This window comes from Phalangium opilio, unplaced genomic scaffold, assembly GCF_054372755.1.
Source record: "Phalangium opilio isolate 3A_F unplaced genomic scaffold, DU_Popi_V2 ptg000052l_1, whole genome shotgun sequence".
Lineage (NCBI taxonomy): Eukaryota > Metazoa > Arthropoda > Arachnida > Opiliones > Phalangiidae > Phalangium > Phalangium opilio.
In genome coordinates this window covers 150,321-222,230 of record NW_028324171.1, presented here as the reverse complement: position 1 = coordinate 222,230, position 71,910 = coordinate 150,321, and the positions used below count along the sequence as shown (strand labels likewise).

The following is a 71,910-nucleotide window of genomic DNA, read 5'->3' as shown; positions in this document are numbered from 1 at the left end:
CTTATCAGCAAGCGGTTTCCTGCTAAACCAACAGCCAACGCTCGCAGGTCAGCTTCTAATGTTAACGGTCGTACTAAAAAGAAGCGCTTTACAAAAAAAATAAAAAGAAGCTTTCGAAGCTCATTTTGGATCCCTACAATGAATGAGCGGCAACGCCGAGCGCGAGTGACACATTCGGTTCGCTATTTTCTTCGGCGTCTCCAGCTGACTCCGCCCCGTTCATGCCTAAAAACCTACCGCGCCGACCTACTACCCGATTATGCCAGCCGAAGTGGCCATGCACTATCGCGTCAATCGTCAACTACACCTGGTCCTGACCAGGTCACCATCAAACATCTTAGGTCCCTCCGCGTGATTGTTATCTGTTTCTATTTTAACGTGTTCATTTATTTAAAGGATCTCCCACACTGAAACTTTGTCGCACCGTTTTGATACCGAAATCTGGCGATCTATCCCGCGCTACAAATTGGAGACCCATTACTATCTTGTCCCTCGTTATTCGTCTCTGTCATGGCATACTAGCGAGTCGGCTACGTGCCGCTTTAAACTTGAATCCCCGCTGACGGAGCGATGTCTAACACCCTTCTCCTCGACTTCGCAATTCAAAACGCTAAGAAAAAACGACGACCACCATCAATCGTGTCCATTGATCTAGCTAAGGCTTTCGACTCAATCGGACATGACAGCCTCGCGCGCGCACTTAATCGCTTGGGTGAGGAACCTGAAACATCACAATATATTCTAAACACGTATGCGTTCGCTGCGGCGACTATCTTTTGCGGAGAGACGACATGTGGCCCGTTCGACATGTCACGCGGAGTAAAACAGGGTGATCCACTTTCCCCGATCCTCTTTAATGCGGTTTTGGATGAACTTGATGTGCTACCTCCTAACATCGGGGTCACAGTTAACACCAATCGAATGAACGTACTCGCGTTTGCGGATGACCTCTTCTTGGTTGCCGATTCCGAATTTGGCATGCGATCACTCCTTGAACACGCTACGCGCTTCTTCTAGGCTAGGGGGTCTCCATATTAATGCTTCTAAATGCCACTCTCTAGTTTTTCGGAAGCACGGCAAGTCCGGCAAGCTTGTCATCCCTTCCGCGCCAGTCTTTACCTTAAGCGGTCTCGAAATCCGGTCTTCAAGCACCTCTGATATGTTCAAATACCTCGAAGTTGGCTTTGGCCATAACCGGAAAACCTCACCCATTGTAGTTAACCTTCAACGTCACCTAGAACATTTGCGTACTAACTGTTTAAAACCGCAACAGAAAATCGTCATGTTACTGGTTTTTGTTCTGTCACGGTACTCGCACTTACTTACCCTGTCGCGTCTTACTAAGTGTATACTCAGAATGCATTTGATTAGGCGCTGCTCCTGCGCGCGGGGGCATCTACAGCGCCCCCCTCCTGCCATTCATCCCTGTGCCCAAAATGGTACCTGCGGAACCGCGGTCAAGGCACACGGGATCGGCCAGCGGGTCCGGCAACGCCCCTTAAGCAGGTGACTGAGGCGGGACACCGTCGGCGGCGAGCCCAGCCAGGAGGTGGTCGGTGACAGGGCTCGGACCAAGGCAGCAGAAGGCTCGAGGGGCCGGGGGATCGCCCTCCGAGCACAGCAGTGCCATACAGTCCAAAAATGTATCCGCGACCCCCAGAGGGTTGCCAAGAGCTGGGGATGAGCCAAAGCAACACCTGGGCGGGGGCGAAGCGGCCGAGCAAAACGTTCGCGGAACGGGGCAGGGAAAGGTCCGAACCAAGGGCGAACCCAAGGAACCATCCTAACCGGCACACCGAACTCGGGCCCCCTCCGCCACGACAAGGCCTTTTGCTCTACTCCCAAGGGGGGGCACCCAAGGGAGCGGGAGGGGGACTAAGTGTATACTGAACCGCCTTGACGCTAATGTCCGAGATTTTTGTAAAAAAATACTGCGCCTTCCCCACTACACTTCAACTGGTTTTTTTACACCGCCGCTAAAGACGGTGGTCTCGGCCTTCCCAAATTCGCGCTGAACATGCCCCTCAACGCGATAAACAGGATCCACCGCATTAAAAAATAACCCGTCGCCCATCGTCCGTGATCTGCTCGAGTCTGGCTTTGTCGCCCACCAGTTGGAACATTGCAATTCCTTAATAGGTTTCTCTTTTGCGACTAAGGCCGGTATCAAAGCAGATCATCTGAAGTCCTTCACGGCCTCGGTCTACGATTTGGGCCTCAACCAAGGTAACGCCAGAGTTTCTAATCACTGGCTCAGTAATACGGTTCGCATTGCTGATGCCCGTATGCACTCGAAAAAACTGAAATTACGTCTTCATTTACTGGCCTGTTGAGGCATGCCGGCTAACCGTGGTGACCGATCTTGTCGGGCGGGTTGTGGCAGGGTTGAATCCCTAAGCCACATTTCGCAACAGTGCTCTTCAGTCCTCGACAAGCGCATCGAGCGACATAATAACGTTCTCTCGTTTCTTGTTAATTCAATTTCGGATGAAAAGTTTACGAAACTTAAAGAACCAGTGTTTAACGCGACTTGATTCGTGACAGGCGTGCGACAAACTTTTAAGCCGGACCTGGTGTTAGTAACTAAAGGCTCCTTTACATGTGAGCGAGAATTAAGCTTAAAGTGGAGAGTTGAAGTTAAAAGTCGAATCTTTTTCTCGCGCCTAAAAAAATCGCGTCTGACAAAAGCGTTTGTTCCCGCTGCTCCACCCGCTCCTTCGTTTACATACTTTTAAGACCGGTGGAAGTGGCGGTAAATAATTTTAGTGTTAATTTAGGATTCAGCATGTAACACGTTTTTTTATGTTGTTCCGAGACCCTGATCCCCACGTCTCGTGGCAGAGGGGAGTTCGGCTCTACCGGTGTCTAGGCATTTTTTTAAATGGTGGTGGGTTTTTTTTATGTAAATATTTTTGTTTTATATAGTTCTGTTACTATTTATTATTTTATTATATATATTATTTGCTTTTTTGTTATTAAAAAATCTTTATTCGTATATTTGTATTTTCTTCTCAGACATATGATTTTTAATTATAGGCTTATTTTTTAGCTCCGCCTTAATTAAGCTATCCAATGAAATTATCTCTTTACTTACGCTCCGCCTAATAAGACAAGTAGGAACCAATTAGAAAAGGCACTTTCCTCGTTAGTATATTACATATATATCATGTATTAGCTATTTAGATATCATTTACTGTCGTAACCCGCCCAATATGCTGTGCCTCATTTTCTTTTTTGTTTATGGGTTAATAGTCAACGTTTTGTTAACTCTTTACGAAATTGAGCGGCGAAGTCGGAAGCAATTAGAAACTAAACCCAGACGTTCCTCCACTGATCACCCTTCCGAGTCAAATAACGATACGGGGTCAACGTGAACAATGAACTCTTTGAGACATGTTTGCTTATCCCTACTTCTCGTTGATTATTTTGTAATATATATTTTGTATTTATTTATTACGCATATCTGTACATCTTATAAAAAGTAAATATCTGATAAAATCGGGGTGCTTTTTTTTATTAACTTTAGGCCTACAGAAAGAAAAGCTGGTTCGGACTGGTTTGGGTTTATTAAAGGGTGACGCCCAGGACCCTAGAAGGCAAGGGATGACGTCATGGTTGAATATAGTTTTAGTTTTGGTTTGACTTAAGACGGTGACGTCATGGGGGGTTGAAAGGCGGGAACTCGTGGTAGTATAGCATGGTGGAAGGCTGGGTATGAAAAAAGATAAGATTTTTTAAATAGTATGGGACAATATTTTGGGCGGATGATGGAATGGCCGCCATCTTGGATCCGTGGCTATCTGTATAGCTATCACTACTATCGATATGCCTAACTTGCAAAAGGGCACGGAAACACCTTAATCGTAAGAGTTTGGACGATAGGACTTCGAAATAAGCCTCGTCGTTCATGATGGGTGTAAAGGCCTGTCCAGACTGACACATTTTGCGAGTTCGTATCTTCGCTTGGCTTGTTTGCAAGATCGCGCTACTGTCCACATTGGGTTGTCGCTACTTTGCGTCCTCACCTCGCGAAGATAAAAATTTCTTGCGTATTCTTGATTCGGAGGAGGAGGTGAAGGTGAAGTAACAATTATTGGAATATTGGGATTTTGTAATCCAGGAAAATCATTTTCCAGAATATGTAATGGAGATGGAGAGACCGGTGTGTCCACACCGTCTAAATAACCGATATTTTAAAATAAATTTAAAGAGAAGTATAAAAAAGTAATATTATTATTATTAGTATCGTACTAACCAGTGTGGTCCAGTGGAACAATTTCGCATCTTGGTTTCCCCAAAAAGATATTTTTCCCTACACAACCTCGTTCTTAAAACTTCTAGTCCGAAATGATGGTACCGAAATAGGTCTAATTCCGTTTAATATAAACTTTTCGTAACCATTGGAGAAAGCGCATGACAGAAGAATAACGGTGTCGAAAGGATTGAAATGTGTGTGAGATTAGTTATGATAGTACGAGTAGTGATGAGGATATTTCTAAAGCCGAATTTGAGAACAACCTTTTTGAGTTTTATGAACTAACCAAAAGGCCGGAAGAATTTATGAAATTTTTGTTTGACAATCACATTATTGCCGCTAAAAGATCGTGTCCATCATGTGGAAACCCGATAAAACTCACCTCGAAGTTGCCCATAAAAAATCGCGGGGCTTTACAAGCGTGGCGTTGTCGCAAGACTATTTCCGATGGCAACACTAGACGGGAGTGTTGGACGTCCATCTGCTTATAGAAAGGCAGCTGGTTTGAGCGCTCTCACCTATCTATGGAAGAAATTATGATTTTAACGTATATGATATGTGAAAACCTCTATTTTATTAAGAAATTTATCAAACGTCACCTCGGAGTGAATAAAAATACAGTCTCAGACTGGGTTAGCATGATATTTGGAAGTTGCAGATCATGATGCCATTACCACCAGTGAAGCTATTGGAGGGGAAGGCAAAATCGTCGAGATTGATGAAAGCAAGTTTCGAAAAAGGAAGTACCATCCTGGCCACAGGGTACAAGGCACCTGGGTGTTTGGCGGTGTGCAGCGCTATACGGGAGATTTTTTCATGGTCCCTGCAGAAGACCAAAGCCCCGCTACCTTAATTCCAATCATCAAAAGATGGTTAAGGCCTGGTACGACCGTCTTTAGTGATTGCTGGAAAGCATATGACTCGCTAAACGAAATGCCGGAGTTTGTACATATGAAGGTGAATCACTCGATAGCTGTTAAAGATTACGAAATGGGTGTGCATACAAACAAAAATGTGGGAAATGAAATGCCTCCCAAGATTTGGGTATAAGAAAGGGTCAGTTCAAGGCTATTTTGCCTTGAATATGTTAAAATTATAAAAGCTGAAAGGGAGAACAAAATATTTTTCGTTGAAATGCTTACGCATATTCTACAGTTATATAATCCAAGTAAAGTGGAATCGCTTTCCGATTCGTATTAACGTATTTTTCATAATAAACAGACTAAAATATATCATTAATGTGCATAAAAACGTTGTCATTATTGTCTTCTTGTTCAAATCATCTTTTAGTCTAGTCTTGATTTCAGTCTACAGACGGGACTATGAGTGGCCTCACAGCATGGGGACTACAGACACCTGGGCGTGATTATGGGCTAGACCATCTTGTTTGTTCTCGATTTAAAACATCGAAACCAACCGCCAGCATAATGGTTGTCATGGTAACGTGGCGACAATTCTTTATTACTCATCAGACGCGTCTGAGCGAGCTAAGGGGAAGGTTAAATAAAACTCATTTTAGTGGAAATATTTAGGTGGGAAGAGACACATTTTTGGTGGGAAACAATTTAGTTTTGTGGCAGGCATATTTTCAAAAATGGAAAATCCAACTTTTGAAAACCCTAATATTGAAGCTGTGGAACAGTTTTCCACAGTATTTCTCTAAAAAATTGGGGTGGTTTTTTTTCATGTATGAACGAAGAGTTAAGGGCCAAATCTGAAGGGACGCAAAAACTCTGGTAACTTCGGTGGACTTAGTTCCAAGTTTTGTTTCTTTCAATGAAAGAAAGATCGCGTGTACTTGCGGGAATAAATCTGACGATTGCATTATCGATAGATTACTTGTGGTGTTTAACGCCCAAAGTCGGTTTTTGAAACGTAATCCAATGTTCCACAGCGCAGTCTCGAGCCAACAAGCGAAACGCTTTAAGGGCAGCGAAGAAAAAAGTTGCCGATAATTCATTATCCGAGTGTGTCAAGGTTCAAGGCTTTCGTCCCCTCCAAAAACACCTCGTTCTATAATCAAAATTTGTCGCTTTTCGACTATCTTTTTCTCGTTTTCCTCTAGGATTTGTAACATGAGCAACACTGACGCTACAACACATAGTGAATGTTTCTAACGAACAGTTGTGGATTATTTTTCCATGTGTCGCGAGGTAACAGAGATTGTCATTTCCAATAGGGCCGACAAAGTCCAGATTTGAGGAGGTGGACGAAACATACCTTCACACTCGCAAATACAACCGAAGGGCGGAGTTAGCCGGGGGGATATCTTTGGCATTTATTGCCGGAATACAAAAGACAGTCTATTTTTGAAAATCAAAAATAAGTCCCGCGCTGTTCTGTGGATACAAATGGCAAAATATATAGCCCTTATGTACATGAATTATACATTAATGGGCTTTCGGGAGCACCTTACGGTACGAGTTTCTCATCTCGGAAGATTTTCGAGCCCATACTAACAACATGGAGAACCGAAACATCAAGTCCTACAGAACAGGCCGGTCTTTAAATAGCTATACGGCTTCTTAATGGTACGGATGCCTATATTTCAAGGGCCAAGATGGAAATTTGCTCGGTTCTTGGAAGACGTAAAGTCTTGCTACCCTGGACCAGGGAAAAAAGGCCTTGAGTTAATTGAAATCGGGTCTAAATGGAACAGCTGGCTACTCTCGATCCTGAGACAGTACCTGCATTTTACATTGCTGGTCAAAACGAAGAGAACACAGCCGAATTCACTGACGACTAAGGCAACGTTTTCTTATTTTTCGGCAGTAAACAAGGGGTTTTGCTTCAACAAAACTCCTCGCTTGGATTATAGCGGCAGTAGGCAAAGGGGCCTGCCTTATTAAAACTCCCGGTTGGATTATAGCGACAGTAGGCAAGGGTGCTTGCCTTATCAAAACTCCCCAGTTGGATTAAAGCGGCAGTAGGCAAGGGGACAATTAAAATCCGGCACTAAACCAAGAACATGGTAGTGGTTGCTGAACGCACTTACACTTTTCAAACAATGACACGAGAAGAATTAAGCGAATTTAGTTTTATCAGAAGTAATATAAGAAACCTCCCTACGGTAGGAAGGAGGTTTCTTATATTACTTATGGTTTTATACATATTGTCATGGAATATGCCTGCTGACTCGCGACAGTGACATTAACCCTTTAAGGAATACTTATCACAGCTAAAACATTTACAGAATTGGACCAGGGTCCCTTCATCATTATAATTTTAAATCCTAATTTTAAACCATTTCCTTACAGGATTGCCAATAAATATAATTTTTTAAATATTATAAATTATTTTAAACTATAAATTTTTTTCCTAAATTCAATTTTTTTAAATTACAAATTTTTTTATTACAAAAATGTTTTTTATAATACCAAACTTTCTCTTCAATATTTTTTTTAAATGAAAGAGTTCTTTAAAAATGAGTCGATGTTTTTTCTCGTATAATCCCTGCGTATTTTATATGGTAACGTTGAAAGAATGTATTCGCTCCGCTCTTTTACTTCACGTCCGCCCCTTTATCAATGTCTTTCAACATGGTATTCTCAGCAATAGATCGATGGAGACCAACCTTCTCTCTGCCCTTCATTGTTTGTTGGAGGCCTTTGACGTGATTTATCTGGACGTCGCGAAGGAAGGCATTTGATTCGGTTCCTCGTGAACGTCTTCTAAGCTTCGATTGTTTGGTGTCTCTAACAATATCTTCAGCTGGATACAGAGCTACTTACTTAATAGGTCCCAAGCTATGAGATCTGTCCTTGGGGACCTCTTTCCAGTCTTGAGTGGCATCCCCCTAGGCAGTGTCCTTGGTCCCCTCTTTTGTTCTTTACATTAATGACCTACCCTCAGTTGTTTCCTCCCTTATTCGCCTCTTCGCTGATGATATCCAGTTCTACCGAGAAATTAACTCTTTTGATGATGTTTCTGAGCTGCAGAGAGACCTAAACGCGATCGGAGCTTAGGCCCATACAAACAGCCTAGCCGTTAATACTGGGAAATCTGTGGTCTTGGCCATCCAACCCTTGAAGTCAGATACTAACTGTCTCTCCCCCTATTATTTGAACGGCCAAGCCATTAAGCGAGTAAATGAATGTCGAGATCTGGGGATCCATCTAACCTATATATATATATAAGATTATTATTATGTGATACAATGTAATGTATATTTTTTACTGTGATATTCTGAACTGTAAAGCTTATAGCCCTAGTTCGTATTAAACCAAGGAGCAAAAAAAACTGCGCTAATGTGAACAACCGCCATGTTCAAAACACAATGAACTTTCCGTTGTTGAATTTTGGATATGGTGAGAATTTTATCGTTGACTTTTCACATAAAACTTTCTTTCAGCTTTAACGTAAGATTTTGATGTCAATTTTTAACACGGTGAATACACTACCGTTGATTTTCAACGCCTTAATAATTTGGATAGATATATTGTACCATGTTTTTTTACTTATGGGGATATCAAGTTGTATTAAGTTAGCTTCATGAATGGAAACCCCAAAACTTTCTAAATCACATCCACAAGTATATACAATTGTAGGGTAAAATCAAGCAGACGATGATAAAACAGTCCTATAATTCCGAAAAAGTTCCAATAAATTACCTTTTTTCATAATCTTTAAAGAGAAAAGGCACTATCCAAAAACTATATAGACTAACTAAAATACAACTTGCGCCTTGGTACTATTGGTAGTAAAGAACGCAAAAGTATAAACTTACTTCTTATGATATTGAAACCTCTATTAACAGTAATTATTTACCTGCATTATTTTTTAAAGCAAAATCATGGAGATGGACATTATAGACGGAAGGGAAGGTGGATCATACGTGTATGAAGTTGATAACTTTGGTTACTTTTAAAATAGAGGTTTATCTTCACCAGAAGAAGTTAAGTTTAAAGCGTTGGAAGAAAAATGGGGTTCCAGGTGGGTTCGAGAATGTGGATCAACATTGCCGTGCGACAGCAACCACCGAACAAGGGGTTTTAGATTTGAGAAAAATCACAATCATAGATCAGATTTAGTGGAGATGGAAAACTTGAAGCTTCTGTCAGGACTAAAAAAGAATACTCTTTGAAGAGCCGGATAAATCTCAAAAAAGTTTATTTGATGACGAAAAAGACGGTGGAATGTGGTATATCTTTGTTAGGGTATAGGCTGGTTTTAATCTACTGGCGTTTCTCTTTGTGCTCCAACAACAACCAAGAATAAAAATAGGCCTAGATCAATAACTTTTCTCCTACCTTTTCATATTTACCAAGGTATCCCAATGCTTCTATTTTGTACCCTGCCATGAAAAAAACCCTGTAATCATTCATGAATCGACATCAACTGGTAGCGGCTGCTCTGATTCCGGTTGCTCCTGTTTCTCCTTAAAATGATCCTTTGCAACAAGAATTCCTAGAACTATTGTGCAGAATATGGTACATAGGTTTCAAATCCCCCATATTCCCAGTTTCCCTAAAACCCGGTATCAAATCCGCGATATTCCATGTCTCTCAAAAAGACCGGGTTTCACATCTTTCATATTCCATGTTTCCCAAAAAGACCGGATTTCACATCTTTAATTCCATTTCTCCCCAAAAGACCGGGTTTGAAATCTTTCATATTCCCCGTCTCCCAAAAGACCGGGTTTCAAATCTTTCATATTCCCAGTCTCCCAAAAAGACCGGGTTTCAAATCTTTCATATTCCCAGTCTCCCAAAAAGACCGGGTTTCAAATCTTTCATATTCCCCGTCTCCCAAAAAACCGGGTTTCAAATCTTTCATATTCCCAGTCTCCCAAAAGACCGCGTTTCAAATCTTTCATATTCCCAGTCTCCCAAAAAGACCGGGTTTCAAATCTTTCATATTCCCAGTCTCCCAAAAAGACCGGGTTTCAAATCTTTCATATTCCCAGTCTCCCAAAAAGACCGGCTTTCAAATCTTTCATATTCCCATTCTCTAAAAAGACCGGGTTTCAAATCTTTCATATTCCATGCCACTCAAAAAGACCGGTTTTCAAATCTTTCATATTCCATGTCTCCCAAAAAGACCCGGTTTCAATTCTTTCATATTCCACGTCTCCCTAAAATACCCGGTTTAAATCTTTCATATTCCCAGTCTCCCAAAAGACCGGGTTTTAAATCTTTCATATTCCCAGTCTCCCAAAAAGACCGGGTTTCAAATCTTTCATATTCCCAGTCTCCCAAAAAGACCGGGTTTCAAATCTTTCATATTCCCAGTCTCCCAAAAAGACCGGGTTTCAAATCTTTCATATTCCATGCCACTCAAAAAGACCGGTTTTCAAATCTTTCATATTCCATGTCTCCCAAAAAGACCCGGTTTCAATTCTTTCATATTCCACGTCTCCCTAAAATACCCGGTTTAAATCTTTCATATTCCCAGTCTCCCAAAAGACCGGGTTTCAAATCTTTCATATTCCCAGTCTCCCAAAAAGACCGGGTTTCAAATCTTTCATATTCCCAGTCTCCCAAAAAGACCGGGTTTCAAATCTTTCATATTCCCAGTCTCCCAAAAAGACCGGGTTTCAAATCTTTCATATTCCATGCCACTCAAAAAGACCGGTTTTCAAATCTTTCATATTCCATGTCTCCCAAAAAGACCCGGTTTCAATTCTTTCATATTCCACGTCTCCCTAAAATACCCGGTTTAAATCTTTCATATTCCCAGTCTCCCAAAAAGACCGGGTTTCAAATCTTTCATATTCCCAGTCTCCCAAAAAGACCGGCTTTCAAATCTTTCATATTCCCATTCTCTAAAAAGACCGGGTTTCAAATCTTTCATATTCCATGCCACTCAAAAAGACCCGGTTTCAATTCTTTCATATTCCACGTCTCCCTAAAATACCCGGTTTAAATCTTTCATATTCCCAGTCTCCCAAAAGACCGGGTTTCAAATCTTTCATATTCCCAGTCTCCCAAAAAGACCGGGTTTCAAATCTTTGATATTCCCAGTCTCCCGAAAATACCGAGTTTCAAATCTTTCAAATTCCATCTCTCCCCAAAAGACCGGGTCTAAATCTTTCATATTCCCAGTCTCCCAAAAAGACCGGGTTTCAAATCTTTCATATTCCCAGTCTCCCAAAAAGACCGGGTTTCAAATCTTTCATATTCCATGCCACTCAAAAAGACCGGGTTTCAAATCTTTCATTTTCCATGCCACTCAAAAAGACCGGTTTTCAAATCTTTTTATATTCCCAGTCTCCCAAAAAGACTGGGTTTCAAATCTTTCATATTCCCAGTCTCCCAAAAAGACCGGGTGTCAAATCTTTCATATTCCCAGTCTCCCAAAAAGACCGGGTTTCAAATCTTTCAAATTCCATCTCTCCCCAAAAGACCGGGTTTAAATCTTTCATATTCCCAGTCTCCCAAAAGACCGGGTATCAAATCTTTCATATTCCCAGTCTCCCAAAAAGACCGGGTTTCAAATCTTTAATATTCCATGCCACTCAAAAAACCGGTTTTCAAATCTTTCATATTCCATGTCTCCCAAAAAGACCCGGTTTCAATTCTTTCATATTCCACGTCTCCCTAAAATACCCGGTTTCAATTCTTTCATATTCCCCGTCTCCCAAAAAGACCGGGTTTCAAATCTTTCATATTCCCAGTCTCCCAAAAAGACCGGGTTTCAAATCTTTCATATTTCATGTCTCCCAAAAAGACCGGGTTTGAAATTTTTCAAATTCCATGTCTCCCCAAAAGACCGGGTTTGAAATTTTTCAAATTCCATGTCTCTCCAAAAGACCGGGTTTAAATCTTTCATATTCCCAATCTCCCAAAAGACCGGGTTTCAAATCTTTCATATTCCCAGTCTCGCAAAAAGACCGGGCTTCAAATCTTTCATATTCCCAGTCTCGCAAAAAGACCGGGTTTCAAATCTTTCAAATTCCATCTCTCCCCAAAAGACCGGGTTTAAATCTTTCATGTTCCCAGTCTCCCAATAGACCGGGTATCAAATCTTTCATATTCCCAGTCTCCCAAAAAGACCGGGTTTCAAATTTTTCATATTCCATGCCACTCAAAAAGACCGGTTTTCAAATCTTTCATATTTTATGTCTCCCAAAAAGACCCGGTTTCAATTCTTTCATATTCCACGTCTCCCTAAAATACCCGGTTTCAATTCTTTCATATTCCCCGTCTCCCAAAAAGACCGGGTTTCAAATCTTTCATATTCCCAGTCTCTCAAAAAGACCGGGTTTCAAATCTTTCATATTTCATGTCTCCGAAAAAGACCGGGTTTCAAATCTTCCATATTTCATGTCTCCCAAAAAGACCGGGTTTGAAATTTTCCAAATTCCATGTCTCCCGAAAAGACCGGGTTTAAATCTTTCATATTCCCAGTCTCCCAAAAGACCGGGTTTCAAATCTTTCATATTCCCAGTCTCCCAAAAAGACCGGCTTTCAAATCTTTCATATTCCCATTTTCTAAAAAGACCGGGTTTCAATTCTTTCATATTCCATGCCACTCAAAAAGACCGGTTTTCAAATCTTTCATATTCCAGGTCTCTCACAAAGACCCGGTTTCAATTCTTTCATATTCTTGTCTCCCAAAAAGACCGGGTTTGAAATCTTTCAAACTACTGATGAACTGTGTGGTCCTCGAAACTCAGGAAACCACAGAACTTGAAATCCCGCCGGTAATACAGGAACCGGAGGACGATGCTCACCCAGATGATGGGCAGGGACATGAGCTGGTTATAACGCAGGACGAAAGGTCATTTACCGAGGCAGATTCCCGGGACGGTCAGGAGAATGTCTGGGATGCGGTGCCTGTTAGAGTGTTTGACTTCCGGCCTCGTCAAAGCCAGGCAGAAGGGGTCGTTGATAGGCCGTCGACGTCGATAGATGTGGAACCGGATATACCTGGTCCGAATCATAGCATTCCGGTATAAAACGACTCAGTTCCCACCCCGATACCACAGCGGGAATATAATCTCCGACGCCGGGTTCGAGTTGAGGAACAGGAAGATCAAGGGCTAGACGTAGCGCGGACAGGGCCTTCCGGGGAGGGAAGGCGGAATCGTTGTTTTCAGAGCGACCCGGTGTTGGACATAGCTAAGGCGAGGACTTCCACGGGGATAAGTCAGAATACTCAGGACAATTTGTTAATGACTCCTTTTCGGTATGGGTGGAAAAGGAAACTAGTTTTGAGAGAGGATACCGGAGGTTGAATTGGGGAAGTGTACTATTACACCCTGGAACCAGTTAAGGAAAAGCTGCGATCCTACAAACCGATTTCAGCTTTTCTCCGAACGCATCGCGACCAAGCCCGCCGGCTGCGAATGCAGAATTTCAGTATGAAGCCCCAACCGATTGCGTATCCCCCGTTTGAGATCGTCCGCCATGCTCTATGGTGATGCACTTCCAGTCGTACTACGATTTGATTTTAGTTTTTTTATGCTTGTTTGTTACGAACGTTTAGCATGGACCTTTTGAACGTAAATGGATGTGGCTAGTATAGGCTATAGCTCCCATTTATCTTTCAGTTTCAGAACATGGCCGATGCATACCCAAAGTCTTATTGGGGGCAATTCCGAATAGTCGAGTTATCGACTAGTGAAGACGAGGACGTCGAACTTACACCCGAACGACCATTGGTGGTCCAAGTAGACCACCCAGTGACGGTGGACACAATTTGCTCTCCTCCGTCGCCCACACAGCCAGAAGACCCAATGGCAGTCGTTGTCATGGGTCAGACGGCCGCGGGTTTAGAAATATCGGCACCAACCGATGCCGCCGTACTGAGTGCCATCAGGACGTAACAACAGCAGTACATCCGCCAGCGTGTCAAGAGACACCTCCCCACCTCTGCGTTACGTCGACTTTTTTTGTTCAATACCGCGCTGTCTCACGCACTGGTACAGATATTGGGGGTTTCTCCCTTCATGTGAAGAACTTGCCGGAACGTTTTCCAGCGGGTTTTAAGGGGTGCATTTCCCACATTGGGGCCATACCCGATGAATTGGACTTAAACTTTATGCGGACCGCCTTTTCGAGTCCCGGTGTCCTAGACGCTGTGGGAATTCCTCTTCTCTACGCAAAAGCGGACCTTCAAGATCGAAGGGTGGAACAAAATCTTCTCCTGGCCTTAGCATTTTCCAAGGTCCGCGCGGTCGGCGCAATCGGCCTGGATTTCTCCCGGGAAATTGATCTGTGCCCACCCGAAATCCAGATACAAGCCTATCGGCGACAGTTACACCTGGCCAAGAACTATGGGTATCCGGTAATGATTCAATGCCGCGACGGACGGAAAACAAGGACGCTTACAAAACATGTTACCGGGTTTTGACTGAGGAGCTTCCTCAGGGAAAAGCCATCATCCTAGTAAATCTCTCGGGAGGCCACGAAGTGCCTGAGAAATTCCTGTCCCGGTTCCCCCGTTTGTTTCTAGCCCTATCCCCGGCAATGGAGCCCACTTTTATGATGCGTTTTCTACGAGATATCCCGATAGAGCGCCTTCTGGCGCAATCAGGGGCTCCTATGTTTGCGGCGACCAAAGACCCGACGACGGCTGTACCATCCCCCGGTCTGACCTTCGTCTTCATTCAGCGCATTGCGGCCGCGAAGGATTTACTGGTTGCTGCAGTGGCTTCGATCATCTGGTCCACATCTCAAAATTTATTTCGCTACCCGGAATAGGCTTAACGGATTTAACTTTGTGTGTTGTTTTGTTTTGATTCCATAAACAGATGGAACTACCATGCCCATAATAGGACATAAGTATTGAAAAAAAAAAACAATTTTCTCATGTACCACTATCCATAATTAATGTCATACGGTTATGGTATTTTCGTTTTATGTTTGTTTTGATAATATGCTCCCGTTAAAGTTACGGACTTTGCCTGATTACTCCAGCAATCCCAAAGAAAAAAAAACTATTTTCTCTTGTACCACTATCCCTAATTAATTTCATACGGTTACTTCCACATTGTATTTTCGTTTCATGGATAATATGCTCCCGTTAAGGTTACGGACTTTCCCTGATTACTCCAGCAATCCATTAAAAAAGAAGAAGAAAAAAAAACATTCTTTTTCGACCTCACTCCTTTTTGTAGTCTCCCATGTGTTTTTGGTCTCACTCCCGGGATTTGGGTTGTGTTTCCCTTTCTATTTCTTGCAGATACTCCCAGCGGGAAGCGGCGCTACGCTGCTGCTTTCCTTCCACCCAGGACCTCTGCTTGCTCCTTGCAGAGGGGGAGGATAACGGGGAGCCCGTTACAAGCGTTCACCACCAGGTCGAGCGACCTAAATAGCTACCAGGGATCCCCGCTAGACTGCCCATGAAGTAGAACCTTTGACCTGTCGTCTGCTCGAGAGCCGGGATTGGCTGATCTCCGGAGGCCCGAGGGGATATATTTGAACGTAGCCCGGGAATCAGGGCAGTTCAAGGAGTACCGGACTGGAGATCACTTCATTATAATTACCAGTTTTTGTTATGATTAAATGAAAGTTGTATGATGTAACCGATTATAATGTAAATAGTTTATTCAAGATTCCCCAGAATGATGTTAAATAAATGAGTTGATTGAATTAATTACGTAGTCGTGTGTTTTCGGTTTCAAGTGAGAACCAACCTTTATTAGTATATTACGTTTTGAAACTCTTAAAAATTTTATACTTATACGATTATATTTACTCTATAGCTACTTGCTTAACAATTGCCGAGGTTATGAGTAAGTATTATTATTATTATATAAGTAAAGAAATTCATTTTATTTATTTAAGTTTTGATAGTATGTAACTTGAAGTGTTGCAACTGCGATCCTTTCGCGCGAGGTTACAGTTACACCAAATAAATATTCAACAAATTATCCGACACGGACAACTAGACGAATATGTATGCGAATCTCTATTTTGCATACTGAGATGCTGTATCAAAAACTTTTAATGTTTTTTATTAAAACATTTGTACAATTTAAAAAAAAAATGTTTTTTTAATGATTTTAATGGAAAATTGTTTTTTAATGATTTTAATGGAATTTTGTTTTGGCAATCGTAACAAAAATAAACAAGAAAAACTACAAGAATAAAGACTACGATTATTAATTCGTTAAGGATTTTAACCATAAGGTACACTTTCGAAATTATTAGGTAAAATTCTTGGTTTATCTAAAATAACTCTGTACTTCAGTACATACTTTAGTTTCAGCGCGAGATACAACAATGTGATTTGATAATCTTTTTATTTGCTTAGGAATACGCATTTTAAATGATTTAGGAACAAGAACTAGATAGAATAGAAAATATTTATTGTGTTCGTCAACCGAGTCTTGTACAAGAGAGTCTTCTCTGTAATATTTCATTAATTGGTGGTAATTTTAAGCTAGAAATGGCAGAGAGATATACGTAGGTATCATCGCGTTTAAAGTTCTTAAAATATAGGTGGGCAAACTTCTTTTGTACATTTTATAGGGTAGCAAGGGTGGTTTTACATGAATCATTGTAGTTTAGGCATCCGTAGAGAAGTTTAGGTTTTACTAGAGATTTATATAAGGCCAGGAAACAGATGGGAGAATTAAGAGTTTTAGCAATTTTTAGTGAGCAGTATAAAGTTCTTCTGCAGTCTAAAACAGTCTTGCTGACATGTTTGTTGAAAAGAAGGGCGTTGTCAAAGATGACGCCCAAATCCTTAACATCAGAATTGCGGTCTAGTATTTCTTTGTCAATTTCGTAGTTGTAGACGATAGGTGTTTTCTTTTTGGTATATGTCACCAACACTGTTTTTGATCTGTTTATCAGTGGGTTATTCTTCTTGCACCATTTGATAATGTTTTTCCTTCCTTGGTGATAATTTTGAAACCACTTGTAGAAGGATCCAGACAAGCCATAGTACTGAAGTTTCTTCAGGAGAATTGGATGGGATACGCGATCGAAGGCTTTCGACAAGTCTACATAAGTGACGTCAACTTGGCCCTTATTTGCAACCTCAGGCTTGATGTAGTTATGGAAGGCTAAAAGACCGGGCTTCAGATCTTTCATATTCCCAGTCTCCCAAAAAGACCGGGTTTCAAATCTTTCGTATTCCCAGTCTCCCAAAAAGACCAGGTTTCAAATCTTTCATATTCCCCGTCTCCCAAAAAGACCGGGTTTCAAATCTTTCATACTCCCAGTCTCCCAAAAAGACCGGGTTTCAAATCTTTCACATTCCCAGTCTCCCAAAAAGACCGGGATTCAATTCTTTCATATTCCCAGTCTCCCAAAAAGACCGGGTTTCAAATCTTTCATATTCCCAGTCTCCCAAAAAGACCAGGTTTCAAATCTTTCATATTCCCAGTCTCCCAAAAAGACCGGGTTTCAAATCTTTCATACTCCCAGTCTCCCAAAAAGACCGGGTTTCAAATCTTTCATATTCCCAATCTCCCAAAAGACCGGGTTTCAAATATTTCATATTCCCAGTCTCCCAAAAAGACCAGGTTTGAAATCTTTCATATTCCCAGTCTCCTAAAAAGACCAGCTTTCAAATCTTTCATATTCCCAGTCTCCCAAAAGACCGGGTTTCAAATCTTTCATATTCCCAGTCTCCCAAAAAAACCGGGTTTCAAATCTTTCATATTCCATGTCTCCCAAAAAGACCAGGTTTTCAAATCTTTCACATTCCCTGTCTCCCAAAAAGACCGGGTTTCAAATCTTTCACATTCCTTGTCTCCCAAAACCGGGTTTCAAACCTCCTGATATTTCAAGTCCCCCAAAAAACCTGGTTTCAAATCCCTAAAAAACAATCTAAGACATTTCCAAAACTAAAGACTAGATTAAACTCCTAGTTATTTGCAATATTCAAATCTTTATATCTCAAGAACAAATTGTTTTCAAACTCCACAAAAGAGTTTTCAACTTAACAGTTGTTACGAAACCTTGCCATTAAACAGATTTCGAATCACAATTTACATTTTTCAAACGAAATAACAGAAGTGGCTTACAAAGCCACTCTTAACATACCCCGATATTGAAAAATTTAAAATACATTGAGGCCTAACATCAATGGTTTAAGTTATTCTTACGAAAACAACTTTCCTTGTTTCGCTGCCTGCTATAGGGAATCGGCACCAAGGGGCGCGCGAAGCTGGTTACCATGGAAACCAAACTTGTTAGTTTCCGGTAAAATGACGGCGGCCATCTTGAAGGGCAATGTAAATAATTTTAACGCAGAATCGCGGCTGTTTCTCGGATTTTTATTATTTCAGATCAATTTCAACTATGGAATATGACGGAAAATTATCGAATCACACCCTATCACTTGAAAAAACTGCTAAAGAAAGATACTTAAACAAAATAAACCTGATAAACTGTTATGATCCATATGCGCTTCCGAAATCAGCCTGGTTGCAAGGCCTAGAAAACCTCCAAATGTTCCCGGCAATTGAATATCCAGATTTGATTAATTATTTGATTTTCAGAAAAAGTGCCTATACATTGGACGACTTTAAAGCGTACAAAGGGTTAGACGCTTATAAATTAATGGAAAAAGGATGGGTTAGAGACGTTATGGTTAGAATCTATGATGTAAACCGAGACTCAGCATCAAGCTGTAGTCAAAATCCGCAGACGAACGGAAACTACCACCTATTAACGGCTAAGGTATATTATAGTTACATTTGACCATTAATTATTAAGAAATTAAGAATTTTAATGTTTGGTAGGTTCTTCATTCTCAAAGACTGAATGAAAAGCCTTTAGAACCATGGATTATTGCCAAGCAAGATGGACAAATTATTTCTGCACATTGTAACTGCATGGCGGGACTTGGAGAGTGTTGTAAGGCCCGTTTTCAATCAAGCTTTTTTGATCAAAAACGCAAGCTTTTGCTTGAAAAATCACAGCAAAACGCAAAAGCAAAATAGTGATCCGTCTTCAATCGCGCTTGGGCTGAAGCTTTAAGCTTTTATAGGTGCCGCTTTTGCTTGAATGTTAGTTCAAGCAGATATCTATCCTCCGTAGATATTTGCGTTAACTTTTTGCTTTCAAGCGCGATGGAAGATGACGTCACAGTTTAGTGTCCAATAGAAATTCTCCATTTTTCATGCCTCTGAGTGTGTGTTGACCGTTTGACTCGGAGATTTTTAGTGTTATATTTTACATTGAATAACTTGTAAAACAGTTATTCTATTTTTGAAAATGGCAGAAAAAAATAAATAATAAAAGAAATGCTACGGATAGAAATATAGGCAGCTAAAAAAGGTGGCGCTGTTAAAAATTGGTGAGACATAAAGCAAACTCACGGAACCGAGGCTTAACATACGCCGTCTTTTCGAGGTGACCGCCATATTTGTTTATAGTTTTAGGGGCGAAAATGCTTTGGTACCCGCCCACTATCACGTGATATCGGTAACCGCACGCTTTAAAAGCTTTGCGCGGCCAGTTTGAAAACGGTTAGTAGTTTTGTAGTTTGCTTTTTTTTCACGCGGTAGCGCGCTGATTGAAAATAAAGCTTTTTTGCCTCCTCAATCGTAAGCAAAAAGCGTAAACTTTTTGCTTGATTGAAAACGAGCCTGTACCCACATTGCGGCTTTACTTTTCTATGTAGAGTATGCTGTTTGTTTCCGTGAAAATAAGTCTTGTACAAGTATTCCTCCCGAATTCACTGTTCCAACTTTAAAAAAGGTGCCCTATTCTACAATAAATGAAATTGACTGGACTTCGTCTAGAGGTGTAAAGAAATGCTTAGATAAGGCTCTTAAAACATCCTGTGAAGATTCTGCGGAATTATAAAACCAAGTTCCAGTATTTTAAAACAAAAACCAATTTCGAAACCAACAACTGATGAAAAAATGAATTATTTAGAAAGACTTCATCGAGTTTATCCTAAATCAATTGTATTTTCTACCTTTTTGAAATACCACGAGGATTTCATTCCAGCATGTGTGGACAGTAAAAGGTATCCAGTGGTTTTAACCGAATTATATGACGAAGGAAAAAAAGCCCTATCATTTGAAGAACTTTTAAAATTTTGTCAGAGTATAGAAATAACTATCACTAAAGAGCAAGTTCAACTGGTAGAGGGTGAAACCAAAATGCAAAGGGAATCTAAACTCTGGCATAGGTTTCGCTCGGGACGGATTACGGCGTCAAAATTAAAATCAGCTTGTCACACGAACCCCAAAAACCCGTCTGTTTCACTTATAAAAGCCATATGTTATCCAAATTCGGCTAAATTCACTTCAGCGGCCACCAATTGGGGCTGTGCCCATGAACAAGACGCCCAAGAGGCATACCAACAGACTATGGAAAAAAAGCACACAAATTTCAAATTGGAAAAATCTGGACTGTTTTTGAGTGTTGAATATCCTTATCTCGGTGCCACACCAGATGGGTTGGATGTGATTGTTGCGGCGAGGGTGTGCTTGAAGTAAAATGTCCCTTTTGTATAAGACATAAAAAAATTATAAAAAACGTCTTGGTTTGGACCAAGGCCGAAAAAACAAACGATATGTCTGAGGTATATCAATTGACTGAAGTTTCAGATATTGCAATTTCTTTTTAAATTATTTTTATTCCTTTAATCCTTAATCAATATTTGATTCAATCAAGTGATTTTTACTGTTAATCGATCTATTCCCTCTAAATTAATTTAAAAAATTACATATCTACGCTTTTTCAAGAATAATTCCATTTTTCGAAAACATTTTATCATGAAATTAATTATTTTGAAGGGAGTACGTGTTGGGGGATGAATATTGAATATTTGAATTATTATACGAAGTGTCTAAAAAGAGGAAGCGATCTTTGATATAAATCGAAAGGAAAATGTAAATATTTAATAGTGGATGCATATATTGGGGGCGCGAATTTATACATTTAACTTCGAATATCGAAATGTTACATTTTTTTGTCGCGACTATGAAAGAAAGGTTGCACTGCAGTTTCCCTCTCCGAACTTCAAAGCTTCTTGGCCATAACTCAATCTAGATTTGGAACCCCTTACTACATTGTTGGCGCAACTTGTACACCGGTTACGTATTACGCGTAATCATTTTATCAGGCGTAGAGACCATTTCGGAAAACACAAAGGGGCGAGGCGACCATTGGGGTATTCTTCCTTGCACCAAGGGCCATCGCCAGACGGTGCCAAAGTTCACTACAGGCGGGAGGCAAGTCAACTCGCACTGCCTATAGCGATGCTTCTAGGCGAGAGGGAGAAGACCCCAAAGGCGGCATCGCCCCTGTATTTTAGTTTCTCCTTATGTAATTTCTGTATGATCGGTCCTTGGCAGAACTGGTAAGGTATGATGTGTTCAACCATTTTACTTCCTCAGGAAATAACAAATCATTGGAACTGAGAAGTATTTCTTTTTATGTAAACTTTACCCTTTCCTTTGGTTATATTTATACCGATATCATATTTTTCCAGTGCATAAAATGAGAGCTACCTATTAAAAGAAACCACACAGGACCGAGGTTGTTGCTTTGTCTTAAGTAGACGACATAAGTTTATAAATTAGTTTGAGCAAAATAAATTCTTTATCATAATTTCTCAGCAACTTTCAACAGATTTAAACTATTTTGGTGCAAACTTGAAAATTTGTCAAGGCAGCAAGAATTAAAACTGTGTCCGTTGCTTAGAAGTTAAAGAGTATCGACGCGAAATCCCTTCAAAATAATTAATTTTATGATAAAATGTTTTCGGAAAATGGAATTATTCTTGAAAAAGCGTAGATATGTAATTTTTTAAATTAATTTAGAGGGAATAGATCGATTAACAGTAAAATCAGTTGATTGAATTTAATATTGATTAAGGATTAAAGGAATAAAAATAATTTAAAAAGAAATTGCAATATCTGAAACTTCAGTCAATTGATATACCTCAGACATATCGTTTGTTTTTTCGGCCTTGGTCCAAACCAAGACGTTTTTTATAATATCTGTCCCTTCAGTCTTAATGTAATTAAAATTTGAATAATTTCATGTTTTTTGTAATGACATACATTTGGGATTGATCTATTTCTAATAGCTTAAATAAGTACTTAAGTATCGTTAATTATATGAACTCATATCCAATAACATAGTTTTCGATAAGTATATAATGTTGTACTTTATATATGAAGTTAGTTTAAAAATGACAGTATTTGAAATGTAGAGTAAAATTTTTTATTTGTTGTGTACACTCTATACATATATCAATGAGAATTTTTGAGGAATGCATCATGAGTAGAAGAGCTTGAAGACGATGTCTATAATACTTTTAACGGTGCTAAATCAGCCTCAAGAGAGAGAAAAAGGAGATTGAAGCGGTCAGAGGGAAAGAGCCTAAAGAGGATTGTCTAGGCGCGTGCTTGGAAGATTATGGCCATAGTATCTTTTTAACGGTATTAAGTATGGCCTTAGACAAGTGTGATCCACGTTGCATCGCAGGCAAAGGAAAAATACCCGCCCCCCCATTCACCCGTATACTAGAGGATATTTCAGTAAGAGAAAATTAATTGAATCAGGGATGGCGAGAGATCACAAGTGATATGGCTTAATTATGAGCTAGATCCCCTTATTTTGTTTGGCAGCATTATACAATTTAATGTTCCTAGATTTCATTGGCGCTGGTGATTTTGCGAACTATGTTAATGATATATTGAAATTAAAACGGAAAAGTTACATTTTGGAATATTCCTAAGCGTTCTTCGTTTGCGGGGAATATTTAGCAATAGCAATAGTCGCCAGGGAATTAGTTTCTTGGGGGTTTGTATATAACTTCTAAATAACTATAACTATTTCCTGTATCTTGGATGAATTTCAAAATTGCTGGAATTTAACTCGCAATAGTGAAGTTATAACATTTGATTTTGATTAGTTTTGTTGAACTCAGAAACCATGAAATTATAATAAAGTTCCTACTTAATATTTGAATGGAGTATTTGCTAGATAATTTATATTTTCCTTTATATCTCCGTTATTTTTCAACAATTGCTATCTAGTTTTTTCCCTACAATTTCTACCTAGTTTTTTCCCCATAATTTCTCCCAAGTTTTTCCCCTGCAATTTCATTATTTTCTCGGTAACATTTTACACCAATATCTGCGTATATTTCAAGGGCAAATTTCCCATGTTTCCTTAATTTACCACTTTTTATTGATCACTCTGAACAACGCCAGTTTTGCTGGGTTCTCTTTAAAAAAAAGAGACTTTCTCTAGAAGGATGATTGAGACGTCAGTCAAGTTACTGACGAATCTGTCTCGCTTGGTGATTGTTGTGTCACTAACCTCGTACCAGCTGTTATCTTTTCGAATAAAGTTTAGATAGTGACCTTGGTTTAAAGAAGAACCTTTATGAATGATCACGCCCCTAGTTTTGTAAACGCTGTGGTTTAAAACCACTTTTTGATTTTTGAATCCGGATATTTTGGTTAAAATCTTAATTGGAAGACCATTTACAACAGTATCTCTTGGAAACCACAGAAATACGTACTTACCGGCTGAAATCAATACATCACGTTCATCAATTTCTCTGCGTTTACAAGTTTCGCATGGCATCATTGTTGGTCTCATCCTTTCGACTAATAGTTTCCAATCAATTTTACAGAGGTTTGGCAAAGGAAGAGTGAAGATGCAGCTTTGGATAAAGTTTCCAGAACTTTTTTCCAGGTGACAGCTGGGGCATTTGATAACGTTTTGCGACTTTCTTCGCAAAGTCTTGGCAAGAGAACCCATAAGAATTCACTAGCATCTTGCTGTTCGTTGTGGGTAAAAGGCAACCCAACAGCCGTTCGCAAATTGAAACCATCGTCGCTGAAACTCTCATTGGAATTTTCAACATGCTCAATAGTGTTACGAAGGCAAGTCAAAATGGGCTTATCGCTCAATGATCCTTTGTGCTCTTTAATAATGTTCCTTAATTCAGGAATCAGTAACAACAATTGCAAAACGCTATTTGCGTAGCACGTTACTCCATCTCCATTTTGAAATCCCTTCAAGGGAAAAATGTCTATGCTCTGAAGACCTAGTCTGATCTTTTTATTTGGCCTTTTTTTAACGTTTCATCAGATCTCTCTCCTTCAACTTCTAAAATACACCTCGACGTCGGCCTTTTTGTACCTCTCTTTCCTTCCGACCCGACTATTTCTATAAGTGGAAGATCAGGTCTGTGTTTTTGACGCAGCCTGTTATACTCCGCAATGGCTCGTCCATCTGCCGTAATTTTATTCGGGTCTAATTGCAAGAGATGGAGACCGGCCAAGGAAGTCACTCGCGATAAAGCGACGTATGCCATGCCATTCCAAATAAATTTGATCCCAAATCCATAATTGCGCATTTTAAACTCATTCCCTGGCTTTTGTGTATAGTAATGGCATATGCCAAGATTACCGGAAATTGCGTTCGTTTGACGTATAAATTGGTCATTAGCAAGAACTTGTCGCTCATTTTCTCGACTAAAAAGTCGGGCTTATTGTTCTCGTCGCTTGGTTCCCGATCTACTCTGATACGGATACCAGTTATGTTCCCACTGTCGTTCTTTTGGAATCCCGTTATAATGGCCATGGTGCCGTTAATAACACCTTCTTCGAAATTGATGTTTCTCCTAACCATTATTCGAGATCCAACGCAGAGATACAGCTTGCTCTCTAGACCTCCAGTTTTTGACGGCTCATTGTCTAACATTTTCAGTCTCCTGACAATGTTTTTGGTAATTTTTTTGTCGTAATCAACGAGTTTGTCTTCGCATTGAACGCATTCAACTTTTTGTCGGCTTTCCTCTAGCATTTTTATGTTGAATTTATCGCACATGGCCAATTTCGGCATCAAACAGATGGGATGAAATCCTTCTTTAACCAGCTTAAGGTAAAGATTCATAGCCACCTGAATTTGGTTCCATCCCGGAACTAGTCTACTTTCAAAGGTTGAAACGTCATCTTTCGTAACAGTTCCGACTCTAATTCGGTTAAGAAGGTCGCCATAAACTCGGTCGTCCGCCTGACGAACGTTTTGCGTTAGTTCATCGTATCGGAAATACTTCCAAAGATCAGTGCCTCCAATGCTATTAAATCTTAGTCTAGCTTCCTGGGAAGTGACTTTTAAAAACGCAGGATTACCCTGTACAGGCCGCAATTGGAAGAAATCTCCAAAAACAAGAACGCAAACCACACCGCCGAAAGGCTTGTTCATTTCCCAAAATTCATTTAGCCTCAAATGAACGTAAGTTAGTAGTACCGAAGACACCATAGATCTCTCATCGACAATCAAGAGTTTCAAATTTCCCAGAGTTTGTTTCATAATGGAAATTTTTTCGGAATTGAGGGAATGGTATTCCGCGGTACGCCCATGTTCTACTGGCAACATAAGTAATCTGTGCAACGTTACGCCGTTGACATTTAGGGCTGCCAAGCCCGTGGGAGCGGCTATCGCTACGCTACCGACATTTTTAAAGTGACGTCTAACGGCGTTGGCGATAGTAGCAATAAGAAAGGACTTTCCAGTGCCGCCCGGACCAGATACAAAGTGGCAGAAATTCTCAATTTTCCCTCCCTCTTGAGTGAAGTGATCCATGACTTTGTCATAAACCCTTTTTTGATCATTGTTGAGTAAGGCAACTTGGTCTAGTGCCGTGCCCTCGAAATCAATTTCCATAGCGGCTTCGACATCATGCATCGCATTTTCTGTTTCAACGACGATTTCTTTCCCTTGAAGGGCATTTTCATCGTCATATCTTTCTGCATCCGAAATCGCGGCAATCTCTTTAGCTTTTTCGGAGGCTTTGCGCTTCTTTGGAACTTCTTTGGATACCGAGAATTTCTCGTGGTATTCTCTCATGGGTTTTAGCGTTGATAATGAGCTTTCGAAAGCTTCAGCGAAGGCTGTAAACTCGCCCAATAACTCAGTCTCGTTTCGCCATGGTTTGAACAGAATTAGTAGAGCGTGGCAGTACTTTTCTGGTTCCTCTATTGGGTCATGAACGTAATATTCTATTATGTAGGGCTTAATCCTCTTTCTCATGAAACCGAGATTATTTTTCAACTCGATTATATTTTCAGATTTTTTAGCTCCCTCCGAGTACTTTACGTAATCGTAAAACCGTCCGAACTCTCGCAAGCTTAAATCTTCCAAGCTATCAGGTCTGTTGGGATACTTGTCGTCCACAAACCCTTTTTGGCAAATGTCTTCGCTTTCAGGATCAATTTCCCTCAAGCGTGCAAGATCCTTGTAACATTTCAAAACTTTGGATCGGTTTTCTTTCACGTTAGTGTTAATAAACTTGGTGCTGTCAGACTTTTGATACAATTTCTGACCCAACATCATGTCCAAAGCTTCGTAAATTCCGACCGACTTATTTGTGAAATATTTCAGTCCATAAGCGAACAATCTTTTTGACAAGCTTTCGTGTGCCAACTCAGCGAAACACTGATCCATTTCAGCCCGATCTCCCCTTGTCACGTACGACGTGACGTATATCGCCACTTGTTCCGAGGAATCGGCGACAAACTGCAAATCCATATTGGCTTTCAAAGCCAAAAGTAATGCCGGATTGTAGTCATTGATAAAAACTTCGTTTTCATTTCTGGGCAAATCGTACAGACGTTTTTGGCCTCGATTCATTTTACGATGACGCGTAACTGATTCAACAGAGTTCAAAGTCGCAACGTTTGTTACGTTTCGAGGAAAACCGTAGCGACACACTTTGAGCTCCTTATTTCCTCTCTTAACCTTTCGGTAGCAACTGCTGCAACATTTATGTGTTTGAAATTTTTTTATTAGCCGGTAAAGTTCTGGACTTTCAGCAGCTTTTGGGATTGAACACGTGACATACTTTTGCACGTACTCCGAAATAGCTATTGCCGAACGGGAACCAATCATGGGAGCTTCCTCAGCCCACAACAAGCAATGGTAATGCGACAAGCCGCGAGATTGGTACTCGACGCGCACAAAATGATGCGCTATCGGTCCAAGAACCGGATTTTCTTTACATAGCAAAAAGTTGTTTAGTAGCGACCCCACTTTGTTGTGAAAATGCAAACTGACGCTAAGTGGATCTAAATTTAATAGTTCAGCCACCGACACGATTCGATCCCTGGCACGTCAGCATTCACTCGTCGTAGGTGGTCGTGAAGTTCAATGTCATCGTATTCGGCCGGATTAAAGGTTAAAAGCCAAGTAGGTGGGCCATACTCTCTAATCAAGGCCAAAACACATTTGAGAACTTTATACCAATAATCCTTAGTTCCTCGAATGTGGCCCATGAAAGTCGCTAAATTACTCTCGAGCTCGGAGTCTCGAGATTCAACTTGATTCACGAAATTATTGACAGATACGTTCATGGGTTTTTTCACTCGTAGAACGTAATTCAAACTACTGTTTATTGATTTCATTTCGGCCTCTTGGTATAAATGGAACATGAACGCATAATCTCGTCTAAACATTGGATTCGCGTTCAAAAGACGAGAAAGTCGGTATTCAGTTTCCCTTATTTTCCCAAACGGTCTTTCGTCGTGCTTGCCATAGCGAGCCATTGGGAACAAGTGCACGAATGACATGTATTCTAGATTTTTGTCCCAATTACTGATAGGCTCGGCTTCGACTCGCTTCATTTGGAAAGAAGCCAACAAATCTTTTGACGGCAGAACATTCACCGTGTGAATTGTATAGTGATCGTACAGCTAATTCACTTCATCTTTTGAGAGTTTTCGCAACAGTGCCTCAGGTTGAGTTAAAATTTTATAACGGTCGTCTGGCGAAAGATTTGATTCGATCACACCATCATTGATAACATCGATATCGATTTGGTGCGATTCCGCTTGCGGATTTTTGCAACTGTAGTGAAGCCGATTGTATTGACCTCGTCGAGGTTGTTTAACAGCGCCAGCGGATCCGTTTTCGAAATTAATTCATCGGGAGTTAATGAATTTTCGTGTTCAATAGTTCCGTTAATCTCTTCGGTGCCATAAATATAATCCTCATTGATCTGAGTAATATCAATGTCTTTGTACAGGGGATTAATTTTTTTCAGCTCAGCGAAGGCCTTTTTCAAAGCATCAAGGCAAACAATTTTTTGCCAAACCTCTTTGTCACTACTGGGCAGACCATTAACCAAGACGTGCAATTCGTGATCTTTAGGCAGTGATGCTGGTATCATATCCAAATTTTTTTGGACTGGAATTGGCAAGTATATGATTCTACCTTTCAAAGCTTTCACCGCACCAAACTGCATGTTGGAATTAGTTTTGGTACCTAACCGGACCACAGGTGTGAAATGCTTTCACAAGCTTAATTAAGGCCTTTTCAAACATATTCAAACTAGTGACTTCTGTTGGAGGGACGTCAACTCCCAAGCCGTTGAGGAAACATCTAATTAGAATTTTTCCCTTTTGCAACTCTTTAGAACAATAAGGGCAAAAAAGCATGTCCATTTCTCTAAAGTCAGGATTTTTCAATAGCAAACCAGCTCTTAAAATGAGAAAGGCGTGGTTGTCAAAAACTGAACTGCATCCCAGTTTTTCCACGGTCCTCAAATCTGAATATTTTAATAATCTAGCGCAACAATCGCAAGATGTGTCGTGAAATTCATTAATATCACGCTCAGCTCTAGCAAATTGTTTATTGTAGAAAGGCAAGATTTCACTCTCATCGAGACAAGGCCTTATATCACTTTCATCGCCTTTCGCCGCCTCGTTTTCCGCATTCGACATTTTCATGCCACGTGCCTCAACAATTTTTCTCATTTTGGGTATAATATTTTGAAGAGATTCGAAATCACCATGATCTATCTCATCAGTCAATGTTGATAAAGCGTTAAGCAACGCTCGAACAGAGTAGAGTTTACTCAAAATTGTTCTGATCCCCGAGTAATGCGAAGCCAGCTCTCTGAAGGCTCGCAAGTAACTTTGGCATTCCTCGCTTTCAGAGCAATATAAGAAATGACCAAGATACGGAAGAACTTGCACTTCAAAATCTGAATCGTCCGATGGCAATTTGACAATGGATTTCTGGCAAAACTTATTTTTGTAGGAGCAAACGTCAAAATCAGAACTCAAAAGTTCATTTAAGACGCTATCACTGGCCTTTGCCACCTGATTAATGAAAGCTATGACTTTAAAAATAGTCCGCAAATGTCACTGCATTTCCAATACGAAGCTTTATCTTTGGTTTCAATAAACCCAGACTCGTTAATTACGATATTCACTTTGGGATTTTTGTCCTTTGAAACGTTTTGTACTGCATTGAATAGATTGGTGACAACACCGAAATCATTAGCTTGCAAGCAGCGTTCAATGCCTCTGTTCAGTCTTTTCTGGTCAATAAAATTACCAGTTTCATAAACCCATAATTCATTAACATTTTCGCCGCTACGAGAGCTTTCTCGTAGCACCTTTATTAGAAGACCATTTTCGTCGAACTGCAAAATCTTTTCAAAACGTGTTTCGTGGTCCTCGTTTTTTAAAATTCTGCCATCATTCCCCAAAGTAAAGTATGTTGTCTCGTGATAGAAAGCTTCTTCAAGACTATTGTGAAGCCTTTTTCCTCCAATGACTTTGATCAAATTGTCACTATCTCCCAATCCAATTTCTTGCACTTTCTTGGCAAAACTTTTGAAATCTTCAATAAGTAACGAACGTCTTGCCTGGAAGGCCGAATATATTTGCCTTTTTAAGTGAAATGTTTTTCCAGATAGCAACTGGCATTGGAGTTTGTGGGATGTAAATTTGGAACTTTGCTTTTTACACGAATTAGCAGAAGTTTTTGTTGACAGCAAATAAGTCGCGTGATCAAAAACCTCTTGAAACTTTCGGCAATCATCTTTCTATTTTTTGTTTTAAAAATTCCTTTGTTGAAGGAGATTTTTTTAACATAATAGTTGGCAGGATTCGCACCACCTTCGCTTTGTCGCGAAGTGCCACATATTTTAGGGGCCTGCAAAACCTTTCCAATTTTTGTTGTACTTGTCAATAAAGACCTACGATTACGTCCATCACTCGATTTTTTACTCTGAGAGAGCTGTTTTTTTTAAATAGTACCTTTTACACCTAACTCGGTTTGATACTGAGTTTTCCAAAATCTTATTTACCCTAGCCTGAGCTTGGTCTTTCAACGCAATTCGCTTTAAATATTGTAAATGCTTTTTTTGTTTCTTAGCACGTAGCGAAACCATTTTAGTTCTCTTTCAGAGTTAGAAAGGCTTCTTTTAAAGCAAGAGAGGACTCCCTCTCTGTTGAACCACGAAAAAAGGTTTCTCTGTTGGACCACGAAAAAAGGTCTCTCTGTTGGACCACGAAAAAAGGTCTCTCTGTTGGACCACGAAAAAAGGTCTCTCTGTTGGACCACGAAAGGTCTCTCTGTTGGACCACGAAAAAAGGTCTCTCTGTTGGACCACGAAAAAAGGTCTCTCACACATAAACACAAACACAAATACAAACAATGAAGCAAGAAATATTTTCTTACCTTTAAAAAGACGCTAAGAATTTGCAATGTACAGCTTAGTCCGCTTTTAGAAAAGCGTCAAATCCAAGCGAACTGAAACGATGCTCAGCAAACTTCACAGCTGAAAATAAGAAAACCCAAAACTCATAAAAATGTAATTAGGCTTACCTATAAGCTTTCACGAGTGAAGTGAATGTCTTTGTCTGAATTAGAAGCACGCGTGCCGTGATCGGACGAACTTCACATCCAGTTCAGTTCAGCTCAAATGTAGACCAAAACATTGAGACGGAAAAAATTTATTTGTAGCAGTCGCACTCGCTGGGGCCTACTTAGCCATAGCCAACTCGATCACGCAACTACCTGTGCACGTTTTCCCCTCCAGTAGTCCAGGCCCATCATCCTCCTTACTCGATGGAATATTTCAGCTGGTCAAGTTGCTACCGATCTTCTCCAAGCTGGTGTTTATACTCTATGGCAGGTTGCTCCATGGTGGGAGATTTAAAACGGCATTATTTTATTAACCATCTTCAGTCAATATTCTGCTCCGTATAGTATGTTTCATGTGACGCTCTCATTGTACAAACAAACAGTTGATAGCATATTCGTACTTAAACTCTGTATTATCGGTTTATTCGCACTGAAGTTCTTTCAAGATCCATAGTTTGAAAAAAAAATTTCATTACTACCCGTTTTGAGTCAAGGATAGTGGCAGTAACCAGCTTAAAAAGGGTCTTATGCCTCTGTGGTTGGCAGTAAGCTTGGCAACGATTATTTTTACATTTGCGCAGAATTTACAATGTTAAACCGCTTTGTGAATTGTGATATACAGTGTTACTTTTTTGCTATAATCACGTTGGCGTCTGCTTATCCTCCTAAATTGTTGTGAATATTGTGAGTATTCCATTTAATTATTGAAATTCTAGCCATAGTGGGTGACAAGATCATTCGTTAACATATTTTCCAGATCATGTTTAAGTTAACGCTGGACTTTTGCAACGTTAACGGCTAAACTTTACTTTAGCTCGCGCATTCAAAATACAGTTTTTTCAATAAATATCGTTTATTCAAGGTTAATTATAGGATAATTTGTTAAAATTAAGGTGCGGAAATTAATTAAAATGTATATTTTCCATGTTTTTCTATATTTTACCCTTCATATTAAAGGTTAGGTTAGGTTTGGTATAAAATTATCACATAAATGAAAACTATGATGTAAATTGCTATTGATTAATGACGTGAATAAAAAGAAAAGTATGGCATAAGGTTTAACCGCCCTCGGTTACATGTAGTTATTATATGAATGCATTTATTTGTTAAAGTTACATAAATAACACATTATTTATTTTAATTGCACTTTTTCGCAAATGCTTCAAAGATGCATCTTGGAGGGAAATTTTATAAAAGGCCCCTGTGACTGCACAACCCTAGCCCTCATGACTTAAATAAATTATTCCTTTGTTTTCCAATAGCTCTTTTATTGGGGAAAAAAACTTTATAATAATTAAAAATGAAAATTAAGTATTTTTTTATGAAAAGAAAAAAAACAATTGGAAAAAATTATAATAGTGAAAAAAAAACTCTAATAATGTGAAATAAAATTTTTGTTTTACAAAATTATGAAAATTAAAAAAAAATATCATTAAAAAAAATTATTCTTTGTTGATTGCAACCCTGCAGTAAAATTTATATATTATTAAAAATTTGCATAGTCTAAGGCAAAATTATCAAACAATTTATGCACACGTTTCAAAATTAAAAGACTAACTGTTTAAAGGTTGTTAAGGGGTGAATGAACTGACCATGAAACCATTGTTTTATTAAATTTATATTTGTTAAATAACATCAAAATCATAGATAAAATTTGCACCAAATTCTACTGTCAATTTATTTTATATTATTTTTCAGTTTCAAAAGTCGATTCTCAAAGCCTAAGAATGGACAAAATAAATTCCATAATAATTATTTACCGTTAAGTGCCCCGCAAAATTAGAATATCTCTTATTTTTGAGGAAAACCGACTGTATTTTTATAAAAACCTATTATAGGCAATTAAAAATACACGTTGTTTCTAAGCAAAGGCAAACTAAAAGCACCCCCTTTAAAAAGAACACAGTCAACCTTTCTCGAAAATTTGAGTTATGCTTAGAGAGCAAACTTTTGAAACTTTGAAAAATTATAATTAATTGTGATAAGTTTTATTGATGATTTAGAAGTTATTTTTGCTTGTCTGACCATTTTATTCTCCCTTTTAAAGATATAATATCATTATTTTGTCTACTAGCGGAAAGCTTTCGTCTTTTAAAATCAGATACAGTAGAAAAAGTATTGGTAAAATAAGCAATAAATTTATTTTTGGTAAAATTTCCATGTAGACCATTCCCTTAAATGCTTGCCGAGAAACCAACTCAGATAGGACGGGCCGCCATATTAGGAGAGTTCCCTAGCGCCAAGAGGCAACGCTAGATGGTGCTCGTGTTCGCTACGCGTGGGAGTGTAGACGACTCACACTACCGTTTGGTGCTAGGGTAATATGGCGGCCCTTCCACTGTGCTGTTTACCATTGACTTGAGAAACTTGCCACTTCTCAACTCAATGCTGTTTACTTTTCCTATTGCATTATAGGAACGGTCTATTGGTCACCTATCTCCGACCTTATATTTTTATTGCCAACACTAATTTTAACGACTTTTTTAGTTTAATATAATAATCTTAAATGCCCCCAGGTAATACTAGTCATAAAAGTTTGTTAGAATCCCTCTGTAGAACTTACGAATGCATCTCCTCTTCCAAATCCCGGATGAATTTTTCATCCTCGGCTGCGGACCCCACCGCCCCCACCGACTCCTCGACCTCCATCCCCACCTGGGACTCCACCGCCCCCACCTGGGACTCCGCCACCACCTGCGCCTCGGTGGCCACGGGAATCTGGGAGCCCGTTGGCTCTGGTGCCCCATCCGCCGCAACTTGCGGGCCCGCCGGCCCCACCCCTCTTTGTCTTCGTGGGCCTGTTTATTAATAATAAAATTAAAGAGTACGTATAGCATTTGAAAAGTTACATGGTTTAGCAATGAATGAAGTACTATACCATGTCGACCCCAGCAATTGCGTGCCAGGTGGCCGTAGCGCTGGCAATGGTTGCATCGGCGTTTCTTGCCGATGCCGCCGCTACGGCCACGATTTTCGCCGCGCCCGACGCCCGACTGCAGAAGATCCACGGCCTCGCGGCCCCTTCCGCCCGCACGGCCCCTTCCGGGCCCACGCCCTCTTCTGGGCCCAAGCCCCCTTCCTCGCCCCATTTCCAGGGCGGGGAGTTCCCGTTGAAATTTACATTCACAGTGGAATGCGCACCGGTGACGGTAAAATATCGCTCCATTGAAAACTAAATTTCGAAATAAATAAAGGCTTTTGAAATGAGATTTCGTGCCAACTGTGGTGTGGAAGGAACAAATTTTTTTGCGAAAAATTATATGTTATATTTAATTAATTCAAGATTAATCTAGGTTTTTACACCCCGTCAGAATATAGGTTTATTAAACGAGGTTTATACACCTCTTGTGAAAAGGGTATTTATACCCTCTTCAGACGAGATGTAAAAACCTCGATTAATTAACCAAATATGAGATGTAAAAACCTCGATTAATTAACCAAAGTTGTTTCATTAACTGTGATTAAAGTTACACACTATAAGGATTCAATGTAATTTGTCAGTACACCTCGTCTGAAGAGGGTATTAGACGAGTTTAAAAACCTGGTATAATTCAACTTATTCCCTTTCGCCGGAAGTTAGGCTTAGCTCGGGATTCATGGGGGTGAGTAACGGGAAGAAATTCGTCTGTCGTCTGCTACAAAAGCCAAAAATATGTACTGTAGCGGACGACAGACCAATTTCTTCCCGTTACTCACCCCCATGAATCCCGAGCTAAGCCTAACTTCCGGCGAAAGGGAATAAGGTGGTTTAACCAAATTTGGTTTTATGAACTAAGGGTAGTGCCAAATGACTTAAAACCTTTTCCATGTGAAACACTAAATACAGTTTATAAAAAACTTAGGTTTATTAAAGCATAGCGCGGCTACAAGTTGGCGTTCCTCATGAACTCCAGTTTTGTCTTGCATGCATAAATCGCGCCCACTAGCCTTTGCCAAGCCAAACCCGGAGTTTAGGAGGAAATTCCCCTTGTAGGGAATCCTCTGGAGCCGCGCTATGCTTTAAGCATGGTTTTTATGACCTCTTCACACAAGGATTAAAAAAAGGGTATAATAAACCAAATTTTTTTTCATAAACTGTGGTTAAATTACATTGAAATTTTTTCCTGTGAAGGTAAAACCACAGTTTATGAAAATATCTTTGATTTGTTACACAAGGTTTTAACACTTCATGCCACGAGGGCATGACGCGGCATGATTCATGCTCTCTTCAGAAAGTTCAGATAGCTAAGCTGCAACGGTCAAAGTAAGCAACGCGCACTAGCCAAGGCTTAATATCTATCTACATGGTCAAGAAAACGTTTTCAAGGATTTGAAAGTAGATATATTAACTATGTATCGCGTGCAGAGTGTAAAATAAGATATTCTCTGCATAAAATGATATAATTTGTTACTAAATTTTAAATTGGAAATAATAAGGAAATAAAATTAGAAGCTCCGCATTAAAACCACTTACTTGTTTTTTCGCGTCCAAAAAAGAAATGACTGCGTTCAGCAAGCATCAGTAATGCACCGGTTTACTACGGCATTATTATTCTCTCTAACCTGCCATTTAACCAGTTTTTTTTGATAGGTCTAACTGAACGTTTTCCAAAAAAACCGCGAGAAAGCGTTAGATGCTGCAGAGATTGTTTATTCGCTAACAAAAGTAGAGTTTAATGTTTGAAGCAACATAGGCCTATAAGGGAAAAAATTGGGAACCGATATATTTTTATAACTTTTCTTGAATTAGAATTTAGAAGAAACCACATAATGGTTTTAAAACTGGCGGTTTAACAAGTTTGTTCGGTTTCAAGCGACTTCTCACGGTAAAAATTGATAAACATATATTCTTTCACAGAACAAACAAAACTAAACTAGATTTCTGCTGGATAATGGATAGTGTAATTATTTGAAGTAAATTTTTCCTTCTGATTTAATTAACTGAATTGCAAGTGAAATTTAAATTTTGTAGAAGGGAAATTATCATTTCTCAACAATTTTCCTTTTAATATAATCATAAGATAAACACAAGCGCGGGCGCTCGCTCCTCTACTGATATAGTAAGCAATAAGTAAACAAAGCTAAGTAAAACCTATCACCAAAGGAAAAAGTTTCCTAGATTATACAAAATCTCCCATCATAGTGAAAATAAGAAGGTAAAAATACAATATCAAAATAATCTAAAAAAACTAGAGGCTTCCTAATCAGCAGAGCGAATGATAGTCTAATTAGGTCCTTGACTTTCATTCATTGCAGGGTTAGAAATATGTTGAGTTGTGAGTGAAAATAACGTAGAAAGTTGCTAATATGTAACCATTTTTGATTTGGAATTGTGAATTGGTGTTGCCGCTGACATTCGCTATTGCCTTTCAGTTTGACAGTACGTTTGATCCTAGCGCAACATTCATTACCACAAAATTAAATTTTGCGCCTTTTGAATATTGGGAAAAATGCTTTCTAGTGATAATTTAAATAATTGTAAGTATTAAATAGGAAAATGGAGTCTTTTATCTTTATTTACTTCCGAAACAATATTAAAACCTTTTTCAAAAAATATTAATGTTTACATTTATTTAGTTCCGATATAATATTACACCTTTTCCAAAGTTAATTTTACCCTAACTATACTTCATAAAGTTTAATTTAACGGTATATCTAGTGTAGATTTACTTTAATACGAGTTGTAATAAAATATTAAATTTAATTGTATTCTGGTATGAGATTTGGAAATGTTTTAGCGGGTGTTTAAATTTCATAACAATTTTTCCGTCATTGTTGTCACAGGTCACCAAAAAACTATTAATTTGGATTAATTTCAAGTTAATTATAGTTATTAAGCTCTCTTACTAGAGTTAATTCAGTTTATTACATAAGTTGAACAAGAAATTCTCCTTAAACGCAAAGCTTAGTAGAGCGTTTGATCCTAGCGGAACATTCATTACCGCAAACTTTTAAATTTTGCGCCTTTTGAATATTGGGAAAAATGCTTTCTAGTGATAATTTAAATAATTGTAAGTATTAAATAGGAAAACGGAGTCTGGGTGAAAGATAAGTGTAGTTTCAACCTTAATCTGTTAGTTAACTTTAAACCAATACCAATATATTGGTTTAGCCAAATATCGGTAGCGATGGGCCAATACCACTTTAAACCAATTCCAATATATCAGTTTAGCCAAGTATAGGTATCGGCGCATCTCTATTCTTTAGGAAGGCTTTACTTTTTATCACTCGCACACATAGCAACACTATCCTGAATACCATTATAAAACAGTTATTGCAACGGCTGCGGAGCTTCTGAAATTTTGAAATACTTTTAAAATAAATTAAAGATAAGTTCTTCAAGTAGCAGTTCTTTTTTCTAAAACATACCTTCGCTTCGCTATCCTAAAGAAGCATCACTATTTTTAACATTAACCTTAACTGTGAACCTTCAGCTCAAGAAATCAGAGCCTACCTAAGCCAAACTAGACACTGGAGCTGGGGGTTCCTGCCGTCTCCTGACTCCCGAGAGTCAGAGCGAGAGTCGAGAAAAACTACGTACGAAATCTAAGCCTTGGTCTTCCAAAAACCAATATCAAATAATATAATGAAATTAATTACCTTTAGTTTTATAACCGGATTGCTTTTTTCAACCAAATTTCGACCTAACAGCAAAGTGTTTCTTAGCAAGGGTGTTACAGAAAATTTATATAATGAAATAAACATTTTAAGGCGCTAAAATACTAAACAAGCGTCGACTGTTCAAAAACAAGTTCAACCATGGAGGCTGTATCTTCGTAAGATACAGGCTCTTTGGTTCAACTTCCACAGCATGAAGCAAACTGAAAATGTCAACTTAACTTGTTATCAGGCACAAACCTAGGCCCTCCCTTGCTCTCAATCTGGTTGAAAATTGAAGAAATGGGTATCCGCGCGCTACCATGTTAACCTGACGTTTAACTCAAAAGCCGTACTTCCGTAATTAAGTAAAATTAACATACTTAGACTTAATTGCTTCTGATTAGACTAGCCGATCGCACACCCTGAATACTTAATTGTTAAATTAAGAGTATTCCGAAAAGTAACTTCGCTCTAGTTTTTCAGTTAGAGGTGGCTAAATATCACGAAAAACCCCATGTTAATCTCCATAAGAAAATTGGTAAAAGCATGTGAATTTTGCTTTAACGTTACAAAAGAGTATCAAGTCATATCTACAAGGGCCTACCGGCCCTGTAGAATAGATGAAAATTATTCTGGTAGTAATGTTTGTCTTGGATTTAAGAATGGAAATCACGCTTATTATTATCAAATACAAGCGCAAATCTTCGTAACTCAGAGAAAGTACGCTGATTTCTGTTTATGGACTGAAGAAGATTTTTTTGCCAGAGAATTTTCCCTGATGAAGAATTTTGGAGGGGCGCTCACCAAAAAGCATTGGAATTTTTTAAATCTGCCGTTCTTCCTGAGCTGGTCGCAAAGCACTTTGAATCTAAGTGCACCAAGACTAAGGAAGATGTCACTCGTACCTCGAAAGAAATCTCTACCTTAAAATCAACATCTTTTTTGCCTATAACCCAAATAAGATGATTAATACGGCCTCCAAAAGTTCATTACCACCAGCACCCAAAAAAAGAAAAGCTTCCTGCACTAAGCGTTTATATTCCAATCCAAAGGCTTTGCTGCAGTCCCTTTCCGAAAGTGAAAATAATTTAAACAACGCGGTTTGCCCTCAAACAAACCTGCAAAATAGCCCCAAAACTTTGGACCTAATCGTCGCTCCAAATGGTACCCCTTTGAGTCCACGAAACCAAATTCCTTTACCTCTTACAGGCAATTCGATAGTTTCAAAACATTTAGTTTCACCAAGAAAACAGTTAAAAAAAGATAACGAAAACATTCAACCAAAGTACTGCTACAGCTGGTGTACTGCCAGCAAACGAAACAAATACATTGGCTGTGACAATAAATCTTGCCCAGTACAGTGGTACCACATGAAATGCTTAAATATGAAAAAAGTTCCACCTGGTGACTGGTTTTGTCCCGAGTGCCAAAATTAAACATACGATTCTTGTATTTATTGCTGCAATAAGTTTATTTATTAGTGGTAAAATGTTCCAAATAACAATGAATTTATGCTGGAATTACAAATATTTTAGTTATATTTTGATAAAAATATGTTCAGTTTCAAAATGTATTTTTCAAAGAGAAAGTTTCAGAATAAATCTTATTCAAAAGGTACAATTCCTTTCGTCAAGTTATGAAAGGCACAGCAAACAAGTGCAATTTTATCTAACGTAGCTAATTCTTCCCCCTCAGCACTTTGTAACAGTTCAATTGGTAGTTTGGCACTTAAGATTTTATATTTCGAGCGAACACCACCAATGATTCTTTCTACATGTATCCTGACTCTGCCAATGCTCCTGGTTGATTCTAATTCAATAGATGAAAGTTGTTTTTTCCCTTTTGTTAATGCAGGTAAAATAACCTCGGCATAGCGAAAACCAACAGATTCACTAATATCGAAGCCTCTATCAGCCAAAATTACATCACCCGGAATAAGTTTTTCTAATAACCCGCAGTTTTCCGCGATCATCTTGTCACTAGTACGTCCACCGCACCCTTTCGAAATGAAAGTTACAGCGCCTTGAGGGCTAATCCCCATTAAATATTTAGCTGTGTTTTGTTGTTTGTATTGGGACCACGTTTGAGCTTTGGCTAATGGTGATGATGACTTGTCCGAAAATATTTCAAAACTGTCTATTATTACCGCTACTTTTTTACCAAATTTTTCTCTGAAAACCATTGGCATGGTATTACGAAGACAATCGCGATCTGGCCAATTAATCAAGAACTCATTTTTCACGTAAAGAGCATTTAGACAACGGTAGAAAATTCTTCCAACAGTGCATTCAGATATATCAAATCGGTAACCCAAGTCTCTATTTGTTGAAACCAGCCGCAACTTCATAATTGTCAACATGAAATGTTGAAATTCTGTGAGCTTGCAGTTATGGGCTGAAAAACGTTCAGGCTTGACTTCTTCAAAGACTTCCATCATCTGGTGATAGTTTTCCAGTCCAGTGAAGTGTTTCACTTTCACATCATTGTCAATAAAAGCATCCTCGTGTAAACCTTTGTTTTTTAGCTCTTTCTTGAGAGAGGCTACTAGTGACTTTAGAGTTTCTATTTGGGTTAAATGTTCACCGATGGTTTGTTCCGTTGATTGAAGTTTTGAATGCAAATACTTAATTGTTAACTGCGATGCTAAGAGATCTGACTTTTCGTCGAGAACAGCGTCAGTCTGGGTAGAAACTTCACGCGAGTTAGAAATAAATTGATCTTCAGTGATAACGTCCATGACTAAACCAACAGTCACATCACCAGCATCATCAAGAGTTGGTCTTGTGATTAAATTATCCACATCACAAATGGAACTATATTAAATGCAAGTGAAATCACATCTGTTAAAGAAGCGCGTTGAATTTCTTTGGTTGGCGGTATTGAAGTTGTTGTCTAAAAATTCGGTTTATTTCTTTTTATTTTAGATTCTTGGATTGCTTCCTGAATCACCTGACGTCGTTTCATCCTTCTTTCATAACGCTGCAAGTAACTTTTAGCATTTTCGTGACACTCATTTTCCGAATTCAGGCAGAGTGTAGGTATCCAGTCTGGATTTGACGGATCGTAGAGCTTTGCGGGCGAACCTAAAAACCAAATATTACATTTACGCTGATTTACATTATTAACTATAGTATCTATTTTAACTCTCCTGAATGAAAATGAAGACTGCATACACGCAAATTGTCAATTTGCTCATCAGTTGGACCATAACGAGCAAGATTCTTAAACCTCGGTTTTAACCATTTAAGCCATCCGCATCTTCTTTTTTTCGATAGTTCTAAGGTTTTCTTTCCTTGTTTACAAATTATTTTCGGAACTCTAAACCCTTTACTTTTCGTTTTACATCCCGAAATGCAACAATAATTAACCATTTTTCTATAATTTGGGCCTTTTACCGATTTTCTACTTGTTTTTGTCTATCTTTTCACTTCCAAGATGGCGCTTGCATCCACAATCTCAAAATACAGTTTCGCGCCCTTTTTTCATGACGTCACTAACTGCTTGGTGCTGATTCCCTATTCTTTCCTACATCAGTTGGTACGTTTACACATCATTTTGACTTATTCGACTAACTGGTATTTTAACTACGAAAGCTGCACTTTCGTTCCGAGAGCGCATTAAGGCTTCTCAGAGAAGTCCGCACTTCTCTCGGAACTTTAAACCTTCAATTTAATTAAATTAAGCTCACTTTCATTTCACATAAAACCCGATTTCAACCATGGTAAGTGGCACAGTCAGAACCAACTACCACCCTGCTCAGCGTTACTCGAAAAATAAAAGCTCCGGCACGGAGACTCCGTGACAGCGTTGCCAGATAAAAATTACCAAATTATCTTACCAAAGCCAAAAAATTATCGATTTTCAACAAAAATTATCGTACGCACTGAGCGCCTCCAAAATAGCGGTAAAACCTATGCGAGTGTTCTGATTCACCTTGAATTTATATTAAAATCAGTACAAGGGTCATAAGGAGATAGGGTAATAACGTCTCCAAGCGTTTCTCACATCCTGCCATTGGTCTTAAGTGAATTCGAAATTATCGTACAATTATCGTACGCCTTAGCCGAATTATCGAATTTAGCGTACTATACAGGGTGTTTCTGAAAAGTCCATCACAAATTAAGGGGCGTGTTTATGGGACCAAACTGAGCGGAAAGTACCAAAGAACATGGGGTGTACAACATTTTGTTACGGAGATATGGCCTTCCAAACATTCGCCCCTAAAACAAGGAAATATCCAAAAATGAGGAGTAACACTTAAGACCGACTAACCAGCTTGTTTAAAATTACTAGACAATTTCAATAGCCTTTAATCGAACAATTGATTTCTACCTTTACTAATCAGAAGCGTATAAATGAGTAGAAGTATGCCTACGGTGGTAATGTAAAATTAATCCCAAGTGACATGATGTTTCAAGATCTTCCCAGCACCAAGTAAAATGGTTCTGATTGAAGGGACTTTTATTAGCACAGCGTAAACAACGTTATTTTCAGGAATTAGTCCAAATGTCCACGGGCGGCATTACAAAAACGAGGCAGTCTTTCGAATGATACTTGGACATGTTGGAAGATCCCTGGCTTGTTCCTGTTATCTCAAACCGTAAAAAGCTACGCAAATCTTCATCATCACGGACAACACTCTTGTACGTTAGGTATGACCTTGAGAAAACCTAAAAGGACATCTCGAATGTATTTGAAAAACCCATCTCCAATTAAGGGGCGTGTTGTTTGTTTCCAACAGAGTAAACTCGCCCAGAGAACAATTACAATGCAGAGCCACGTTTCGGCGTTAATGGCCCACAAAGGTGGTCCCAAAAACAAGAACAAACTTTAATTTGTTTCGTTCAGTAAGTGTTTCATGTGTCATAGATAAAACGCCATGATTAATGCACGAAGAAAATGAATTTATTGACAAGTTTTAACATTTAATTGCAACTAGTTACAAAAATTGTTCAAAGTGTTCACCACCCGCGTTAAGGCACACATTAGCACGTCTTACAAATGATTCCCTTACACGTTGAAAAATGCCTGGAGTTTCGCGAATTGTTTGACAGCCGTGAATTATTCGTCGACGTAGCTCTTCAACATCGGGCACTTCAGTCTGATAAACTAAGTCTTTCAGGTGGCCCCAAAGAAAGAAATCACAAGGGTTCAGATCGGGTGATCGAGCAGGCCACTCCACAGGTCCACCTCGACCTAACCACCGCAAAGGGAAGGTCGCGTTAAGATAATTTCGGACCGCGATGCTGAAATGTGGTGGTGCACCATCGTGCATGAACCACATTCTGTTTACCAAACCTAAGGGTACGTCTTCGAGTAGTTCCGGTAAATCGTCCCGTAAGAACTGCAAGTAAGCCACACCGTTCAACCTGGGCTCTAGGAAATATGGCCCAATTAAATTGTCACCCACAATACCACACCACACGTTTAAACTGAATTGTACTTGGTGACTTCTAACGCAAGTTGCGTGGGGGTTTAGCTGGGACCATTGATGTTTATTATGTAAGTTAATAATACCATCCCGTGAAAAGTTAGCTTCGTCAGTAACCAACAAATCCCGTGGGAAATCGATATCGTTTACTTTAGCCAGAAACCACTGACAAAACGCCGTGCGTCGTGGGTAGTCCGCTGGATTCAAACCTTGAACTTTTTGAACATGGAAAGGATGAAACCGGTGGCTTCTGAGGATTTTCCACACGAGCGTGTGGTTTACGCCTAATCGGCGACCAACTTGGCGGGTACTTGATTCAGGCTCGTCCTCGAAAATGGTGAGAACTTCGTCTTCTACGGCCTCTGGGATGGCTCTCGCTCTAGGTTGAGGTCCAGCCGGTTGGATTCGTCCATCTTGCCTCAAACGTCTGTCCACAGCCTCGAACGTCAGTCGATTTGGTAGTCGCCTCTGCGGAAATCTTTCCTGATACAAGCGTACAGCTGCAGCGGCATTCCCCTCGGCTAGTCCATACATTAGGTGCATATCCGCATATTCGGCATTTGTGAAGAAAGGCATTGTAACAGACTTCGTTGAATTATGAGTTTAATAAAACAAACACATGTACGTGAAACCTCTTTTATTCCTTTCTTAAAAAACATAGTGCTCTGTTTTAGTGCTCTGTTTTTTAAGAATAGGCGAAGTTCTCACTATTTTCGAGGACGATCCAAAAACAAGCAGCCGCCAATTGGTTTGCTGATTAAGAAAAAACCACACGCAACTTGCGTTAGAATTCACAAAGTACAATTCAGCTTAAACGTGTGGTGTAGTATTGTGGGTGACAATTTAATTGGGCCATATTTCCTAGAGCCCAGGTTAAACGGTGTGGCTTACTTGTAGTTCTTACGGGACGATTTACCAGAACTACTCGAAGACGTACCCTTAGGTTTAATAAACAGAATGTGGTTCATGCACGATGGTGCACCACCACATTTCAGCATCGCGGTCCGAAAACTTGTCAATAACATTTTCTTTGTGCATTAATCATGGCGTTTTATCTATGACACATGAAACACTTACTGAACGAAACAAATTAAAGTTTGTTCTTTTGTTTGGGACCACCTTTGTGGGCCATTAACGCCGAAACGTGGCTCTGCATTGTAATTGTTCTCTGGGCGAGTTTACTCTGTTGGAAACAAACAACACGCCCCTTAATTGGAGATGGGTTTTTCAAATACATTCGAGATGTCCTTTTAGGTTTTCTCAAGGTCATACCTAACGTACAAGAGTGTTGTCCGTGATGATGAAGATTTGCGTAGCTTTTTACGGTTTGAGATAACAGGAACAAGCCAGGGATCTTCCAACATGTCCAAGTATCATTCGAAAGACTGCCTCGTTTTTGTAATGCCGCCCGTGGACATTTGGACTAATTCCTGAAAATAACGTTGTTTACGCTGTGCTAATAAAAGTCCCTTCAATCAGAACCATTTTACTTGGTGCTGGGAAGATCTTGAAACATCATGTCACTTGGGATTAATTTTACATTACCACCGTAGGCATACTTCTACTCATTTATACGCTTCTGATTAGTAAAGGTAGAAATCAATTGTTCGATTAAAGGCTATTGAAATTGTCTAGTAATTTTAAACAAGCTGGGTAGTCGGTCTTAAGTGTTACTCCCCATTTTTGGATATTTCCTTGTTTTAGGGGCGAATGTTTGGAAGGCCATATCTCCGTAACAAAATGTTGTACACCCCATGTTCTTTGGTACTTTCCGCTCAGTTTGGTCCCATAAACACGCCCCTTAATTTGTGATGGACTTTTCAGAAACACCCTGTATAGTACAGCCTCAAAATTATCGTACGCTTCGAAAAAACTCTTAAAATTATCGCATTGTACTATGATTATCGTACGTCTGGCAACACTGCTCCGTGAGTAACAGAAAATAGCTGAGTAACGCCGAGAGGAGAGAAACGTCTCTCCAAAGCAGGGGTATTATAGAAGGGATAAGACACATCTACTAGAGTATAGAAAAAGCATTACACTTCTTGTACCTTTGGAAAAATTTAAATTTTGGTTTTAATAAAAAATATATTAATACTATTTGTGACATCAAGGGTGGGTGAAATTTAATGTTTTAATGAACTGCATTAAAATTAATTAAAATTTTGAGACACTATTTTTATCGGGCTAATAATACCCGATCGGAGTCAGCCAGTCTTTAGTCGTGCTTGTTAACATCCAATGATATCGCCAGATATACACACGTATTCAATGACGTAATTTTAGAACTGATTTTCTTCTGACCACGTGTAACGTCGAGTCATTAATGAAGGATGCGCGTGTGAAACATTCCACGCTCTGTAGTATGTGCAATTCCCTATACTAAAAAGTAGGCAAGGCGATACTAGTCTGCCTACTTTTTAGTATAGGCTACCAGTGCTGGAAAGACTCACGTTTTTACCTCTCCGAGTGACTATGTCACTAATTTCGACCAGTCTGTAGTTACACCCCAGGGGACTGCGTTCACAGTTTGCAAATCGGAGGAAATGTTTTCTCAATTTCCGGCCAGCATTTATAGTTCCCGGAAATTAGGAAAATTGTATTCTTCTTTTACACTGGCTATTACTCCATTTTCTCTGACACCACCACCTTCCTGTCTTTTGTCCATCCCACATGGACACCAGTCTGCACTTACTGGTTTCTAAACACCACATTCATCCGCCAGTCTGTAAGTACTGGCTTCTATAGATCACCATCTTCTGGTCGTTGTCCATCCCACATGGACACCAGTCGGTACATAGTGGCTTCTATCTCCATCATCATAGAAAAGAGTCTTGCAGCAGTGACACCCAGTTGGCGCCCGACACGAAGATGGTGTCAGATTATTTTTTTCACAAACTCTTCAAAGTCATGGTCATAGGAACGATTTTCATGTTATTGATTTTGATCATAATAATGAATGTCTTCAGTTTTATGTAATCAGGTTAATATTTTTCAATTCTTTGTACATATACAGAAGCAATATTCCATCCCGTATTGCTCCATTATGGTAAATTAAGAAGAAAATATTTTCGAAAATTAATAAACCTAACCTGAAATTTAACCTTGTTTTTGACCCACATCAAGGTTCTTAAAAGCTGCTCTTTTCCTTATTATCTTAAGATGAATTTCGTCCCGAAACATATTTAATTAAAATAAAACGTTAAAAAAAATTATTTTGTCGTGTGGAATCGAACTTGCGACCCATGGTTCTGCCGTGCAAAACTCAATATCTCTAACCGGTATACCACGCGCCCAGTATTCAAGCCTCGCCAACATTATTAATACACGCCTGAACGCGCTCCCCCGAGAATTTTTTCGGTACCTTTTAATTCGCCGAATGCCCAAGTGTTTTATCTCATTTTAAAAACAAGAATGTTAAAACAGAACATTAATTTTTTACAAACAAAACTGATTCAGATTATTTTAAAACATTTTAAAACTAGTAATAATATAGCGCCACATTAAAACAATAATATTCCTATTTCTAAAATGTGAACAATTTTATTCCTATTTTTAAAATATAACTCTATTTTATTCCTATTTTTAAAATATGACTCTATTTTATTCCTATTTTTAAAATATGACTCCATTTTATTCCTATTTTTAAAATATGACTCCATTTTATTCCTATTTTTAAAATATGACTCCATTTTATTTATATTTTTAAAATGTGGGGATATTTTATTTATATTTTTAAAATGTGGCAATATTTTATTTATATTTTTAAAATGTGGCACTATTTTAATTATATTTTTAAAATGTTGCTGCACAATTTTAATTATATTGTTAAAATGTGGCACTATTTTATTTATATTTTTGAAATGTGACACTATTTTATTTATATTTTTGAAATGTGACACTATTTTAGTACTATTTTTAAATTAAGATGCTAATTTATTTATATTTTTAATATGCGACGCTATTTTATTTATATTTTTAAAATATGACTCTTATTTTATTCCTATTTAGAAGTGCAAACAATTCAATAAGATTCTAATAATTCGTGATTTTCAATCATCTAAGCTAATTCCTCAATCTCAAAGTTTTGCTGGTTTTAAAAACTCGCGGGGATTTTTGAGATTTGAGGTTTTGAAAAGCGGCATCTATGCGTGGTGCCCAAATACACCTTGACTGCCTTAATTTAAATAAAACTTAAAAGCTGGCCCATAGTTGCTAAACTTGATTTCAAGACACGACTATTTTCATTCAAACAGCTTTGCATACTGACCTTTCACCATTTTAAAATATCTTTTTTTGGTGGCAGTAGATCATCTTTAAAATATTTAAGAAGCTCCGAGCCACGAGCCAATCTATCTGGTCGTTTAGGATAGAATGCGTAAATCCTTAAATATTAACAAAAGCATGTAAAGCTACAATTTGACTGCTTTCGTAAAATGTGTTGAATACGCTTACAATTATAGCCTTAATGGATTTGCTCATAGTTTTACGGTAGTTCTTTTGAATGAAATCCATTTTCAATGTTGGGTCAAGGGCTGAGCACAAACTAAAAATTAATGAATGGCTGTTCACCAAAATATATAAAAAACACATCAGCTAGTCAAAACTGACTCTGAGGCATATTTATGGTGAGATTGATTTTTATACCATTGCCTCTTTAAAGGTCTGGTGCAAGTAGATGGGTCCCCCTTACAATTGCAATTGAAACCTACTAATCTAGGCTTTAGACAAAGATCATTATAAGGCTATCACTAAAGTGTTCTTACCAATTGCTATCCAAAATGCGTCGACATTCGAAGCAGCCTGGTAACTTTGCAACTTGTCTCTCGCAACTCGCAAAACCTCTTGAAAAACCAAGCCTTGGGACTCTTTATTCAACTTATCTAAAAGCCAGTGATACTCAGGCATAACCATTGATACGGTGGGATAATTTCAGAGCTATGCTAATTAATTAGTTAGCTAATTGAATTTCTAATTAATTAGCATCATTTACTAATTGAAAATGGTAATTGAATTTTAATTACCTTAGTGCTAATTGAGAAGTAATTCTAATTAATTATTATGCATCGGAAAGGTAATTAACTAATTAAAATTTAATTAGATTTAGGATTAACTAATTAGCCAATTAGATTTTCAATTAGTTTTTTACGCCAATTTGTAGTAAAAACTAAAAATCGAGGAATTTACTCTTGATTCATCTATTTGAATATGAGAAGGGCCTTATTATATCGATGAGGAAACCTTATTGCTCCTCAAAACATGATTTTGAAATTGCGACTATTTTTCCTTCTCGAATTAATAGCAATGCCCATGGATTTACTACTCAGGAGTCCATTATAGGAACTGTGGCAAGAAAATGAAGGAATGAGAAAAATTTTAACATGACGGAAGGCTTGAGGCTTGTCTCAATTTTCGAGAATAATACACGGCTTCCGTACCCGTTTCTCAATGGCATTAAAACATTAAACTTTGCATTACCAAAGTACTAAATCCATGGGCACGTTTAAACTTTTATATTTACTTATGGTTTTTTTTTACCTTAATTAGACACGTAATTAATTTGAAATTAGTAATTCTAGTTAATTAGTTTTATAAATAAATGCCTAATTTCTAATTGAATTTAATTAGTTTCTATGTCTATGTCTAATTGCTAATTGGCTAAAAATTAGTTCATAAATATTTACCTAATTGCTAATTATAATTCAATTAGTTGTCAGCTAATTAGCACACCTCTGGATAATTTTCGGATAAAATTAGATTTGTGGCCACAGCAAACTCCTGAAACGTTTAACAATGTTAATTACGTTTCGAAATTATAGTGAATTGAACTTTAAAAGTAAAACGTAAGATAGGTAAAGGAATCAAGCAAAGAAACAATGTCCATATCTCAAAAGTGAGAAGGCGCAGTTCTATATTTCAGTGCTTTCAAACCGGTAGTATATATGATTTGGAACTTGGCATTAGAGCTAGAGGTTTTGTGCGGTTAACTGTTTTCGTCGGATATGAATACCTTTTGAACACTTAATAATCCTGTCTACGTTTCCCATTCTGCTTCAGTTAGGGAAATATTCCGTTAAGGGCCAAGACTACCAAGGTAAAGTTCGAATCTATTTCAAACGATGGCGCTCTAGTAAACGGGCGTTGAGACCTTTTGAGCCACCTTTTGCAGCAGGAGCTATAGGGGAAATATTGAAGCTTTCCTACTACAAACGATCCCAATGCCAGAAGTAAACCTTCTCTTTACTAGGATCTAACGCTATTCAATGCGAATGGCTTTATAAGTGGTGAAGCCTTGTACATACTGAGTATTAGTTGAGACATGAATGAGTCAAAATAAAGTTGCCCATTTTAAAGTAGGCGACATGGTTACTAGTCGTCCGAAATGGATGTTAAAGTGGGTCCATATGCTTTCCATTTTATAGCCTCTTTTAACTGGCATAAGAATGGGGAGTCTTAGAGCCGGGCCCGTTGACAAAAGAACTAGATTTCTTATTTTTGCCGATGAAAGTAAAGAGGTATGTGTCATGACAACACTTTGACAATCGCATCATGAAGGGACCTAAAGCTACTAAGGGGATGTTCACTTTAATTTTGATTTAAATGGAACACCATAAGAAAATGTATTATATTTGGATCACACCAATTTTTTCATTATATACTATTTGGTAATATGGATATCGTATACCAAGTTATGTTAGTGGTTAACCCCTCGCCTGAAAGCTCCAACTACACGCGGCGCCGAAGGCCGTCTTAAAATTTCAAAATAGTAATTGAACTTAGGGAAGGTTCGAGCCCTTTTCAAAAACCAATACAATAGGAAATGAGGGGCGTTTCGCGCGTGTCAACAACGGAGCGACCAGTACTAAGGCGAGTGGTCGAAAAGTTTCCTGAAATCAGAAATTATACCTAAAGATCTGAGAAACCACTAAAAACGGTAGTATGGAATTTGAATAAAGTTCGAAATTCTATAAGCATTAACCATAAATGTCCGACCCCGACTTTCTCACTGCCCTGGCTTTTTTCATGTGTTTTTCTCACCCCCCTACCCAGAATTATTAATTCGCCCGCAAAATAGTAAACATGCCTTGAAGGGAACATTCAACTTAAGGGAACTAAAGCTCTATAATGAGCGTGACCAATTTGTTAAAGAGGCTAAAAGCCTCAAACCTAGAGGGAAACCCGATATTGTCCGTCCTCCAGCAGACAGTAGTTTCCACATGAACTTGCGATCTCGCAAGGACTAAATACGGTCTTAGGGACTCTGTGTGAGAAGAAAGCATATTTCGCACGACTTACTTTCTGTGAAAGGTCCACTCCCGGTTATAGTAATCATCGTCGTAGCATAGTTTACCCGAAGCCATTGTGATTAATTTTATGTATATATTTGTATATTAGGTTGCTTTGTTTTAGTGTTTGTATTTCCTAGTTAGCGATCAGTTTATTTGCCTCTCAGGGTCGTTCGGCTCCGAGGAGTGGGGAGTGTAACGAAATATTTCTAAATTCCAAGAAATAGTTCTTTCCATCTGTATATAATTGCTTTTGCCCATGCCTACGTATAGATTTGAAAGGTGGTAGAAATCCCTAGATCGTAAGAGATAGAGCATAGGAAAAAGTGTGAATATTGTATACCGGCGAGGTTCTAAACCTTAGCGTCGCCATTAGGACTCCCGTAAATTGTCACCGCTCCTTTTCCTCTTTATAATACAAAAGCCATACCTAGGGTCATCAATAACGATAAGAAAAAAATGTATTCCATGTATTTTTATTTAAGTACATGCTTTTCTTTTGAACTCGTTCCTTTGCCAGAATTTACCGACCAATGCATATAAGATAGTATAAGCTGATAGTAGTGCGTTTTTCATGGGAAACGTTTTTTAGCGCGTTACCACGGAAAACCTCAAATATAACCTGGCGCCATGCGCCATAATTGGTGAACTCACTTGGGACCAATGGTGGTGGTCATGGAAAGCCAAAAACTCAAGCAAGGCTGAATATAGAAGGGGTTTTGGAACTTAAACCAAAAAAGGAAGATCATTCTGAGCTCGTGAGCCGAAGCAGCAACATCGCCACTTAAAAACTTCTCCTGGACCAAAGGATGGACGAAAAGACTTAGCCTCAGCGCTGGCCGCAAAGCTATACTTAGAATCCTGACTTGAGACCAGCTCTCCTCACACCAGAAGTTGATCATGACCAGCCGTTGCCTTTCACCATCGTAGTAGTCCGTAGTAGCTCACATCGCATCCACTCGAGTATCGTGAAATCTCAACTCTTCAACTCTATGGCCACTTTTCTCCAAATCTACATTCCTCGTTTTCTTCAAGTCTCGAGACCAACGAACAACTAGTGATGAGTACAATTGACTTAACGCGTAGTAGTAGTAGCCGTGTATATAGTAGTGTTAATATTAGTAGCATATAATTTTAGTAGTAATATTTAATCTGGCATTGGTTGAGTAGCGCATGCAGCATGTTATTATTTTGGGGTAATGTAATTTTATAATAGTAGTATATTTTAGTAGTAGTAACCATTTAATTGAATAGTAGTTTAGTTTAATCTTAAGTAAATGACTTGTTCTTGTGTATTGTCTAAGTAATACTTCATATAAGTAATAGTAGGTTGATAATTATGTTTCATAATAAACATGACACTTGGTATGGCAAAAACCTGTCCTTATTATAACCTATTTTAACCTATTTTAATCCATTTATAAGTTTAATAGTAGTTGTAGTAGATAATGTCAACGCTAGGCGTAGTAGTCCGCCGGTAGTAGCAAAATAGCGTTACATGGTAGGTCAAGTAAACAGTTACAGTCGGCAATATTTGGGGAAATAATCTATGTTCACGATAGGAGACTTGCGAAAATTCAACTAGATTGAAGTTTAAAATACCATCTCGAAGCATGACGCTGATTGTCACGTGATACAAGTGTGAAATTCCCTGATCCACGATAGTTGAACATCTTATCACGCCAAGAGTATAAAAGCTCCAGCGTGTACATCAGCTATTCATTTCCCGTTCTGGACAACTTCCTGACTGTTCCCAAGTTTCTATTAGCCATTCTTTGCAGAAGGTAAGTGAAACTTTTACGGTCTAGCACCGAAAATACTTGTAATTATCTTTGAGATTAAGATAGATTTTTTTTATTGTCTTTAAAAGACATAGTTAATTCTGTCCCGAGATTAAGATATATATTTTTTAACGCCTTTAAAGAGAGTTAATTTTTAGAAAGTGCAGTGCATGCGAGCGCGAATATCTTAGATCATGGGACCTTACGAGGCATATAAGGGAAAAGCATGAGGGGATTTTGTTTAAGTGTCTGCAATGCCCAAAGAGTTTCACGAGACGCGCCACTTTAGCTGCCCATGTGGCCGGCAACCACTTCAACTCAAAAGGTAGAAAGCGTGCGGTGTTCAAACTATCTAGCTCTAGTTCGGACTCTGATTCCACCCCTAGCCCCGATTCTCCCACCCTTAAGGGCGTTCCAACTTCCGGCTCTCCTCCCCTCACAAACATTCCAATTTCCATTTCTCCTTCCCTCACGAACATTTCAGTTCCGCCAACCCCTGTCTCTATCATCCCGGTCCCACACTTTACCGAACACCCTAGCAGGTTATCCCTTAATTTCTCGGGACATTCTATAAGCTCGGTGGAGTTAGATAGCGTGGAGGTTCAAGCAATGCGCGACCTCATCAAGAGTAGAGAAAGTAGTTTGTCCCCTCCCTCTCCATCTCTTTATTTCTCTGAGGCTCCTTTAAGCATAGAAGAGTTAAATGCCCAGGAAGCCCGAGCTATGCGCGAGCTTATCATGAGTAGGGGTAATCGTTTAACTCCCCCCACTCCTCCCGTGGCCAAGCAGCCGAAACTTAGCCATTCCACTCCTAACCCTATTCTCCCAACTCCTCCCTCTGTTTTTGGTTCACTTTCCGAAGTCGCCACCCACTCCTCTCCCGATTCCGTTCCCCCCACCTCTCCCCACGTTTTTGGTTCCCCTTCCGGCGACACCCTGTCGTCGGACCTTTCATCCCAAATTCTAGATGAACTACCTGACGATTTGAATCGTGCGCTGCACGAGTTCATGGAGCGGGAAGAGGATGACATCGAAGTCGTCACGCTGGACGGCACTCCCCCTTCACCTCGGATCGCGTGTTATATTTGCGACAAGTGGTTCGACGGCCAAAACGAGTCCGATATGCACATGCGCGAGCACTTCCGAGGTGTTGAAGAGTGCGCAGCAGATGGGACTAGTCAGGAGGGAGACTTTCCGGAGCTTTCGAGCCAGGAGGCCCGTGACCTTAACCTTTTCATGGACGGGGAGGAGGAGGTGGACTTTCCGGGACTTTCGAGTCAAGAGGAGCGGGACATCCATGACTTCATGGATCAACAGGAGGGTGGAGGGCAACCACCGGAGGAGCCTGAACCTATCGTCGCCTCGCCAGAAGCCCCCTTTCACGACCAGCTAGAGGAGTTGGAGGTTCTAGGTAATGTTATTTTATGTGCACGTTTCACACCTTTTGCGGCCGAGACTGACGTAGATCAGTACATAGGTAGACTTAGGGTAGCGAAAGAAAATTATTTACGTGATAAATTGTCGAGGGATCGGGGTATTAAGTGGTATTTAACTGTCAGGGCTCGCTACACCAGGGAGTTAGCTAATACTGACGAGGAGGTGGAATGTTTGATCTATCACAGGACCCGAAACTTAACAGTTTTAACGCCTGACGTTATCCCTGGACATATGGACTTAGGAATTTTGACACTGAAACGATTAATGGAAGAGTATGAGGAGAGTGGTAGTGGGTGGGTATTAGATAGAATCCAATTTTTGCAAAAAAAGCACTTATCAATGTGCAAAACACAGACAATAAATGTTTCCTATGGTCAATTTTGGCCCATTTACACCCTAAAAATATTAACCCCCCGTCGCGTAACAAAGTATCTAGAGTATAGCGAAGAATTAGAGATGGCCGGCATTACATTCCCCGTGGAAGTAAATGCCGCAAAATTAGAAAAATTTGAGCGTATAAATAACCTTTCGCTTAATATATTCGGCTATGAGAATGAGGTTTTCCCTCTTTACGTGAGTTCCTATAGAGTTGAGCAACCGCGACAAGTTGACCTGATACTATTAACCCAGGGCGAGAAGAAGCACTTTTGTTTAATTCGCAGCATGTCCCGACTTCTTGCAAGAGCGTTTACCGCTCACGATTACAGGAACTATTACTGTCGCTATTGCCTGCATCGTTTCTCCGGTACGAACTCGGAGACAAACTACAAGGACCACATCAAGGAGTGCAGTCTACAAGGACCACATCAAGGAGTGCAGTCTACACGGACCCCACAAAATCGAGATGCCGGTGAAGGAACCCATTCTGGAATTCAAAGACGTTGCCTGGCAACAGAAGGTAAGCTAAATCTATTATTATTTATCAGAGGGAAAAGCGGATAACGCTAAGATTAGATACATGAGAGAGGGAGAGATAGTTCGGTTATCATTATAGAGTACATTATCATTGATAACATGCTTTGCGTATTCTCACAGGTTAAATACGTCATCTACGCCGACTTCGAGTCGATTCTCCGCAAAGTTCACCGATGTGACCCCGACAGTGACCTCTCTTCTACCACGAAAACTTCGCAGCACATCTCCTGTGGGTTCAGCTATGTGATTGTTGGTCACGATGGTTCGGTGTCCAAACCGGTTACTTATCGTGGGGTAGATTCCACGGAAAGGTTTTTAGAAAACCTTTTACGTGAAGATGCAATTATTCAGCGTAAAATTAAAGTTAACACCCCCCATGAATTTATCGGACTTGGAAAAGGCGCAGTTTGTCGCGGCTCGAGACTGCTACGTATGTAATGAAGCCTTTACCATAAATGACTGTAAAGTATGTGACCACGATCATACTACCGGGGCCTACAGGGGAGCCGCTCATAATTCGTGTAACCTGAAGCTGAGGACCAGGTATTTCGTTCCGGTTTTTATGCATAATCTCTCTCGTTACGATGCCCATCTTATAATGGATAAAATAGGGCTGGTTAAAGATCATGAGATTAAGTGCATTCCGACAAATTCGGAAACTTATATTTCATTTTCTCTTGGTAATCTTAGGTTTTTAGACTCAATTAGGTTCATGCCTGCATCGCTGGAGACACTCGTGGCAAATCTGGCCAGAGGAGGAGCTGACAAGTTTAAATGTTTAAACTCTGTGTTCAGCGTCGAGGAAGTACCACATCTACTGAGGAAACAGGTCTACCCATACGACTACTTTTACTGCGAGACGAAATTCAACGAGACTGAGCTACCACCCAAAGATGGCTTTTTCAATACCCTGACGGACGAGGAGATTAGTGATGCGGATTATTCCCAGGCTCAAACAGTTTGGGAGAAATTCCAAATCGCTAATCTGGGCGAGTATCATGACTTATATGTTACGACCGACGTTTTGCTCCTAGCGGATGTTTTCGAGAATTTCAGGACCATGTGTTTAGAATATTACAAGTTAAATTGTGCGCACGCATATACAGGCCCCGGCTTTGCTTGACCCGAGTGAGATTGGAACTTTCATTAGACCCTGATATGCATCTCTTTATTGAGAAGGTAATAAGAGGGGGTGTTAATTTAATTACACATAGGTTGGCAATAGCTAATAATAAGGACCTTCCCGAAACATTCGACCCAGCAAAACGTAGCTCTTACATTAAATACCTAGATTGTAATAACCTTTACGGCACTGTAATGTGTCACCACCTACCGATGAGTGGTTTTCGATGGATTCAACCCTGTCAGGATTTCACCCGTGAAATTATTTTGAATCACCCAGACGATGATTCCCTGGGGTTTATTTTAGAGGTAGATCTTGAGTACCCGGAAAGTTTGCACTAGGAACATAACTGCCTACCCCTAGCCCCCGAATCACGTGTTATTAGCGTGGACGAGCTTTCCCCGTTTTCGGTGGAACAATTGCATAAGCTCAAAATTAAAGTTAAGGATAGTCTTCCAAAGTTATTAGCCTCGCTTTACAAAAGGGAGAAATATGTTCTTCACTACCGAAACCTCAAGTTTTACCTAGCTAAGGGGATGAAATTAGGAAAAATCCATAGGATCCTCACATTCGAGCAGGGCGCATGGTTAAAACCTTTTATTGAATTTAATACAGAAAAGAGGAAGCAGGCGACCAACGACTTTGAAAAGGATTTCTTCAAGCTGGCTAATAACAGGTTTGAACTCGCCTAACCCTCAAATTATTATTGTACATGTAAATTAATTATTATCTTTTAACAGCGTTTTCGGCAAGACGATGGAGTACCTTCGCAACCGAATCAGCTTCGACCTTGTACAGACCCCGGAGCGGGCCATCAAGAAGTCCAGTTCCCCTACATTCCAGAGATTCACTATCTTCAGGAATGAGCTGGTTGGAATCCATCGGTTGAAGAAATCTCTCAAGTTGGACCGTCCCATCTACACTGGCTTTGCAATATTGGACTTGTCAAAGTTAGTAATGTATGACTTTCATTACAACACCATGCAGGCTAGATATGGCGGCGATGTCAAACTTCTTTTCACGGATACAGGTATTTTATTCTTTTTTATAGATTTAAAAATAAATCCCTTACTTGATTTTAAAACTAACCCCATATTTTTTTACGTGTAATTACAGACAGCCTCACCTATAAAATTTTCACGGACGACCTTCCCCGCGACTTTGCCGAAAACAAGGAGATGTATGACTTTTCCGGCTACCCCAAGTATCATCCACTCTTCAGTGATGAAAACAAGAAGGTGCTTGGGAAGTTCAAAGATGAACTCAAGGGCATTCCAATCCAGGAGTTCTGGGGCCTGCGGCCGAAGATGTACAGTATCCTGTCGGCAAAGGGTGAAAGAAGACGGCGAAGGGTGTCTGCCGTCGTGTAGTCCGAAAGAAGATCCGACATGCCCAATACAAGAAATTTCACTTAGAGCGGGAGCTTACCGTCGAGGAGATGAAGCGAATCGTAAGCGTAAAACATCAACTCTATTCCGTTACACAGAGGAAATTAGCGTTGAACCCTTACGACGATAAGAGCTCATCATCGATGGAATATCGACGTACGCACACGGTCATTTTAAAATTAAGGATGTTTAATAATTGTTAGTTAATGTATAGTTTTCAGGTTTATATAATTTAATGGTTAGTTCTTAGGTTTATATAATTTAATGTTTAGTTTCTTTTTAATTTAAATAATTTAATGTGTAGTTTTTTAGTTTCAATAATGTATAGTTTTAAGTTTAAATAATTTTATGTTCAAGTAGAAAAAATGTATAGTTTTAAGTTTTGTTTTTACCCTCTCCTGCAAATGAGTTTTAAGCCTCAAGTTTAAGGTTTCTCATTCTCAATAAATTTTTTTTAAATACCAATTCTCTCTTTCACTTACTTCATACAACTTAGGCAACATAATTCATTCTAGGAGGAGGGCAGACCCCCAGCGCGAGGACCGGCCGCGCATGCGCGTGTGTAGGTAAATTTTCCCGCGCACGTATGTAGGAATAAATTCGCGCGCGATTTGAACAAGAAAAACTTACACATTTAAATTTAAAAAACTTTATTGAAAATATCTTGTACATAAATTCCGATATCATTTTATCATTGAAATTCTTATCTTTAACAAATTTTAAGCAAATATCATACATTTTAATACCTCTACATCTATACAGTGAAAAATAAATACAGTACCCGCCACATGTCCAACTGGTATTTCCTTGAAATTGTTTTGAATTAAAAGTTACGGTAACACTATTTCTTTCTACGAAATCGTTGAATTGAAACATGTCCGGTGGGTTCCCAAAACTATCAAAGAACTCTGTATTTTTGTTACTAGAAAAGTAGATAACAGTCTGTTCTCCGTTGGTATCCGACATTCCCGTATTCACGATATATAGGGAAGGGAAAGATTTCACAGTTTTAGGTAACATATCCGCGGCGAAAACACCGCGAAAAAGATCCTTGGTGAATTTATCCCTTTCCATAATTCTAGTTATTTGTATAGCGTCCATAATCTTCTAGTTGTAATCGTATATGACAGTTCTATTCTTATCAATCTCAACCAAATTCTGAAACTCAGAGTAATATAAAACTGTGTTAGTCTGCGGCAAGTCTTTGGCGAATTTTAATTCCAAACGTAGATTACCATTCTTTATCAACTGAAATTGAGAGGTCGAACTATTAAGGTCGGGGCTTAAATCAAAAGCGAATATGCAATTCCCATTGGGGAATTCCTCTCGTGAAATAAAGTTCCCCTTGTCCAATAACCATTGAGAGGTTTGGGTAAAGAGATTGGTATAAGATCTCATATACTGACCACCTGAAAAGTTTGGGGTAAGGGGTTTATGCGGAACACTCCCTCCGTCGATGTACAACGCAATATGATTTAAATCAAAAGGTTGAAAATTGAAAGGACACTTTCCGTAATCACCCAAATACGCATTTTGATCTACAAGAGCGAAAAGAACTCTTTTGGGTAGTTGACCCATGAATAAATTATCTCTAACGCATATTTTTGTACCACTGTTAATTGAGAAAGAGTTGCATTCCGTACGAATAATCGGGTATTTCATAGTTGCCAGTTCCAGACATTTAGCGTGGGTAATTAACACTTCAGATGGTAATTTTACTTCACGGACATACAAGGGTGCTACCTCGTAAACCACTTTCCATTTAACTGCACCGGCTGCCTGCACGCAAAATTCGTTTGGACTTTTAACAAACCTGAATTTGAGATCCGTTAAATTTGGGAAGTATCGGGGTTGTTGACAAAGATCCAAGTGTACAGTTCCTACCATATCTATTGTCCCTTTTCTAGCGAAAGCCGCTCTTGTTTTAAACCCTTCGTTATCGTCCAACACGTCAAATTTACCAGCAGTGTCTTTGTAAAACATGAAACTGGTAAGAAAACTGGTTTTGGCAGGTCCTCCGAACGTCACCGCTGTTTGAAACATGGCCTTGTAAGGGTAGTTTTGCGGTGATGGTGTAACGGATCTCTCTTGAGCCGAAAGGTGTACTTCACTGAAAAGACTATGCAGGAAGTTATTTACAGGTCCAACTTTGTCCGCAGCTGCTGGGATTGTTTTTCCATCTGACGGGTCGACAATCCTAACTTGAATATGTAGTAAAGTCTTGGACAAGTCCAAATACGCGTCGGAACTGCCAGCCACGGTAAACGTGATTGTCGAATTTTCGTTAATGTTAGAGATGGGACTGTATTCGACCCATTCTCCACTCAGAATGCTGGTATTGGTAAGGGGTACGTCGAAAAGTTCAACTTCGGTGCTGACCGACCCATGCGAATCGGGATGGATTCGCGTCATTATTATATTTTATGAAAAAATATCAGGCCGTTTAAAGGACGTTGCGTTCCTCTTTCTTTTCGAAACTGAACTGACGAGTGATCTAGACTTGCGTTTCCTTTTAATCCCATTTCCAGTCATTTTTCTTACCTCTTCAGCCGCGCTTAAGGCGACGTCTTTAGCCGCGGCTTTACCGTGAGACTTGACCGATGTTTTTACGTTTATCCCTTTAGCCACATCTGATGCGACCTTTGCACCCGTGCTCAAAAACTTTTTTCCGAGGTATGAGGCACCCCTTTTGAGTAATGGCATAGCTCGACGGAAGGCTCAAAAGATAGAATTACCTAAACCGTAGGCGTGTTGCACCGGAAGTCCCCTGTACACTGCCAGCGAGTTACCAATCTGAGAATGAAAGTGCTTATGGTAATCAACTCCACTACCATGTCCGATCTGGTTTAAAAAGTGGTAATCGTAGTCCGACTGGTTGATGGGCATATCTGATTTGGCGACTTTCTTCATCTAACACTTAAAGTGTAAATGATACGCGAGTCTGTTTTACCTTCTAATTTATAAGGGTGACCACATCCTACGAGGCCTAAAATGTAGCGTAACGTGGACTCGCCCTCTCGCGAAGTCGATGGGGGTACCAAGTTCACTCATTATGTTAACTTCAATTGACTGGAAGGTATTGCAGGCGAGGGGGAGGTAGTGAGGTCTAGGAAAATCCCTGTCCACCGTTTCTCCATCATTACCCTGCACGCTAACGATTCTTACTAGAGGTATGTGTAATAATTTGAGAAAATAACGATACTGAATTTTAAGTTAAAATCAAGTTTATTTACTGACCGAAGTCAATCGTTATAAATAAGTTCAAGTTAAAATCAAGACAAAATCAAGACTAGCTTATCAAAAGCTTCGAATCTTAAATTACAGTTCGGTTACAATCTCTTATCTTATCGCATATTTTTTAACGTTGGTTTTTTAAGCTATACTCAGACACTTTAGGCCTATAGTCTAATTTTTCCGATTAATAGTTTTTTTAGTCTATTTTCTACAATCTCCCCGCCGATGGCGAATTAGTGAGTCCATCTTTAATTGATCTCCAGAGGACATATCAGGTCAATTGGTCTTTTGAGAATGACTTGTGATGGGAGCCGAATGGAGCACGAACGTAGTTTCCCATCTCGACCTTCGAATACTTCTTCGATGCGAACCATCTTCCACATATGTCGAGGAAGGTTGTCGTCCTTTAGTAAGGCCAATTCTCCTGGTTTGACGTTGAGTGAAGAAGTCTTTTGGGATACTTGATGGGCGGATCTCAATTCCAATATATACTCCTTCCGCCACCGCTTCCAGAAATGATCAAGTAGCCGTTGTTGAAGTTTCCATCGCCGCCTTAATTCATCCTTCAATTCCTTGCTATTCAACTTGGGATCAGGAGGCAAAGAGGTTACACGGTGACCAGTGAGAAAGTGACTTGGCGTTAGTGGTTCTTCGTCGTACTCTTCGCCAACATAAGTTATTGGACGAGAATTTAGAACTGCTTCTACTTCCGTTAAAACTGTCGTCAATTCCTCGAATGATAAGAACGATCGGCCGAGTATCTTCTTTAGACAGGATTTCGTGGATCTGACTAAACGCTCGTAGAACCCGCCCCACCATGCGGCGCGTTCTACAATGTACTTCCAGACAACTCCTTGTTGTCCGAAGAACTCCTTCACTTCATCATTATTAATTCGTTTCCACAGCAACTGCAATTCTCGATCTGCTCGTTTGAATGTCAATGCATTGTTGCTGTAGACTACTTTGATCATTCCTCTTCGGGAGATAAACCTTCGAAAAGCCAGGAGGAACGACTTAGTCGACAGGTCCGACACCATCTCAAGATGCAACGCTCGCGTGACTCCACAAGTGAATAACGCTATATAAGATTTTTGTCTTTTATTTGCGCCTTTGGTAAATATAGGTCCTGCAAAGTCAAGACCTGTGACTTCAAACGGTTCCGCTTGTCGAACTCGGTCAGCTGGTAATGGTGCGGTCTCTTCTTTAGTCGGTTTAACCCTGAGCTTCTTACTTATGAGACATCTACCGATTCTCTTCTTAACTTGCTGTCTTGCTTTTAAGATCCAAAACCTTTTCCGAATTTTGGCCATGGTGGAAGATGTTCCCAGATGTAATACTTTTTCGTGGGCGTAATCGATTTGCAACAACGAAAATTTATGTCCGTCGGGTAATATGATGGGATGTTTTTCATCATAAGAAAATGTAGAACATTGTAGGCGTCCCCCAATTCTGATTATTCCATCGTCATCGAGAATTGGGTTATACTTCAAAATAGTTGAGTTTTCTGCTAATCTCTGTTTGAGTTTTAGGCTATTTAGTTCTTCGGGAAAACTCTGCTGTTGGGTTAATCTGATCCAATATAGTTCTGAGGTTTTCAATTCTTCGGCGGTTAGGACTCCGGAAGTTCTTGTTTCAGGAGTTTTCTTCAGATTAGAGACGTATCTTATGACCCAAGCAGTGACTCTTAGAACCCTTGAAATGGCACTGAAGTTGTCCAGTGTAAACGAGGGTTCGAATTTTCTAACTGTGCAAAGATTTTGAGCAGTTGTTGTTTGCTTGGCTCTTAATTCTTCGCGTACGTCATCTTCTTCAATTACTGGTGTGTTTTTTGGCCAGTAAATTTCAGGCAGGCTGAGCCATGGAGGTCCTCTCCACCAATTGAAGTTCCTTGTCAGTTCATTGGCTGCTTGTCCTCTGCTGAGATAGTCTGCTGGATTTTCAAGGCCTGGACAATGATTCCATGATTGTGGCTCGCTCAGTTGTTGAATCTCGACGACTCGATTATTTACGAATGGCTTCCAACGACTGGCTTGGCCTTTAATCCAATGAATTGTGATATCCGAGTCACTCCAGTAGTATATTTTTGGGTTCTTGTCCTTAAAATTATTTCGTATACGATGAGTGAATCTAGCACCAACAAGGGCGCCCATTAATTCGAGTCTCGGAATTGTAAGTTGTTTGATAGGGGCCACACGGCTTCTGGATCCAATGAGGCTAACAGTGATCAATCCATCCTTTGACATACTTCGCACATATAAACACGCTCCGTAAGCCCTTTGACTTGCGTCAGTGAAGCAGTGAAGTTGAACCGAAACTTCCAAAAATGAAGCGCTAGATGGTAAGTAACTCCTGGGGATTGTAAGTTCATTTAAGGTCGGCAAATCGCTGCACCATGATTTCCAACGACGAGTTAACTCGGATGGCAATTCTTCGTCCCAAGAGCACCCTTTCTCCCAAATGGCTTGGAACAAGATCTTGACAGTTATCGTGAAGGGCATTACGAGACCAAGTGGATCGAAGATTCTGGCGGAGGCGCTAAGTATGCACCTCTTTGTATCTTTAAGTGATGATATATACTCCAAAAGGCCTTCGACCTTAAAGAAGAAAACGTCCTTTTTCTTATCCCATGAGAGACCCAAAACCTTCAAAGCGCAAGGTGAAGCAAAGGAAATATCTTCTGTTGTCGGTTCAATCCATCCTTCCTTCTTCCATCGATCTTCAAGGTCTCTCGAGTTGCTTTGCCATTTTCTAAGCGACATATTTGCGTCCTTTAGGATTGCCTTGGCTTGTTTAGATTCTTCGAATGCGTCGTTATCGCAATGAGCTCCGGATATGAGGTCGTCCACGTATAAATCTTCGTTCAGCTTCTTGCAAGTAGTTTCATATTGACCTACACATGATTTCTTACGGTGGCAGACAGTAGGAATGGACTAGATGTCAGGCCAAAAAAGTACTCTTGTAAAACAGTAGGTTTTGATTTCCATATCCTTCTCTGGCATTAATGGGTTCCTTGACCATAAGAATCTTACTGAGGTTCGGTCTTCCTGTTTAAGTGAAATTTGCAAAAAGGCTTGTGCAACGTCCGACATATATGCAACCTTGTACTTCCGAAACCTCACAAGCACGTCTAACAGGTCAGGGTTCAAGTTTGGACCGGATAAGAGGCATTCGTTTAAGGAAGGATTTCCAACATCGTGAGCTGAGCCATCAAAAACTATTCGGACTTTAGTGGTCGTCCTTTCACTTTTAATCACCGGTTGGTGAGGAAGGTAGAATAGTCTTGGTGTTCTTGAATCGTTTCCTGAGCTTGTGACTTCTTTGATGATACCTTTATCTTCATATTCTTGGATGATTGACTGGTAATTGCTATATAGCAAAGGATCCCGACGAAATCTTCTCGTTAAACTCAAGAATCTCCTTTTTGCTCCAGAATAATTGCTGGTAAGTTCAAGGTGTTCATCTCTCCAAGGTAGTGAAACTTGATATCGTTGGTTTACGAATTGAATTCCTTGTTCGAACTTCCGTAAAGCTTCTTGATGTTCCATGGATGATTGATTTCCACTTTCCACTATGCCCAAGGACTCGATTTCCCAATGCGACCGAAGAATTTTATTGAGTTCTTCTTCTTGACTTACGACATTAGTGATTAATGTAGTAGATAATCCCGACGAAACTTGCATACTCAGTATAGATACAGGACCGTGTATCAACCAACCAAATTCGCTCTCAATAGATACCAAGTTCTCGTTCAGCCGTTCAATGTTTCCGTTTAGAAGGCTCAAATAATACTCTGTACCAATGAGGATGTGAGTTTCATCACTGCAATCTTCGCCATTTGGTATTTGATCCGCGAACCGTAGACTCCTTTGTCCAATTTCCTTTCCTATGACATTTCCAGGTACTTCGATTTTTGCCGTAGTGATTTCTTCAGACTCTACTGCTTCCAGCTTTATAACTTTTTCATTATAAAGACTCTTGATCGTGACTTCCACCCTTCGACAATGCATGGGTTTGGGGCTTTCGTTTCCAAACACATGGACTTGAAGAAGTTCTTCTCCAACAACGGGAAAGTTGAGATCATGGGAGGTACTGCGTTTGATGAACGTACGTTGGCTGCCTCCGTCTAGAAGTACTCGTATTAATTTCTCCCTTGTTCCGTTCTGAAGTCTTACTACGGCCGTTTGGAGTAAGATAGTATTCGCTCTTCGGGTACAGGATGATGCTGAGAGTTGTACCGTCATGTCTTTTGTTGTGTCTTCATTATTACCGTCCCTTTGGCCACAGACAGATATGTGATGTCTTTTTGGCAGTGCGAACAAGCGAGTTTAACCCTGCAATCCCTTGCCAGATGTCTACCAGAAACGCAGACATAGCAACGGCCTTTCTTGAGTAAAATGGTTTTCCGTTTTTCGACCGTCTGATATTTCTCGCAGTTCTCCGAGCGGTGTGTGGCTTCTTCGCAGAACATGCAGGTTTCGGGTGTTTTTGAGAGAGTGTGTAAAGCAGCTGCAGAATGTTCTGATGGTGGTTTGAATCGCGGTGGGTAATCAAACTTATTACCAGTCTTGAATGGCTTGTGATCTGGAGGTCTATTGTTTCTTCGAGTTTCTTCTGGTTCGTGGAGTCTTCGTACAGATCTTGTGTAAGACAAGGACCTTTCCCTACTCTCCACTTCGTGACGTATGAATGCCAACAATTGATTGACGTCCTCAGCCTCTTCTGATGATGGTTTTTGCCTGCAGTATTCCAAAGCGATATCCGGTGGAACTAACTTCAGGATAATAGAGCTAATTACTCCCGCGTACTTTCCAGTGGCTTCACTCAAATTTATGAGACTTCTGACTTCGATCTCGCAATGGTCGTACAACCTTCGAAGCGCAGCTAAGTCCGATGATCTTCTTACCGCGGACATGTCTAGAAGTCTGTTAGTGTGTGTGTTTCGGATAACATCCTTCATTCCAAATCGCTCCTTGAGGTTCTTGATTGCCAAAAAATAATTTTCTTCGCTCAAGGTTAATCCTGTTATAGAGTTAAGAGCCGTTCCTCCAAGATAAGATTTCAGGTACACGAACTTGTCAATGCTTCCCAGTGATTCGTCTTTATGGATTGCAACTTCGAACTGCGGCCAGAACTGCATCCACTGGCTTACTTCTACATAAAACTTTCCAAGTTCCAGCTTAGGGAGTCTTGTCCTCGCGACGGGTCGTCTTACATCTTCATTACCCAAAACTGTGTCACTACTTGCCGTGCTACTTAGTCTTCGTCTACTGCGATCTTCCGGTTGAAGGTTCCATTTAATCTTCGCCTTAGTCTTGATAACGTCTGTTTCATATACTTCAGATGCCAGTATGTCCGATTCTAGTTCTTCGTCATCGAGTTCGTTTTCGATAAAGGCATTCAAATCTTTTAGTACCTTGTCTTTAGCGGCAATTTGTTCCAAAAGGCCGTCTAAGATCTCCGTCGAGGTTTCCTGTTCGTCGTCAATGATTTTCTCTATCTTGTTAATTAACTTCGACAACCGTTGCCTTTGGACTGTCCGTTTCTTCTTATTTCGCTCGAATTGTCTCGCCGTTGATTCCGCCATTTAAATTCAGTACGTCCGGAAGGTTCTCGAATTTCTAAATCCTTATTCTAGTCCGTTACTTTATAACTAGCCTTATAAGTTCCCGGGTTTCGGCACCATGTAATAATTTGAGAAAATAACGATACTGAATTTTAAGTAAAAATCAAGTTTATTTACTGACCGAAGTCAATCGTTATAAATAAGTTCAAGTTAAAATCAAGACAAAATCAAGACTAGCTTATCAAAAACTTCGAATCTTAAATTACAGTTCGGTTACAATCTCTTATCTTATCGCATATTTTTTAACGTTGGTTTTTTAAGCTATACTCAGACACTTTAGGCCTATAGTCTAATTTTTCCCATTAATAGTTTTTTTAGTCTATTTTCTACAGTATGTGTACATCTCCCACGGGTCTACTTTCGACCACATCGGTATAAACAAAGAGTGAATGAAGTCCAGCGTCAAGGTCGACGGGGTACGTGGCCATCGCGGACTTGGTAAAAGTCGTGGATTCTGTGGAATCTTTGGAGAATCCAAGAATAACAGCTAGCTCTCCCGGTATAGTTAACAAATATTCATCCTTGAGGGAAATTTGTACACGTCGTATACGTTTTATGTAGCTAAAGGAATACTTGACATGGGTGGAAGGTTCACGTGCAGTTTCGTTTGACACACCATCCTCGACGTAGTTAAGTTGCTCGATAAGGTCTTGGATATTCCCGTAATACCCAGCGGGTAACTCTATAATTGTAGAATATACCACTTTACCATTACTCATGAGTATAAGAGGACATGTTCTACTCAAATTATCCCAAGTGTGCGGGTAACTGATTTCTGCTAAGCCTTCTTCGTAAAATCCCTGTAATTTTACGGGTTCGGGTAGGTACGTCCTGAATTTACTCCTCGTATTGTCGGGGAAATACCTCATCGACGAGTCTGAAGGTAAAAAGATGTAAAAGCTCATACTATATCTATTTCCTGAACCCAGCTATCAAAAGACGGGGAGTATCCTTTCCAACGAACTAGCTTCTCGAACGTTCCGTCGGATCTGCGACGTTTCCTCAATATATTTTCTATTTTAAACACGCTGGAATTCAGGTCTTTACCCACTTTCTGTAATTGTTCCTTGTAAAAAATACCCGTGATTGGTTCCGAATTCAAATCCTGGATCTTATACACCGGCGGACAGCGAGGTAATGTCTTCACCACTTTGAAAAGTTCTTCCAACCACGTGGGCAGGTAGCCCTTCTCAAAAACATTCTTATGTTTACTTATCCGAACTACGTCAACAATATCGAAAGGGTACTTTAATGGATGAGAGAAGTCTAAATCACCGTAGAGGTTTCCCCATACACGTCTCGATGTTTCCGGTGTGACTTCAACCGGTTTACACTTTATAGATCGATGATAATTGTTATTATAAGCTCGAACCATTTCTTTAAGAACGTCAATGTACTTGTAGGTATTGTTTTCCGTGAAATACCGATACATGCGACTTTTTAGGGTTCTGTTGAACCTTTCGACTATCGTAGCTTTCTGTTCGGAATCCGGGGCAAAGAACTCAATCCTCCTTTTCAATTCCTTTTGCACATCTTTGCATATGAATTCATTACCGTGGTCACTTTACACTCGCTTCGGCGATCGCCCCGACTCTAGAATTGCCCTAAAAGCTTTAAGGATGGTTGGCCTTTTCTTGTCCTTGGTTGCCACCACAAAGGCGTACTTGTTGAAAACGTCAATGCAGCATAGAAGGTATCTAAACCCTTTATTGTGGCGAGTTAGGCTCTTCAAATCGGCTAAATCAATCTGCCACTGTTCATCAATTCCATGAACTATTGTCCTATTCCTGGGAAAGTTTTTTCTAGCATTTCTGTGTAACGTATACGTGTCCTGAGTTTTCAGAAACGCTTCCACGTCTTTTACCGTAACCTTTAACCCATGCTCCTTAGCGGCTCGGTATAACCCGAGAACACTCCCGTAGGAACCAGGGTCAGAAACCTTGGAATAAATTTCTTTAAGTCTATCCATTAAAAGTACAGTTTGTTACACTGCGATAACGCCAGAAGAGAAAATCGCTAACCTCTATAATTAGGTCTACAAAGAGATAGCCGTAAGGTTCCAAAGTCGCCTGTCTAAACGCTTCTACCACGTATTTGTTATTACCCGGCGAAATTTGTCTAGCAAGGTGGGAAATGGCAGACTGATCACGGGGTGTTTTAAATATAACTAGGTAATGAGCGTTAAGGTTCAGAGTACGTATTTCCTTTCCGGGGTAGTATAGGTTTTGCATTAAAATTAGAACGGAAGTGTTTCTATGGTGGGATCCTCTAATGAAAAGATTTGTCACATCCTTATTATTTGCTATTTCACATAGTAGATCATCTAATATAACTAGGTTCCTCACACTAGAATCTAAGATGCTCACATCTAATAACCCCTCATGGAATTCTAAGTTTGGGGTATGGGATTGTATAACGCTATATAGTTTCGACTGATATTCCGTATAACACCAGATTATTCTTTCGGGAGTGGGTGAAATACATATATCCTTATGTTTAATTAATTCCCCCACAAAAACGCTCTTCCCACATCCGGTGACCCCAGCTACGAGTCCGGTAAAGGGGTGTTGGATACTGAAATCCATATCGACAAATGGTAGAGAATTTAACCTACTAGCATAAACATATCTAAAGAGAACTTGAGAATTGTACTTATATTTTAAATTTCGGATCTGGATCGGTACTTCAAGGAAGGTTAAAGAGTTGTAGAATGTCTTATCCTCAAACCGTTTTCGTCTTTTATACTGTATTGTCACGTGACCTTCTTCTGGGATAATATTGGGTTCTAATCATGCCAACATGACGTTCTTTAGGATACCGCGATGTTCTACCATGTAGAGTCAGAGAGTAGTACGCCAGTATGAGCTACAAAGATAGCGGCCACTGTTAAGGCGGGGGAGCCTAGTTTCTACGTTTTCTCTCTTTTTTGGGGAGGAATACCTGTCAATCTTTGATTGATTTTGTATGCTTATAGGATTTTTGGTAGGAGTAAATTTATAAAGACCATAATATAATGTAAAAAGTTATTTTCTTTAAAAGTTCTAATATTAAAGATAAGTTCTCAATTTGTGAAAAAAATGAAGACCATAATATAAAGTGAAAAGTTATTTATTTTCTTTAAAAGTATAGGTTTTAATATTAAAGATACATTTTCAATTTTCATATTAAAATGTATTTGATTAATTCTAAAATAATTTCGTCTATCTTCGTAAGGAAGAAGATAAATTTTAATATTATTTTTAAATCTTACGCAAGGCATCAAGTCGTTCTTTGATATACAAAGCGTTAAGTTGTTTTCTAGCGTAGAGTTCTAGGACTAGTCTTTCGAGATCCTTAGTTTTAACTTTAAAGGTATGATAAAGTTCTTCAGTGTTTTCCATGGGTTTTTCGGGTGTTTTTTCCTCGGTCTTGATTTCGTTATTTATATTTTTGGTGTATGTTTCTGTTTCATCAAAACTGAAGGGTATATTTTTTGTTTGCCCACCTCTAATAAAGTTGCATTTGGGGAAATGTTTTAAATGTTCTTCGTAAGGATTATCATCGGGTTTCCATGCTAATAATATTCCATCGCATTCGAAGCACTGTACTAGATCGTCGGTATGTAATGAATAAAATCCCGCTCTGCTTAAAGTTTTTATATAGTTTCCGTCTTGAGGCCAGGAGTAAAAAGTACGATATCTCTGCAGCTCCGAGTTCATGATGAGGAATGAAAATGATTATGGGAATATCCAACTTATACATCTGCCAAACATTTCCCCCCCTTTTCTTTACCTCCCCTCTCACATTCCAAGCATTACCTCCCCCCCACATTCCTTAAAATATGAAATAAAAGAACACAGTATTAAAAAAAAGGTGACACATTTATTTTTTAAAGATACAAAAGAAATTACAAAGAGTATTTTTTAACAAAAGGATTAAGTTATTCTTTACGGGCGCGTTTCAACATGTTTGTAACAAGGATGTCATTTTTCAAACCATCTCGTCCAAACTGCTTCATGAATGATTTGTGGCTCTTTCTTTTTGTTCTTTGTATTATATAAACAATACAGTATAGTCCGCATGTCGAACCTGACAAGTTTTGTAGTCTTCTTTTGTTAAACGACCATTTTCTAGAATTTCTTTTAACAAATTCTTTAATCGAGGGGAGAAAGTTCCCTAAAGCCAATGAGTCAAAATAATGACCACGTCTCTTGCCATCAAAGTAGACGCTGACCCAGTGAGATCCGTCATTATAGTGATTGTCTAAATTTATTATAATGGACGAAGGAAACTTGTCAATTTCTTTGGGTAATAAATCACTTGGATAAACCCCCATGAAATGCGGCGTGAATCTTAGAAATCGTGTTATCTGTTCGGCATTCATTATATCTCTTAACAAACGATTGACACGTTTCTATTTTTATCTATTTGTAACAAAGCCTGGAATTCGGATAGTACGATGCAGCTTAGTGTTGTGGGCGTGGGTTTTTCAAAACCCAATTCTAATCTTAACTGTCCCTGCTTCGTAGGACTCCAATGATCGGAATGACTCGCGCTACCGTCAGGTGTCAGGTCTAAACAGTATATGGCGTAGCCCGAGGCAAAGTCATCCATAGAGATATTGTTCCCCTTGTCGTTGTAGTGACTGTTTGACCCCGAAAATAAAGTGTAGTAGCTTCGGACAAATTGCTTTTTACTGTAGTGGGGTTTTAAGGCTTTCGAGGGGTATTGTTCAGAATTGATGAATGCTGCTAGATGATTGACATTCCAATGTCCAAAGTCAAAGGGGTTACTATCCAACGTTCCATTGTAAGAGGTGTGTTTTACAATAGCGATTGTAACCCGTGAAGGCTGGGTACCTAGATAGATGTTTCCGATTGATGTGTTTAAGATATTTGGCGCAATTGTGAATATTTTAGTTTCCGTTCTAGTGTAACTATATTGGGCGACTTTAATGCTTAAAGCTTGTTCGTGAGCAAATAGAATTTTAGGAGCTAATTGAAGCTTTAAGACGTATAATACGGCTTCAACGATTACGGGTTCATAACCATTGCCTGACGCGTTAAGTTTACCCATAAGACAAAAACTAGCTTTGCTTCTATGTAATTTTAATTTCATAGAAACGCCGTTTATCAGGTATCGGGGGATATTGAACATATCTACGTAAAGGCTGGAATACATTTCAATTTCCTCGGATAATGCTGCGAGTTTCTGGCGTTTAACAAAACCCATATTTTCTGTAAGCGAATCCATGCTTCCGCCTGTATCCTTGTAAAACAAGGAGGCACCCAAATGGGATTCTTTAGCTGCCGGACCGTATGACGTCAGGGCAGAGAGCAAAGCAGTGTACGCGTAGTTACTAGCAGCTGGTGTTGTTGCGCAATCGCCCAACTCCAAATCGACACGCTCAAATTGACTATGCTGAAAATTATTTACGGGTTCAACTGCGTCAGTAGCTGTTAAAGCAGTTCCATCTTCATTTACAATTTTAGTTCTGGTGTACAGCATTGTTAAGGCTGTATCCACGTATTCGCTACCGCTAGACGTTACTTCAAATTCGATAGGTTGGTCGCCTTTCAAAGATGTCAAAGGTTGATAAGGAACCCATTTGGAATTTTCGATGGCTGTTTGAAGGGGAGGGGGAGCGAAAATATCGAAACCCGTGCTGCAAGCTTCAGTCATTTTTAGGGAGAGAAAATATCACGAACCGTTTTGAATGAAAGTTTACGTTTATCTGATTTAAATTTGTTTGTGTTGTTTTGTTTTATAGATTTCTTTCTCTTTGGTGTTTTTTTCTTTTTAGCTAGTCTTTTCTTTGCAACCCCTCTACCGTATTGTTGTTGCACATCATCCAAAGTTTCGGTGAACCTTCTTTTAGCCGAAGTTTTCAGATCCTTTCCAGAGGCGACGTCGCTTATGATATTTGAAGATGTGCCCAGAAACTGTTTACCAAGGAACTTTGCCCCTTTAATTAAGAAAGGTGATACGTATCTTCCGAAAGATTTCAAGAACGAGCCAATACCTTCCCCGTTTTGGCCATGCCCTTGTTGCCCTTGTTTTTCGACGTAAAAAGTCAGACCTGATCCTGACTGCGCTTGTTGGGTATAATAATCCGTGTAAACACATCTTTTGTTATCTAACGCGTTGGACTTGCGCATCTTAAATGAACTTTACAGTGCAACAGTCCAAACTGAAATAAAGCCGGTTCACCCATGTGGTCCTTTATATGGATGCCAACCTCGCTAATATAATGTTTTGACAGAGGGACGTAATGGGGTGAGACAAACGTAAGACACACGGTATCCCCGTTTTTCTTGTCTTCGATGGGTATAATAC

General features: G+C 39.5%; 5 protein-coding genes across 5 annotated transcripts; 1 reads left to right on the top strand and 4 right to left on the bottom strand.

Moving 5' to 3' along the window:
• Positions 1 to 38,980: 38,980 nt before the first annotated feature.
• Positions 38,981 to 40,114, bottom strand: LOC149673354 (uncharacterized). Its single transcript, XM_089840061.1, has one exon. It carries the CDS (start codon positions 40,112 to 40,114, stop codon positions 38,981 to 38,983), a length of 1,134 nt encoding a protein of 377 aa, XP_089696187.1.
• A 2,393-nt stretch (positions 40,115 to 42,507) lies between these two features.
• LOC149673353 (uncharacterized) lies at positions 42,508 to 43,664 on the bottom strand. Its single transcript, XM_089840047.1, has 2 exons — positions 42,676 to 43,664; positions 42,508 to 42,623 (listed from the first exon to the last, which is right to left on the bottom strand). Exons 1-2 carry the CDS (start codon positions 43,382 to 43,384, stop codon positions 42,574 to 42,576), a joined length of 759 nt encoding a protein of 252 aa, XP_089696173.1. The 5' UTR covers positions 43,385 to 43,664; the 3' UTR covers positions 42,508 to 42,573.
• A 10,482-nt stretch (positions 43,665 to 54,146) lies between these two features.
• LOC149673352 (uncharacterized) lies at positions 54,147 to 54,980 on the top strand. Its single transcript, XM_089840090.1, has 2 exons — positions 54,147 to 54,210; positions 54,348 to 54,980. The coding sequence occupies exons 1-2, from the start codon at positions 54,157 to 54,159 to the stop codon at positions 54,663 to 54,665; spliced, it is 372 nt and encodes a 123-aa protein (XP_089696216.1). The 5' UTR covers positions 54,147 to 54,156; the 3' UTR covers positions 54,666 to 54,980.
• Positions 54,981 to 57,845: 2,865 nt separating this feature from the next.
• LOC149673351 (uncharacterized protein F54H12.2-like) lies at positions 57,846 to 59,150 on the bottom strand. The gene has a single exon (XM_089840060.1). It carries the CDS (start codon positions 59,148 to 59,150, stop codon positions 57,846 to 57,848), a length of 1,305 nt encoding a protein of 434 aa, XP_089696186.1.
• Positions 59,151 to 60,220: 1,070 nt separating this feature from the next.
• On the bottom strand, positions 60,221 to 64,213 carry LOC149673350 (uncharacterized). Its single transcript, XM_089840058.1, has 3 exons — positions 63,127 to 64,213; positions 62,927 to 63,016; positions 60,221 to 62,862 (listed from the first exon to the last, which is right to left on the bottom strand). The coding sequence occupies exons 1-3, from the start codon at positions 64,211 to 64,213 to the stop codon at positions 60,221 to 60,223; spliced, it is 3,819 nt and encodes a 1,272-aa protein (XP_089696184.1).
• Between the last annotated feature and the right edge of the window lie 7,697 nt (positions 64,214 to 71,910).

What these genes read in the sequence shown, in the direction of transcription:
- LOC149673350 (XM_089840058.1), bottom strand. Translation starts at nt 64,213, where the DNA reads ATGACGGTACAACTCTCAGCATCATCCTGTACCCGAAGAGCGAATACT. An exon ending in AAACGAATGCCTCTTATCCG is followed by an intron (nt 63,017 to 63,126) that starts GTCCAAACTTGA and finishes TCACTTAAACAG; the next exon opens with GAAGACCGAACCTCAGTAAG. An exon ending in AAACCTACTGTTTTACAAGA is followed by an intron (nt 62,863 to 62,926) that starts GTACTTTTTTGG and finishes AATCATGTGTAG; the next exon opens with GTCAATATGAAACTACTTGC.
- LOC149673353 (XM_089840047.1), bottom strand. Translation starts at nt 43,384, where the DNA reads ATGCCTTTCTTCACAAATGCCGAATATGCGGATATGCACCTAATGTAT. An exon ending in ACTCGAAGACGTACCCTTAG is followed by an intron (nt 42,624 to 42,675) that starts GTTTGGTAAACA and finishes ACCACATTTCAG; the next exon opens with CATCGCGGTCCGAAATTATC.
- LOC149673351 (XM_089840060.1), bottom strand. Translation starts at nt 59,150, where the DNA reads ATGACGCGAATCCATCCCGATTCGCATGGGTCGGTCAGCACCGAAGTT.
- LOC149673352 (XM_089840090.1), top strand. Translation starts at nt 54,157, where the DNA reads ATGCCGGTGAAGGAACCCATTCTGGAATTCAAAGACGTTGCCTGGCAA. An exon ending in ACGTTGCCTGGCAACAGAAG is followed by an intron (nt 54,211 to 54,347) that starts GTAAGCTAAATC and finishes GTATTCTCACAG; the next exon opens with GTTAAATACGTCATCTACGC.
- LOC149673354 (XM_089840061.1), bottom strand. Translation starts at nt 40,114, where the DNA reads ATGGACGTTATCACTGAAGATCAATTTATTTCTAACTCGCGTGAAGTT.